The 72,089-nt window shown below is 33.0% G+C and overlaps 1 long non-coding RNA gene across 1 annotated transcript; it reads left to right on the top strand.

Annotated features, from left to right (window-relative positions):
- Positions 1–23,490: 23,490 nt before the first annotated feature.
- LOC139897205 (uncharacterized) lies at positions 23,491–48,161 on the top strand. The gene is made up of 3 exons (XR_011776471.1): positions 23,491–23,975; positions 24,692–24,742; positions 48,079–48,161. It is a non-coding gene; the product is annotated as an uncharacterized lncRNA (long non-coding RNA).
- Positions 48,162–72,089: the final 23,928 nt, after the last annotated feature.

The raw sequence follows: 72,089 nt of genomic DNA, 5'->3' as shown, positions 1-72,089 counted from the left end.
ATTTGATGGTAATCGAACAAAGACAAGAGTTGCATCAGTTTGCAAGTGGAGGTTTGTATGAGTTTAAAATGGTGGCGTTTTGATGATTGAAGGTTCGATGGTTGATGATGGTTGTAAGTAATGGGTTCACGAAAACAAATAAACAGAAATAGTTGCATGGTCTTTGGGTTTTGTTCTGGTCGAATAGCTGCATATAGTAGCACAATAACAGTAATTTGAAGCGGTAGCTGTGGTAATAGAAATCAACAACAAATGGCGGTTAAAGGTGGTGGTGGTGGTTTACATGGTGGTTGGGTGGTGGACGAATGGGTGCAGGTGGTGGAAATAATAAGGTGCTCGATAGTTTGTAGTGGTTATGAACCAAAGGTGGTGGCAATTTATGGTAATCCGAGGAGGTGGTTTTGTAGGTTTGATTAAGATTGAAACCATAACAGACGTGGCCACAGCAAACATGATCATGGCAATTATAACGAAGGTGGTTTTCAGTTTATAGAAACAGAAAATAGAAGTCAGGTTGCGTTGATCGAATAGCAGGAAGGGAGGAAGGTGGATGGTGAAGATGTCCGGTGATGGTTGTTATGGGTTCATGAAAGAAACTAGAACACAATTGGCAGGGGTTCCAAATAATAGAATATGATGGTGGTAATTAATTGGTTTTGACAACTAGTATAAATAAAATCATGATCGAGTAGTTTTGTGAAAAGAATAGTGAGGGTTTAATGAGTGAATGATTGACAGAATATGAAGACAAGAGTACATATAATGCTCATATACTTTTATCATATGCATGAATGAAAGAAAAATTGAAAACACAGCTGTCTCCTTTGCTCATATTTGCATGTCGACAAGAATAAATAAATAACTATAATAATAGTTATAAAATATCTTAAAAATAAAATGTGTGAAATTTGTAGTTCTTCATGGTTAGATGATGGTTTGATGACGTTCCATATTTGTACAAAAAGAGTGGTTTGATATTGTTCTTGGTGATGATGTATGGTGTGAACAGGAAAAGAAACAGTTGCTATAGTAGTAAGTTAAGCAAGGTTCGATGATCTTAATGTTGGTTTCCGGTGGTGTTTTATGGTGAGGTCTCGTGTAGTAGCAGAGAATAGGAGGTGATGGAGTGAGTTGATGATGCATCATATGTAAATATATATATTTATTGAGAGATGGTTCAAGTAGAAGTAATGTAATATGTGTACTTGTATACAAGTCAAGATATATAAATCTCCTTTATGTCCATGTTACAATCTATTAGGTTCGTGAATGAATTGAATGGGTGTCAATTTAATGAATAAATTAATGGACAACTTGAATGAATTATTGAATTAATCAAATCAATCAATTAGTTGATATTTGTTTGGCATTCGACAGAAGACTTATGTCATTGTTACTGCACTTACATTATTATCAATCGAATGATAATTGAGTGTTACCATCATTTTCCATATAACTTCGAAACTATATATATATATATATATATATATATATATATATATATATATATATATATATATATATATATATATATATATATATATATATATATATATATATATATATTCAATACACTTTATTTATATATATAGATACTTTTTAAATAATAATCATTATAATATCCTATTTTTATTTTACTTTACATAAATAAAGTTTTTGTAACATCAACGTACAATATTTAAAATTATAATTTAATTATTATTTATATATATATATATATATATATATATATATATATACACACACACATATCAAGTTACAATTAATTGTTCGTGAATCGTCAGAACTTGTCGAAGGTCAATTGAATATATGAAACAGTTCAAAATTTTTGAGACTCAACATTACAAACTTTGCTTATCGTGCCGAAATCATTTAATGATTAAGATTAAATTTGGTCAGAAATTTTCGGGTCGTCACAGTACCCACCCGTTAAAGAAATTTCGTCCCGAAATTTGATCGAGGTTGCCATGGCTAACAATAAGAATGTTTTCATGATGAATATGAGTTGATAAATAGAGTTTTATTACCCTAGAGTAATATAGATAAAGCAATTATAGTGCTCGAAGAGTGCGAGTGAAGTTTTCACAAAATAGTGAAATGAGAAAATAGAGTTTCGTCTTAGCTTTTGACGTAGTCACTGTTGATTTACAGATTTTAAGGAATTTAAAGAAAATCTTCGTAATCTATATAAGATTTGATTCTTCAGAATTCAAAGAAATTATGATCCTCTTTGATTAAATGCGGTAACCTGCCTGGATTGCTATGTCTGATATTTCACTATAAATTCACCTTATTTGTTTCCACACTGTCACCACTCTCATCTTACTTTCTTCCTTAATTCATACTTCCAAAAATAATTGTTAATATGCTCCATCCTGTATTGATCCTTGTTATTATATTGACCATATATACAGTCATTCTTCTTTTCTATCTTCCACCAGAAGAATATTTTCACTTCTACCACGCTCTTGGGGTTATAGTATTCCTAATTCTCCCGTGTCTTTATATTGTTATACGTATTGATATACACGGTTTGTAATGTCTGTGTTATTATTGTTCTTTATATTTTCCCTTATATTCCGGAGCTTCATGCTTTTATTTTCTCTTCTCGACTTTATGTAAAGCAAGTAATGGTCCAGAATGCGTAAATATGAAGTTTCGAATGATCATAATGTTCTAAGCCGTAAGGAATGTAATAGTACGATTTGACTTGTTAAATTACCAGAATAACAGAGGATAGAACTATCAAGAATATATTTTCTTGATATGATTAGAAGTTAAGTAGAATGAAAGAGTTATGTAACATGGCACATGATGAGGGTATTATTCTCTGAACCATCATCACGTCCATTAGAAATTTAGCATGACTTACTGTAATATAATCACGTTGGCCAAGTGTCATTATATTATACTAACTCATGCTTCAATTCCCAACACTTCTCCAGAAACCATTCATAATTTAAACTTGGATTTTAAAGAAATTTAGAAACTAAAATAGTTTCCTTTATGATGTAATATAGATAGCAGGAAGAGATAAATAATTTCGGACAAGAATATTTATGAAAATATCCTCAGAAATATCGAATATATTTATGATGATATTTTGGAATTTCTAAGATCGAAGGTTGATGAAGAAAATTATTCCGCAAGAATTTCAACTAAGTAAAGAGCAAGATATTCGCTAAAGATTTCATCGGATATAGAATCATCTGGATTCTTTAAGTACAGGTTTAATCCTTGTGATTTGTCCATAGTTTCCTTCAGGGTTTGATCAATCTATTTTTCAGTTCCAAGTCTGAGCTTTTCCAACACACCATTCTTATTATCAAGCTTTTGGCCATTAAGACCATCTATAGCTTTTGTCGTTTCATCATCACTTTCAAGGTTAACAAATCTGAATCATTGGCTATCGATCCGAGGTGTTTTCAGGAAATTTCAAAGGATTTGAACGCAGATTTTAATCGTCAAGATATATATGAGGAAGTCAGGTGGCAAACTTGAAGAATTTTTTAATTTTAGTAGATGTAACTTATTAACGATATTTTAAGTCAAAATGTTGTAATAATTTATATTTCCTACTCTTTTAATACTTTTTAATTGTTGAAGGTTAGTAGTCCAATGTTAGTAGTCCAATAGTCCAATATTTAATCTCAGAATTTAAAATATTTAAGATTAGAAGATGATGAAGAAATTTTTCGTAGTTAATTAATTGGTTACTAATCAATTTTATTTTATTCATTATTTTCTCCATTATGCCACTTGTCAAATCTTGACTTGAATTTTGATAGGTCAAAATTTGAATATGAAATTGGATTGGAATGAAAATGGTTATTCGTAGATGAACGGATACGTATATATGTGTTTGTAAGTAGGATAGTAACAGACTGTTGAATCGGATTTGAAGAATGTACAGGGTAACATGTTAATGTGAGATCTAAATATTTCTAGGGTATTACCTACCCGTTAAAATATTCTCATCAATAATAATTTGTACAGAAGAATTTTTAATTACGATCTTTATGAAAATATCCTTATATATATATATATATATATATATATATATATATATATATATATATATATATATATATATATATATATATATATATATATATATATATATATATATATATATATATATATATATTCTTCAGATGTAATCATAGATTTAATGATTCAATAAGATATTAATCCTATTTGATTTACCGTTAGAACGAGAATATATAATCTTTAAGACTTTAGAGATTACATAATCGCTATGTAGAACGAAGTTAAATGATGTAGAATGATTCGTAGATCGATGATTATGCTCGAGGTATAGATTGTGATATCGAGGCTGGTGATGTTGAGGCTACTGGTGCTGGTGGTACTGTTGGTGCCGGTGATGTTGCTGAAGCTGGTAGGTTTTGCACCATGTTTTCCAAATTGATTACTCGAGCGCGAAGCTCGTTGACTTCTTCCATTACTCCAGGATGATTATCGGTCGGAACGAGCAGATGAATAAGGTTTAAAATTTGTGAGGTTATATAATCATGACGAGATATGCTGTAGATGAGGGTGAAAATGGTGTTTCGGATAGGTTCGCCGATAAGTGTTCTAGGTTCTTCGCCAAGAGGTGAATTTGGTTGATGGAAAGGATCGACTTCTTCTCGTTTTCATTGATAAGTTCGACTACGAACTCAGCCCCAATTCATCCAGAATTGATGATGGCTGATTGGTTGATCCATTCCGGTTACACTGCCTTCGGAGCTCGAGTGGAAATCCATATCAGAATAGCTATCGGAATCTGAGGAACTTAAACTGGTTGCAGAATTCATCTTACACGATTAGATAAAAGATTTTCGATATGAAATGATTCTCGGATATCGGATGATATTCTATCTACATAGAATACCTATATATAGCACAGAAGATTCTGTAGATTACGGTGGAAATTAAGTAAACGTGTTAGACAAGGTCTAATGTGATGGGATATGAATTTGTCTGTACACCACCTATGCAATAATTAATTGCAATAAGACGTGTCGAGACTGAATTTGATAGGTAGATATTTTTTTTCGATAAAGAATGGTAAGCAAAACTTTTGACATGCAGGCCAGGTTCAAGTCCAGACTTACTAATGTAGCCTAACAACTACTAGGTCGCAGTCCAGACTCATTAATGCATCCTAACAATTATCAGTTAGACACACTAATGCAAGACCTGGTTCGCTAAGACCACCACTTGGATACCACCTGTAAAGACGCGTCCTAATCCATAAGGATGAATACGATAACATATGGTTACATTGCGAGATATTTGACCTCTATATGATACATTTTACAAACATTGCATTCATTTTTAAAGATAAACTTTCATTTCATCGAAAGTTGACAGGCATGCATACCACTTCATAATATCCAAACTATAAATGACCTAATCTGTCATTTACTTAGTAATAATCTTTATTGAACTCGACGACTTGAATGCAGCATCTTTTGAAATATGCCATGAATGACTCCAAGTAATATCTCTAAAATGTGCAAATGCACAGCAGAAGATTTCTTTCTGAGAATAAACATGCTTAAAAGTGTCAACCAAAAGGTTGGTGAGTTCATTAGTTTATCATCAATATTCATTTCCATCATTTTTATAGACCACAAGATTTTCATTTCCATTTCTCATAAATATACATGCCATACATAGAGATAAAAATCATTCATATGGATTGAACACCTGGTAATCAACCTTAACAAGATGCATATAGAATATCCCCATCATTCCGGGACTCCCTTTGAACATGATAAATTCGAAGTACTAAAGCAGTTCAAATTCTCTGACTGGGGATTGTTAGTGCCCATAGATCTATCTTTAGGATTCGCGTCAATTAGGGGCCAGTTCCCTAATTCTTAGATTACCAGACTAAAAGGGGCATATTCATTTCGATCATTCAACCATAGAATGTAGTTTCAAGTACTTGTGTCTATTTCGTAAAACAGTTGTAAAAACAGCGCATGTATTCTCAGTCCCAAAAATATATATTGCAAAAGCATTTAAAAAGGGAGCAAATGAAACTCACTATACGATATTTTGTAGTAAAAATATACATACGACGGAATTGAACAATGCAGGGTTGGCCTCAGATTCAGGAACCTATATCATTTATATATATTAACACACATGATTATAATCGAATAATATATATATATATATATATATATATATATATATATATATATATATATATATATATATATATATATATATATATTAGTGATATCATTTTATATAAATAGCTTGTATGTTTCATAACTGTACTCATTTTATGTACTTTAAATAAATAAAAATATAGTTATATTATATGTATTAAGTATATTTTTATATAACTAATAGTTATTTGATAAAATAATATTAATAATAATAAATAAGAAGTTGTATCTTTTTATGATAATAATAATTAGACTACTAATAATAATTATAATAATAATAACAATACTAATAAAAATAATGTTAATAATAATAATAATAATAATAATAATAATATTTAAAATGCTATTGTTTAATAATAATGATAATTCTAACAAAAATGATAATTTTAATAAAAATTTTATTTTTAATAATAATGATAATAATAATAATAATAATAGTAGTAATAATAATATCTATGATAACTATAATAATAAAATTTTTACCTATAATGATAATAATAATGATATTAATATTAATAATACTTTAATAATAATAATGATATTAATGATAATAATAATAATAATTAATAATAACTATTAATCATAATAATTATAATGATAATGTAAATATTAATACTTATATTAATACTAATAAGGATACGATAATAATAATAATAACAATAACAATAATAATAATAACAATAATAATAATAATAATAATAATAATAATAATAATAATAATAATAATAATAATAATAATAATAATAATAATAATAATAATAATAATAATAATAATCATAATAATCATAATAATAATGGTAATAGCAATATTACCTCATAGAAGTAGTCCTTAAAAAAATGCCCAAGTCCGGGTTTGAACCCGCGACGTTTCGCTAACCCGATAACATCCTACACATTCCATCGCCATTTCATTTCTGATTTAACCACTACCCTAAATCATTTAAACTCAAATGAATCTGCTCCCTTCTTCTTCATAGTTCATATGAAATCGTCATCATCATTTTATGTTCATAATATCATCATCATCGTGACCAATTTTATTATCATCGATCATGAATCATTATTATCTCCATTTCCTAACCCGTTACCATAATTATCTACGTATCATCTTTATCATAACATCATAAGATTATGTATTCATCACCATACACAATCATCATCATGTCCTAATCATCATCATTATAATCATCATCATAATCATAACACTCGTATCATACCATGTTTCATTATCATCACCATAATGATTCACATATCATCATTATTTTCACATAACCTCATCATCATTATAATTACTAACATCATAAACATCATCATCGTCCTTTCATGTATACCGTATCATCATTCAATTATTTTCAATCAGCACGTACAAACAGTCTCGGCCTATAATAGAAACTAGTCATTGGCGGCCCTAATCAATTTCATTTAGCCCAAAAAAATGATCTCGGTCCAACAAGAAGAGAACTTTCGGCCCAACTAGCAAATATATTCGGCCCATCATTCGATTTAAACCTCGGCCCACCACATTACTCTACGGCCCAACATAAAATATAAAAAAAAATAAGTCTCTCCTCACATAAAAAGGAAATGGATCTTGGCTTAAATACAAATGCATGATGTATATATAAATTGGCAAGTGCTTTGTTTGAGGTAATGGTTGTTGGCCATTACCTTTTAAATTATCCCACATGCATAATTTGTCTAAGTGATTGGTAATGTGATGTATTCAATAATCAATATCCAATATCCAAATAGATAAAGCAATAACGTGTGAACATAGACCCATCCAAAGCATTAACTTACTCGACATCATCATCATTCATTTATATTAAATGTTATTGTTCAACACCTTTACCTCATAAGCAACAGTAGTCGTAAGGAAATTTGTGGTGGTTCGTTTATGTCAGTCGAATAGTAAATAATCAAAAATGGCTATAGCAAAGGTAGTGACTGCACGTGATGGTAGTTTTAAACAGAAACACTGAATCAGAAACATGTAGCATCAACAATGGTGATGAGTTTTCATGGTGGTCGTGGATTGTTCTTGGATAAGAATTAAACAGGAAGGCGAGTAGCAGCAAGTAACAATAGAAAAATATTGGCGGTTTGTTCAGGATTTGATGGTAATCGAACAAAGACAAGAGTTGCATCATTTGCAAGTGGAGGTTTGTGCGAGTTCAAAATGGTGGCATTTTGATGATTGAAGGGTCGATGGTTGATGATGGTTGTATGTAATGGGTTCACGAAAATAAATAAACAGAAATAGTGGCATGGTCTTTGGGTTTTGTTCTGGTCGAATAGCTGCATATAGTAGCACAATAACAGTAATCCGAAGCGGTAGTTGGGGCAGTAGAAATCAACAACAAATGGCGGTTAAAGGTGGCGGTGGTGGTTTACATGGTGGTTGGGTGGTGGACGAATGGGTGCAGGTGGTGGGAATAATAAGGTGCTCGATAGTATGTGGTAGTTATGAACCAAAGGTGGTGGCAATTTATGGTAATCCGAGGTGGTGGATTTGTAGGTTTAATTAAGATTGAAACCATAACAGACGTGGCCACAGCAAACATGATCATGGAAATTATAACAAAGGTGGTTTTCGGATTATAGAAATAGAAAATAGAAGTTAGGTTGCTTTGATCGAATAGCAGGAAGGGAGGAAGGTGGATAGTGAAGATGTCCGGTGATGGTTGTTATAGGTTCATGAAAGAAACTAGAACATAATTGTCAGGGGTTCCAAATAATAGAATATGATGGTGGTGATTAATTGGTTTTGACAACTAGTATAAATAATAGAACGAAGTTAAATGATGTAGAACGATTCGTAGATCGATGATTATGCTCGAGGTATAGATTGTGATATCGAGGCTGGTGATGTTGAGGCTACTGGTGCTGGTGGTACTGTTGGTGCCGGTGATGTTGCTGAAGCTGGTAGGTTTTGCACCATGTTTTCCAAATTGATTACTCGAGCGCGAAGCTCGTTGACTTCTTCCATTACTCCATGATGATTATCGGTCGGAATGAGCAGATGAATAAGGTTTAGAATTTGTGAGGTTATATAATCAAGGTGAGATATTCTGTAGATGAGGGTGAAAATGGTGTTTCGGATAGGTTCGCCGGTAAGTGTTCTAGGTTCTTCGCCAAGAGGTAAATTTGGTTGATGGAAAGGATCGACTTCTTCTCATTTTCATTGATTAGTTCGACTACGAACTCAGCCCCAATTCATCCAGAATTGATGATGGCTGATTGGTTGATCCATTTCGGTTACACTGCTTTCGGAGCTCGAGTGGAAATCCATATCAGAAGAGCTATCGGAATCCGAAGAACTTGAACTGGTTGCAGAATTCATCTTACACGATTAGATAAAGGATTCTCAATATGAAATGATTCACGAATATCGGATGATATTCTATCTACATAGAATACCTATATATAGCACATAAGATTCTGTAGATTACGGAGGAAATTAAGGAAACGTGTCAGACAAGGTCTAATGTGATGGGATATGAATTTGTCTGTACACCATCTATGCAATAATTGCAATAAGACGTGTCGAGACTGAATTTGATAGGTAGATATTTTTTTTTCGACAAAGAATGGTAAGCAAAACTTTTGACATGCAGACCAGGTTCAAGTCCAGACTTACTAATATAACCTAACAACTACTAGGTCGAAGTTCAGACTCATTCATGTATCCTAACAATTATCAGTTAGACACACTAATGCAAGACTTGGTTCGCTAATACCACCGCTCTGATACCACCTGTAAAGACCCGTCCTAATCCATAAGGACGAATACAATAACATATGGTTACATTGCGAGGTATTTGACCTCTATATGATACATTTTACAAACATTGCATTCGTTTTTAAAGATAAACTTTCATTTCATCAAAAGTTGACAGACATACATACCACTTCATAATATCCAAACTATAAATGACCTCATCTGTCATTTACTTAGTAATAATATTTATTGAACTCGACGACTTTAATGCAACGTCTTTTGAAATATGCCATGAATGACTCCAAGTAATATCTCTAAAATGTGCAAATGCACAGCGAAAGATTTCTTTCAAACCTGAGAATAAACATGCTTAAAAGTGCCAAGCAAAAGGTTGGTGAGTTCATTAGTTTATCATCAATATTCATTTCCATTATTTTTATAGACCACAAGATTTTCATTTCCATTTCTCATAAATATACATCCCATACATAGAGATAAAAATCATTCATATGGATTGAACACTTGGTAATCGGCCTTAACAAGATGCATATAGAATATCCCCATCATTTCGGGACTCTCTTCGAACATGATAAATTCGAAGTACTAAAGCAGTTCAAATTCTCTGACTGGGATTGTTAGTGCCCATAGATCTATCTTTAGGATTCGTGTCAATTAGGGGCCAGTTCCCTAATTCTTAGATTACCAGACTAAAAGAGGCATATTCGATTTTGATCATTCAACCATAGAATGTAGTTTCAAGTACTTGTGTTTATTTCGTAAAACAGTTGTAAAAACGGCGCATGTATTCTCAGTCCCAAAAATATATATTGCAAAAGCATTTAAAAAGGGAGCAAATGAAACTCACTATACGATATTTTGTAGCAAAAATATGCATACGACGGAACTGAACAATGCAGGGTTGGCCTCAGATTTACGAACCTATATCATTTATATATATTAACACACATGATTGTAATCGAATATATATATATATATATATATATATATATATATATATATATATATATATATATATATATATATATATATATATATATATATATTAGTGATATCATTTTATATAAATAGCTTGTATGTTTTATAACTGTATTCATTTTATGTACTTTAAATAAATAAAAATATAATTATATTATATGTATTAAGTATATTTTTATATAACTAATAGTTATTTGATAAAATAATATTAATAATAATAAATAAGAAGTTGTATCTTTTTATGATAATAATAATTAGACTACTAATAATAATTATAATAATAATAACAATACTAATAAAAATAATGTTAAAATAATAATAATAATAATAATAATAATAATAATAATAATATTTAAAATGCTATTGTTTAATAATAATGATAATTCTAACAAAAATGATAATTTTAATAAAAATTTTATTTTTAATAATAATGATAATAATAATAGTAGTAATAATAATATATATGATAACTATAATAATAAAAATTTTACCTATAATGATAATAATAATGATATTAATATTAATAATACTTTAATAATAATAATAATGATATTAATGATAATAATAATAATAATACTTAATAATAACTATTAATCATAATAATTATAATGATAATGTAAATATTAATACTAATAAGGATACGATAATAATAATAATAATAATAATAATAATAATAATAATAATAATAATAATAATAATAATAATAATAATAATAATAATAATAATAATAATAATAATAATAATAATAATAATAATAATAATAATAATAATAATAATAATAATAATAATAATAATAATAATAATAATAATAATGGTAATAGCAATACTACCTCATAGAAGTAGTCCTTAAAAAAATGCCCAAGTCCGGGTTTGAACCCGCGACGTTCCGCTAACCCGATAACATCCTAAACATTCCATCGCCATTTCATTTCTGATTTAACCACTACCCTAAATCATTTAAACTCAAATGAATCTGCTCCCTTCTTCTTCATAGTTCATATGAAATCGTCATCATCATTTTATGTTCATAATATCATCATCATCGTGAACAATATTATTATCATCGATCATGAATCATTATTATCTCCATTTCCTAACCCGTTACCATAATTATCTACGTATCATCTTTATCATAACATCATAAGATTATGTATTCATCACCATACACAATCATCATCATGTCCTAATCATCATCATTATAATCATCATCATAATTATAACACTCGTATCATACCATGTTTCATCATCATCACCATAATGATTCACATATCATCATTATTTTCACATAACCTCATCATCATTATAATTACTAACATCATAACCATCATCATCGTCCTTTCATGTATACCGTATCATCATATAATTATTTTCAATCAGCAAGTACAAACAGTCTCGGCCCAAAATAGAAACTAGTCATTGGCGGCCCTAATCAATTTCATTTAGCCTAATAAAAAATGATCTTGGTCCAACAAGAAGAGAACTTTCGGCCCAACTAGCAAATATATTCGGCCCATCATTCAATTGAAACCTCGACCCACCACACTACTCTACGGCCCAACATAAAATATAAAAAAAAAAAAAAGAAGTCTCGCCTCACATAAAAAGGAAATGGATCTTGGCTTAAATACAAACGCATGATGTATATATAAATTGGCAAGTGCTTTGTTTGAGGTAATGGTTGTCGGCCATTACCTTTTAAATTGTCCCACATGCATAATTTGTCTAAGTGATTGGTAATGTGATGTATTTAATAATCAATACCCAATATCCAAATAGACAAAGCAATAACGAGTGAACATAGACCCATCCAAAGCATTAACTTACTCGACATCATCATCATTCATTTATATTAAATGTTATTGTTCAAACCCTTTACCTCATAAGCAAAAGTAGTCATAAGGAAATTTGTGGTGGTTCGTTTATGGCAGTCGAATAGTAAATACTCAAAAATGGTTATAGCAAAGGTAGTGACTGCACGTGATGGTAGTTTTAAACAGAAACATCGAATCAGAAACATGTAGCATCAACAATGGTGATGAGTTTTCATGGTGGTCGTGGATTGTTCTCAAACAAGAATTAAATAGGAAGGCAAGTAGCAGCAAGTAACAATAGAAAAATATTGGATTTTTGTTGAGGATTTGATGGTAATTGAAAAAGACAAGAGTTGCATCATTTGCAAGTGGAGGTTTGTGTGAGTTCAAAATGGTGGCGTTTTAATAATTGAAGGTTCGATGGTTGATGATGGTTGTAAGTAATGGGTTCACGAAAACAAATAAACAAAAATAGTGGCATGGTCTTGGGTTTTGTTCTGGTCGAATAGCTGTATATAGTAGCACAATAACAGTAATCCGAAGCGGTAGCTGTGGCAGTAGAATTCAATAATAAATGGCGGTTAAAGGTGGCGGCAGTGGTTTATATGGTGGATGGGTGGTGGACGAATGGGTGCAGGTGGTGGAAATAATAAGGTGCTCGAAAGTTTGTGGTGGTTATGAACCAAAGGTAGTGGCAATTTATCGTAATCCGAGGTGGTGGATTTGTAGGTTTGATTAAGATTGAAACCATAACAGACGTGGCCACAGCAAACATGATCATGGCAATTATAACGAAGGTGGTTTTCAGTTTATAGAAACAGAAAATAGAAGTCAGGTTGCGTTGATCGAATAGCAGGAAGGGAGGAAGGTGGATGGTGAAGATGTCCGGTGATGGTTGTTATGGGTTCATGAAAGAAACTAGAACACAATTGGCAGGGGTTCCAAATAATAGAATATGATGGTGGTGATTAATTGGTTTTGACAACTAGTATAAATAAAATCATGATCGAGTAGTTTTGTGAAAAGAATAGTGAGGGTTTAATGAGTGAATGATTGACAGAAGATGAAGACAAGAGTACATATAATGCTCATATACTTTTATCATATGCATGAATGAAAGAAAAATTGAAAACACAGCTGTCTCCTTTGTTCCTATTTGCATGTCGACAAGAATAAATAAATAACTATAATAATAGTTATAAAATATCTTAAAAATAGAACGTGTGAAATTTGTAGTTCTTCATGGTTAGATGATGGTTTGATGACGTTCCATATTTGTACAAAAAGAGTGGTTTGATATTGTTCTTGGTGATGATGTATGGTGTGAACAGGAAAAGAAATAGTTACTATAGTAGTAACTCAAGCAAAGTTCGATGATCTTAATGTTGGTCTCCAATGGTGTTTTGTGGTGAGGTCTCGTGTAGTAGCAGAGAATAGGAGGTGATGGAGTGAGTTGATGATGCATCATATGTAAATATATATATTTATTAAGAGATGGTTCAAGTAGAAGTAATGTAATATGTATACTTGTATACAAGTCAAGATATATAAATCTCCTTTATGTCCATGTTACAATCTATTAGGTCCGTGAATGAATTGAATGGGTGTCAATTTAATGAATAAATTAATGGACAACTTGAATGAATTATTGAATTAATCAAATCAATCAATTAGTTGATATTTGTTTGGCATTCGATAGATGACTTATGTCATTGTTACTGCACTTGCGTTATTATCAATCGAATGATAATTGAGTGTTACCATCATTTTCCAAATAACTTCAAAACTATATATATATATATATATATATATATATATATATATATATATATATATATATATATATATATATATATATATATATATATATATATATATATATATATATATATATATATATATATATATATATATATATAAGTCACCTATTACATATATCATAACGTAGCTAAATTAACAATCTAGCTTTTCAACACTAAATATCCACAAGTGCAATTTCAACTCAAATTGCACTTTACCACTTTTGACCATGGTAAGTCCAACTCAAAATCACCTTTTACTAGTGATTGCACTTTTAAAGCACCAGATGACATAGTCTAACACTTATGTACACAATAATACCAATACTTGACATGAACTCTTAGTTTTGACACAAAAAACAATAATTATGACCTTTAAAAGTTGTTTAAATGAAATTAATAACAACAACCTTCAATTCCATAACAAAACTTTCCAATTTCGTCATTAAACCCTAGACCCACAATATTTGGGTTGCATACCCTAATCGTACATCAAAACTCCCAAATTTCATAAGAAATGGGGTATATACACACTACAAACCTAAACCCTAAACCTAAATCAAAATCAAACACCAAAGATTCGAACTAGAGTTCACCTCAAGTACCAAAATCGAACTAAATGACTGTAACTCAAGAAATATGTTCCAAAAAAGCTTTCACTCACTAGGGTTTGTTTCTCACACTTGAACTAGGAGTGTTTAGATGGAAAAATGAAGATGAAATCAGTTCTAGATCTGTTTTGGGGATTAAAATCCGTCACATGCATAATTTTCACTTTTTATCTTTTATTTTTAAACTGTACGAAAACAACTCAAAATTTCCAGACACATTGCGCGACGCCCTTGATATGACCAAAACGGACGCTTTTGTTTATGCGATGTCCTTAGGTCAAAAAACGTCAGGATTAGTTATCAGAAGAGAGACAGTGGTTTATTATTTTATATTTTGCGGGGCCTAAATTTACTTTTAACTTTCTAAGGTAGAAGGCGTAAGTTAACTTAAGGTCATGTTTTTGAATGGTTTAACGAATTGAAGATCAAGTGGATAATTGTCTTTGGTTAAATTACCTAGATGAAAGATAGTAGTTGGTTTTAAGCTAATAATCCTAATTACGAGAAAGTAAAGGTGATGGAGGGATAGTCGGAGTATGCAGATCAGGGTAATGTTGACCAAGATATCAGTTTGGGCTAGGGAAAGGTAATTATGTGTATGTTAAAGCTATGATTAGAATAGTGTAGATCTGGTTGAATGAGCCAATTATTTTGACCTACTTATTGTGACGACCCGGAAATTTCTGACCAAATTTAAACTTAATCTTTAAATGATTTCGACACGATAAGCAAAGTTTGTAATGTTGAGTCTCAAAAATTTTGAACTGTTTCATATATTCAATTGACCTTCGACCAGTTTCGACGATTCACGAACATATCAAGTTACAATTAATTGTTCGTGAATCGTCGAAACTGGTCGAAGGTCAATTGAATATATGAAACAGTTCAAAATTTTTGAGACTCAACATTACAAACTTTGCTTATCGTGTCGAAATCATTTAAAGATTAAGTTTAAATTTGGTCAGAAATTTCCGGGTCGTCACAATAAGTAGGTCAAAATAATTGGCTCATTCAACCAGATCTACACTATACTAATCATAGCTTTAACATACACATAATTACCTTTCCCTAGCCCAAACTGATATCTTGGTCAACATTACCCTGATCTGCATACTCCGACTATCCCTCCATCACCTTTACTTTCTCGTAATTAGGATTATTAGCTTAAAACCAACTACTATCTTTCATCTAGGTAATTTAACCAAAGACAATTATCCACTTGATCTTCAATTCGTTAAACCATTCAAAAACATGACCTTAAGTTAACTTACGCCTTCTACCTTAGAAAGTTAAAAGTAAATTTAGGCCCCGCAAAATATAAAATAATAAACCACTGTCTCTCTTCTGATAACTAATCCTGACGTTTTTTGACCTAAGGACATCGCATAAACAAAAGCGTCCGTTTTGGTCATATCAAGGGCGTCGCGCAATGTGTCTGGAAATTTTGAGTTGTTTTCGTACAGTTTAAAAATAAAAGATAAAAAGTGAAAATTATGCATGTGACGGATTTTAATCCCCAAAACAGATCTAGAACTGATTTCATCTTCATTTTTCCATCTAAACACTCCTAGTTCAAGTGTGAGAAACAAACCCTAGTGAGTGAAAGCTTTTTTGGAACATATTTCTTGAGTTACAGTCATTTAGTTCGATTTTGGTACTTGAGGTGAACTCTAGTTCGAATCTTTGGTGTTTGATTTTGATTTAGGTTTAGGGTTTAGGTTTGTAGTGTGTATATACCCCATTTCTTATGAAATTTGGGAGTTTTGATGTACGATTAGGGTATGCAACCCAAATATTGTGGGTCTAGGGTTTAATGACGAAATTGGAAAGTTTTGTTATGGAATTGAAGGTTGTTGTTATTAATTTCATTTAAACAACTTTTAAAGGTCATAATTATTGTTTTTTGTGTCAAAACTAAGAGTTCATGTCAAGTATTGGTATTATTGTGTACATAAGTGTTAGACTATGTCATCTGGTGCTTTAAAAGTGCAATCACTAGTAAAAGGTGATTTTGAGTTGGACTTACCATGGTCAAAAGTGGTAAAGTGCAATTTGAGTTGAAATTGCACTTGTGGATATTTAGTGTTGAAAAGCTAGATTGTTAATTTAGCTACGTTATGATATATGTAATAGGTGACTTACATTCGAAGATTTTGGATTTGTAACGACCCGGCAAAAATGTCATTGGCAGCGTCGTTAACTTAGGTCCCGTTACGTGATCATAGTCCCTAAATGAGACGCGTTTGACCAAAATTATATCGCATTTATTTGAAACGTGTATGACTTTCAAAGTTTTAAGTTACCAAACAATTCGACAAAGAGTTTAAGTTTACAAAAGTTATCAAGTATAAATGAAATAACTTGCAACATAATATAAGTTGAAAAATTTCGAATGCTATCAATAGCGTATGCATGTAATCATTTAAGTTTGAATCCAAAGGTGCTATCACTAGCGTATGCATGTATGCTTGACCCCAAGCAAGTAATCAAAGTGTGCGGAAGCATGTATCAAGTAGCCACGTATAAACCTGAGAAACATATAGAAAACTATCAACGAAAAACGTTGGTGAAATCATAGGTGTATTTGTAAACGTTGTTTTTGAACCACGAGATTTTGTATTTCCATAACGTTGATTATCTAAATCGTTTGCATTCGAAAGTTGTTGTTCGTTTGTGGAGCACCCAATTATCAAGACTTAACTGTTCACGTACCCCGTTATCATAGTGTTAGAACCTACACTATATACTCGAAAATATACTTTATCCGCTAACGGTAGTGAACCGTCCGAATGAGGGCTTGTCAAGCCCATGTGATCACATAACATAAGTTCACGTTACACCCTGCAAGTGTAACTAATGATAATTAAATTGAAGCCTTTTTGTTCTAACACACACGTGGAATGTTTGTTTTCGTACTTGTGTTCAAAGCATAAAAGTATAATACGTATATGTTTCTCATCCCATAGTTTAAAGAGTAAAAGTTGTTGAAAAGGTGGGACTATGATCTCACCTTGATTGCACAAAAGTAAATGTACTTCACAAAGTAACGTGTGCAAGAACGAATGCTAGTCTTAACCTAAAAAAATAAGTTGTATCAATTACTAGTTACGACACAAGGTCGGGCAAAATGTGTTCAATTAGTCCTATGGCTCGTTACGACTCGATTATATAGCATGTGAGTCACGTTGTCAAGTTTCATGCAAGATATAAGTATAAACGCAAGTTAGAACGATTGCATAAGTGTTTGGTTAAGTTTGACTAAAAGTAAAACTTGGTCAAAGTCAAAGTCAACGGGGTCGGGTCGGGTATCCGACTATTGCACATATAAACGTAGTCATATATAAGCATGTTGGCAAAATTTCATGTTAAATGGAGTTGTGAGTAAGCGGGAACGAAAGTGCAAAAATCAAAAATTGAGTTTGGTCAGGGGTTTTCTCGCTATAGCAAGATTTTGTGCACACCAGGGCTCGCTATAGCGAGGCCCCTGGTTTCAGGTGCTGTTGCTGAATTTTCAAGTGCACGAACCAAGCTTCTTTCAAACACAACTAATGAACCGTAAACATTCAAAACACGTAACTTATATCGTTGGAAAGATAATTTAACGAGGAATACAACCAAACACATTTCATTAAACAAAAACATCATTTACAATAACCAAAATCTCTCCGAATGATCATTATTTAACGTTTCAAGCTCAAAAATGCAAATGGTGATTCGGGAATCCAATTTACACATACGATATGCCATTTCGAAGGTAATTAAACATACATTGCAACAAAACACTTATCAACAATATCAACAAGCATTCAATGCATCAAAAGTGCATTTTAAGTCTATCAAACTCTAACCAAAAATCATAAAATCAACAATCATGCTAACGAAGTTTTTCTAAATCAACCTACATACCAAAATGAAGCTAACGATGCTAGTAACACATTTAATACATGAACTTTAACATTTAAACAACATTTAATCATCCAAACTCAAGATTAAACACACCCATTTCAAGTTCATGCTAGTTTATGCAAAATAACAAGATCGAGCAAATAAATCACATATTCATGCTAGACTCGAGCCATAGACACTAACTAACACCATTTCAAGTATATAAAATAAATTTAGAGAAATCTAAAGTTTTTAGAAACTTTACTCCAAGTAGTAAAATTGGTACCAAAACGTAGAGGATGAAGAGAGGATTCCAAAAGTACAATTCATTTTTGATGCTAGCTTCCTATTCTTGATTTAGATGATGAATTTGTGGAGAAGATGAAAAGGATTCAAAGTTGGAAGTAATAGGTGAAAGAAAGAGAGAAAAGAAATGAAATGAAAATGAATGGTGGGGAGGGGTGGGTTGACTAGTTGACCTATTCACTAGTTTGCCCACTTGGTAACTTTAGTCCCTCGAGTTTAAAAGCAGGTGCGTGAATTAACCAAACGAATTAATTTAAATACGCGAGAATAAACGGGAGATGTTATAATCGAATAACGGAAATATTAAGAACGTTAGTTAACGAAAGATACGAATTTAGATAATGAAAGATATTATCTAAAAAAAAGACGGGCGTTAAAATAATTTAACGAAAAAATGTGGGATGTTACATTACCCACACCTTAAAAGAAATTTTGTCCCGAAATTTAGGTAGAAGTAGTAAACATCGCTTCCTCCTCGAGGTTTTGCGTCGTCGGATCTCCGAGTAAATGAGGGTACTTTCATTGCGTTTGGATCTTCTCATTCCCAAGTAAACTCGGGTTCTCTTTTGGTGTTCCAACGAACTCGAACAAACGAGATCCGGCTTTGTTACAAGGTTTTGAACTCATGATCCACAATTTTAACGGGTCCTTCTACGAAGTGAAGTTTGATATCGATAATAAACTCATCGAAAGGAATAACAAGTTCTTGTTCGGCAAGACACTTCTTCAAGTTTAATACATTTTATGTAGGATGAACGGGATTCAATTGAGTTGGGAGTTCGAAACGGAAATCAACGGGTCTAATAAGCTCCAAGATTTCAAATGGATCAAAATATCGCGGATTTAGCTTTCTACGTTTCTCGAAACATATTACACCTTTCCAAGGTGCGACTTTTAACATTACGCGGTTTCCCACTAGGAATTTGAGGGGTTTACGTCTAACATCGGCATAGCCCTTTTGGCGACTACGGGCCATCTTGAGCCTTTCTTGGGTTTGAACGATCTTAACGGTTATTTCATGAATGAGTTCGGGTCCGGTGGTTTGATTGTTGCTTACTTCGGCCCAACAATTTAAGAGAACGACATTTGCGGCCACATAAAGTTTCGAAAAGGTCCGGTGTTAATACTCGAATGATAACTATCGTTGTGAGAGGAATCAATTAAAGGCAACAATACAAGTTCGTGATATGTTTTTCTAAGATTTGAATCGTACGTTTGCTTGGTCCGTCGATTTGTGGATGATACGCGGTACTCATGAATAATCTGGTTTCCAAGGTTTTATGTAAGGCAACCCAGAATCTAGGAGTGAAATGAGCATCTCGATTTGAAACGAGGTACATTCCTTTAAGATATATTTAAACAAGTTTGTTAGGACCTGAAAACGTTTGTTAGAACAAGTTTCTTATCGGTTTCTGATAACATTCGTTAGGATTATTCACCCTTTTGGCGAACAATAGTATAATGCGAAGAGTCTCTCTCTCCGTTGAGAATTCAGATAGAAGATTTCCTTAACCGGAAGTATGAGTGTAATGCGAGAGAAGTTTTCGCCTCGATGTGAGCATGTCAAGCATTTTTGGTTCGTGGATAAAATTGCGCGAAGACGAGATAGTATACACGTATAACGTATGTTTGAAGTTGAAAGAATTTGTCATTCATTCGAAAGCATAAATATGGTTTGACAATAATCAAAGGTGTGTCCTTGGTATGGTTGTTATCAATATTCTCGGAGTTTTCGGATGTCAAACAAGAAAAATGAAGTCATGTACATGGCACATGGTGGTGATTAGGTTGATCGAGTCCAATCACCATCACGAGTCATTAGAACTTTGGTATGACTTACCATAATATAACCACATTGATCGAGTGTCGTTATATTACGTTAACTCATACCTCCATTCCCACATCACTCCATAGAATCAAGTTCGTGTAATCGTGAATATCTAAAATGAACAAAGTGTAACGATGTCTCCAACGTGACTCGTATTGAATCAAAAGAATCAGTGCAACTCTGAAGAAGCGTTTCCCGAGGGAAGTGCATAAATGGTTGTTCACGTCAATACGGTTCAAGTCGAACAATAATGTCATTGGGTACGAAAAGAGTAACGAATTATGATAACGAGTAGTACACAAATGAAGTTTTCTAAATCAACCTACATACCAAAATGAAGCTAACGATGCTAGTAACACATTTAATACATGAACTTTAACATTTAAACAACATTTAATCATCCAAACTCAAGATTAAACACACCCATTTCAAGTTCATGCTAGTTTATGCAAAATAACAAGATCGAGCAAATAAATCACATATTCATGCTAGACTCGAGCCATAGACACTAACTAACACCATTTCAAGTATATAAAATGAATTTAGAGAAATATAGAGTTTTTAGAAACTTTACCCCAAGTAGTAAAATTGGTACCAAAACGTAGAGGATGAAGAGAGGATTCCAAAAGTACGATTCGTTTTAATGCTAGCTTCCTATTCTTGATTTAGATGATGAATTTGTGGAGAAGATGAAAAGGATTCAAAGTTGGAAGTAATAGGTGAAAAAAAAAGATAAAAGAAATGAAATGAAAATGAATGGTGGGGAGGGGTGGGTTGACTAGTTGACATATTCACTAGTTTGCCCACTTGGCAACTTTAGTCCCTCGAGTTTAAAAGCGGGTGAGTGAATTAACCAAACGAATTAATTTAAATAGGCGAGAATAAACGGGAGATGTTATAATCGAATAACGAAAATATTAAGAACGTTAGTTAACGAAAGATACGAATTTAGATAACAAAAGATATTATCTAAAAAAAAAGGGCGTTAAAATAATTTAACGGAAAAATGCGGGATGTTACAGGATTAGCATATTTTGCTAAGAGATTCAAGGTGAGTTGAACAACCATATGTGTGTGTGCATGCGTTGTGGGACTGGTGGTAGTGAAGTGACCTTTATCGGGATTCACAAGTTTCATTTGTCGAATGCCACCCGGGTGTGATAGTGAAATAGTTGTGAGTCGGGTTCACAAGGGGGAATCCATGGTCGTTCGTCGATCGGTATTGGTGATCATGAATGTGAACGAGTGTCGGTTCATGTTGGGTCGTATGTCGAAAAGTGATCGGTGAAATGGTTAACCATGTTTTTTGTTGAATGTTTATAGCGCTATGTTTGATGGTATGTATGTTTGTTCATATGCCTAACTGTATAATTGTGGTATGCTTAGTTGAATGTATATTGGATGTGCTTTTTGGGTGACTTATGTGCATACGTATATGTTTGATACATTCACTAATTGTATGCTTACCCTCTCGGTGTTTTACCTTTTTATAGATTCGGGAGCTAGAAAGGATGAGGGTAAGTTGGATGGTTAGCTTGCTTAAGGAGCTTTGCTGGCTAGGAAGACTTTGTTAGTTTGGCTACTTAGTCGCCAAACACCATGCTCATGTCTTTTGTTATGTTTGTCATATTGGGTCAAATTATACACTTTGGTATTTTGTGGGTCGTGTATATCTGAGGTTGTAAACTACTTAAATTGCCTATGTTGGATGTTGTTGGTCAAACTTGATGAAAAACGGGTTTAATGGTGGAATGGATGTTTTGATATTAACTTGTGTGTGTTCTGGAAATAGGTTTATCTTGTAAAAAAAAAGTGCAGGTCTGTTGTATGTGTATCTGCGCGCCGATCAGTTTATCAGCGTGTCGTGCAGTTCGACACAAATTGATAACAACAACTGAAACAATTCTGGTGTCTATGCTTAGTTGTACTGCGCGCCACGCAGACTATGGGTGCATCGCGCAAGATGGCGTGGTTTTATGTCAGTCATAAACTAAAAAAAAAAAAAATAGGTCATTTTTCGTAAACGTGTTCAAGTCGTTTCAATACTCTTGCTTTTCAATATCACTCTATCTATGTAAAGCAACACTTATAGATTGCTTTAGCTTCGTTAGATTTTTACATTTTTTGCGTGCTCTATTGTGAAAACTATTAACATCACTCTCATAAACACCAAGTCTATCCTTGTTGCTCCAACTACGAAATCCATCAATTACAAATGCATCAATCAACATCATTCATTTAATATTTATTTAATAATATTTAATATTTAATATTTAATATTTAATATTTAATATTTAATATAACAAACTTTTGATATATAACTGTATATGAGTTGCTGGATTTAATATGATACTATCTTGGTCCAAATAACTTTATGGTTGGTCATCTTCTCTCATGGATAACAACCAAGTTGAGCTCATTATCTCCAACTTATCAACCACCATTTTCTTCATATTCTCCAACAAATTCAACATCTTCATCACCGTAATAGCTGCCATCATCCTCCACCGCATTCTCAAATCTATCCACCACCACCTTCAATTCCGAATCATCAAAAACTCGTCCATTCAAACCATATATTGTGTTGTGTGTCTTTACGACGTAAATGAAGGCCAACAATACCGAAGACTACCAAAATGCTGCCACTGTTTTCATGTAAAATGCGTCGATACATGGCTTCAAACACGATCTACGTGTCCTTTATGTCGAAATCAAATTCCTCTTCATCTTCTTCCTAAAAGACAACAAAAGGAGAAAGAACATGGTTTGTTGTATTTGATTGTTTGTTTTTCTATCAAATCGATTCGAGAAAAGATTAAAACCAACTTTAGTAAGATGATACTCTCTGATTCGGATGAATTATAACATGAGTTGTAGTTTTCAAATTTTCTTGTTTAATGAATTATTATTATTATTATTATTATTATTATTATTATTATTATTATTATTATTATTATTATTATTATTATTATTATTATTATTATTATTATTATTATTATTATTATTATTATTATTAAAATTATTATTATATGTAACTAATTATAGTTATAGATTATAGATTATTGCTTTAAGAAAAATTAATAATATCTTTAATTGTTATTTTACTTTTATTATATTGCATTTTCTAAGTACAATACTTCATTCAATTATTAGTTGTGTAAAATGACTAATACTATAACTCCTACTTCCATCATCTCAATGTAATAGTGCTTGTTTATTCAAATTTTTCTTTACCAACTTTGATTTAAAATATCTTTATTTGTGTTATGTATTATTTAATAAATTTATATGAATGTAATAAACTTTAAACGTGCTTTCATTTATCTAAATTTCATTAACTAATATAGATCAAAAACAAAGAGATTTTAAGTCAAGATTGGTAAAGAAAAAACTTAAAAAGTTAAAATGAAATATTAAATTGAGATTACGAGAGTATAAAAATCACAAAGTTATTTATATCTGTCAATTAGTTTTGTAAATTATAACGTAATTGACTTGCGTCGACGCTAAAGGTATATGATATGTGAAAACGCTTTATAAATGTAGGTGCAGGTTCGAGACACATTCGTGTAAAGAATTTACATCTCTTGTCACTGTGTGAGTGGTTTTTTTCCTGTCACACAGAGAAAATTTACTTGAAGTATTTTAAAAGTCTACGATGTTTATGGAGTGAGTTTGGTAGCCAAGGTTGTCTTATAAATTTAGAAGAACATGTGCGAGATATAAAATGGTCTTCATAAAACTTAAATTTTTACATAAAAACTTAATATTACAAAAAGTAATCTACAAACAAAAAAATTTCAAAGAAATAATTAATGTATTTTATTCTCAAAAAGTAATCTACAAACAAAAATTTTTCAAAGAAATAATTAAAACAACACTCCTATCATTTTTGAAAGCGAAGTTGTTGAAACTCTTTTTAGTCAATAGTTAGCAACGTCAATCCGTTACGACTCTAAAATTATCAAACGGTCATTGAGGTGTGTACATGTATTAATACTTAATGCATCCTCAATTAACGAGATATGCGCATATCTTTTTTTATTCATAATTTTTCAGTTGGTCTTCTACTTTTTCTTTTAATTGCGCAAAACTAATTCAAAATGAATGTTTTATGATCATTGGAAGAATAATATATGGATGTTTCAAAATTGTGGGCTATTATAAAATCGGGTCATGTACGATTGCCCTATTTGCACACGACGCCCCCGTTGGTAGATTTCCATAAGAAACGGAGAGTTTGTACCGGTAGATACACTTTTAACCTTTTATTAGACTCAGATCCGTTTTGTATGATAATATTTTCTTTCCGATTTGAAAATATCAAGCAAAATAAATTTTTAATGAGGCCCCATTATCTTATCTTATCTTTCTATAAACGTAATGTGAGCTTGTAAAGTTAACTCTAGTCTATTATGACTTGAAGAAGACCCACACTAAAAAAAGTACTTCAAGGTTTTCTAAGCCAACGCTTACTCACAATTGACTTGAAAACAAAAGTCTACGTTACGCAAACTTTACTTCTCATTTTCCTAAAAATATACTGTATACCACAGATTCCGTCACGGAATTGGTTAAAAAATTCAAGAGAATTAGATTCATTGTTTTCGTTTTTTTATTTCGTGTTTTGAACTTATGGATTTCCCAATGTGATATCCCCCATCTTTCGATCGAAAGCCTTTTATAAACCAAGGCATTCTTGGAACGTTCTTCGAATGTCTTACAAACTGATCTCGCCTTAAATAGTTGTGCCGAAGAATTCTGACCGACTCTAGACAAGATTTCATCAATCATGTCTCCGGGTAGGTCTCTTAAAATATTGGGTTGTCTATCCATTTTGTGTTTTTATACTGTAAAATAGACAAGAGTTAGATTCATAAAAAAAATACTTATTAATACAAGCAATTTTTACATATATCATAAAGCATAAGCACACTATATTACTTATATTACACCACACGAATACAACTATCTTATTCCGACTCGCTTGTTTCTTCTTCTTCGGTTTTGGTTCGTTTTGCCAAGTTTCTAGGGATATATGATGTTCCCCTAATACGAGCCGTCGTTATCCACATTGGTTTAGAAAAACCTGGTGGTTTAGAGGTTCCCGGGTCATTGTTACAACTTAAGGACTTCGGGGGTTGACGATACATATAAAGTTCATCGGGGTTGGAATTAGATTTCTCTATTTTTATGCCCTTTCCCTTATTATTTTCTTTTGCCTTTTTAAATTCAGTTGGGGTAATTTCTATAACATCATCGGAATTCTCGTCGGAATCCGATTCATCGGAGAATTGGTAATCCTCCCAATATTTTGCTTCCTTGGCGGAAACACCATTGACCATAATTAACCTTGGTCGGTTGGTTGAGGATTTTCTTTTACTTAACTGTTTTATTATTTCCTCCACCGGTTCTATTTCTTCATCCGGTTCCGATTCTTCTTCCGGTTCCGATTCTTCTTCCGGTTCCGACTCTTCTTCCGGTTCCTCTTCGGGAACTAGTGAATCAATCCACGAATCATTCTAATTTACATTTGACTCTTCATTATTATTAGGTGAGTCAATGGGACTTGTTCTAGAGGTAGACATCTATCACATAATATCAAACGCGTTAAGAGATTAATATATCACATAATATTCATATGTTAAAAATATATAGTTTCCAACAAAAATGTTAAGCAATCATTTTTAAAGAAAACACGGTCGAAGTCCAGACTCCCTAATGCATCCTAACAAACTCGATAAGACACACTAATGCAAATTTTCTAGTTCTCTAAGACCAACGCTCGGATACCAACTGAAATGTCCCGTTCTTATTGATTAAAAACGTTCCATATTAATTGATTTCGTTGCGAGGTTTTGACCTCTATATGAGACGTTTTTCAAAGACTGCATTCATTTTAAAACAAACCATAACCTTTATTTCATCAATAAAGGTTTAAAAAGCTTTACGTAGATTATCAAATAATGATAATCTAAAATATCCTGTTTACACACGACCATTACATAATGGTTTACAATACAAATATGTTACAACAAAATAAGTTTCTTGAATGCAGTTTTTACACAATATCATACAAGCATGGACTCCAAATCTCGTCCTTATTTAATTATACGACAGCGGAAGCTCTTAGTATTCACCTGAGAATAAACATGCTTTAAACGTCAACAAAAATGTTGGTGAGTTATAGGTTTAACCTATATATATCAAATCGTAACAATAGACCGCAAGATTTCATATTTCAATACACATCCCATACTGTGACGATCGCTCCAAATCCATAAGGACGAACACGTCATTCATCGATTTCATTGCGAGGTATTTGACCTCTATATGATACGTTTTGTAAACATTGCATTCTTTTGAAAAGGCATACCATAAATGAATATTTAAATCAAAGGTTTTCGACATCTGATGATTTGTACATATAGACAATCACTGTAAATAATAGTTTACAATAGTACTTCCTTTGACAATGCAGTCAAAATAAGATACATGGTGATGATTTGGTGAATGCAACGTTTCCTTGAAAAATATGCCATGTACGACTCCATGCACATAGCTTGTCTAACATATAAGCAAACAGCGGAAGACTTCTAGGAAACCTGAGAATAAACATGCTAACAAGTGTCAACACAAAGGTTGGTGAGTTCATAGTTTTAGTGTTTCGCATAATCTGTATATAAAAGTGGATCACAAGATTTCAGTTGTTTCATCCAAAATGTTTATCAAAAGATTCTACAAGATTGAGCACCCTGGTAACTAAACTTAACGTATATATAATTTGTACCCTTTGTATAATCATCTTAATAATACACGCAAACCAACGTGTACGCTTCTCAAATAGCATACGTCCGTTAAAAGGCTAGCGCTCTAGCTCGGACGGGGATATCAAGCCCTATGGATCCATATACTACTACTCGCGCCTACCAGTTCTTATAACTGGCAGTTACTAGTTACCAAAGCTAAGGGATTTTCGGTTCAAACTCAGTGTAGAATTTAGTATGTACTTGTATCCATTGTGTTTAAAATAAAGTGCATGCATTCTCAGCCCAAAAATATATATTGCAAAAGCAATTAAAAAGGGAGCAAATGAAACTCACGCATATAAATCTAGTATTTTCAGTATTTATAAACAGTCGCATGTATTCTCAGCCCAAAAATATATTGAGTAAAAGGGATCATATGAAACTCACGCATATAAATCTAGTATTTTCAGTATTTATAAACAGTCGCATGTATTCTCAGCCCAAAAATATATTGAGTAAAAGGGATCATATGATACTCACCTTAGCAGCATATATAGTCGTTCACCAAAATGTGACCGAAACTCAGATTACCAAATAACCGTAGATCTCAACGTATCAGTATTGAGATCCAATATTGTAGGAAAGTAGGTAGACGTAACGGAGATGATAAACACTAGGTTTGATTCACAAATATACCCCCGAACATTACCCATAACCTCCTTGGCAATAACCCATAATTTCCTTAGCTTTATCCCGCTCGAAAACTCATTTTGAAAGTGACACACTCATAACCTCATCGTAGTATTTTATGTATAATACTACTAATAATAATAAGATTAATAATATTATTATTATTAATCTTAATAATAATAATAATAATAATAATAATAATAATAATAATAATAATAATAATAATAATAATAATAATAATAATAATAATAATAATAATAATAAATATAAGAGTGTGAAAGAGAAATGAATGCATCAAAAATAAAAAACGTTCGAGCTTTTATAGAGTTGGCCAGATTTCAGACACCATGCGATCGCATGGTTTCTGTGTGTAATGGCCATGCGATCGCATGGCCCAGGATACCAGCTCACATATTTTTGTTTCTTTGTTTGTCGACATAATATTTAATTATATATATAATATATATAATTTATATAATTAATTATATATTATATTAAATTTACGTGCATATTTGACTTGTAATTTTCGTTCCGATAAGTCGTACGTTGTTACTCGACTTATGTCCCGGTTCCGGTTTCTCGAACGTATTTTCGTACACTTAGAAAACTCGCTTTTTACGTTTCGTGACTCGTACCTTTGTTAAAATATAGTCTTAAATTATCCCTAAACCATACCACTCAAAGTATATCTTAAACTTTCGAGTATTTTGGTCATTTACTTCTAATATATATATATATATATATATATATATATATATATATATATATATATATATATATATATATATAATACATACATTTTCATTTTGAAATCAATTTTTACTGTAGCAATTCACTGTGGCAAATAGTGATTTTTGAAAACACTGTAGCATTTTGGGTACTGTAGCAATTTGAAAATACTGCAGCAAATTAGTATTTTACTGGTTCATCTTAAACGCTTTAGTTAACTTATCTAAATATCAATCGAATCAATAAACGAATGTTACTATCGTTTACTAAATAACTTGAAATTATATATATGTATATATCTTTTTAATATACATAAATCAGTTTTTAAATACACATTGGAAGTTATTTATAAATAAATTTTAATATTTCAACTTATCATATATATTCAAATAGATATTTAAACCAATAAGTTTAATGTACGGTATCAAATAATTAATACATTGTTACCTTTTCAAGTTATAGTATATATGTATCTATTTACATATAATTGTTCGCAAATCGTCGAAAATAACCGAAGGGTATTTAAATATATAAAAGTAGTTCAAAAATTTTGAGATTCAGTTTTACAGACTTTGCTTATCGTGTCGAAAATGTTAATCATACATAGATTAAGTTTAAATTTGGTCAGAAATTTCCGGGTCATCACACATACATAGAGATAAAAATCATTCATATGGTGAACACCTGGTAATCGACATTAACAAGATGCATATATATAAGAATATCCCCATCATTCCGGGACACCCTTCGGATATGATATAAATTTCGAAGTACTAAAGCATCCGGTACTTTGGATGGGGTTTGTTAGGCCCAATAGATCTATCTTTAGGATTCGCGTCAATTAGGGTGTCTGTTCCCAAATTCTTAGATTACCAGACTTAATAAAAAGGGACATATTCGATTTCGATAATTCAACCATAGAATGTAGTTTCACGTACTTGTGTCTATTTTGTAAATCATTTATAAAACCTGCATGTATTCTCATCCCAAAAATATTAGATTTTAAAAGTGGGACTATAACTCACTTTCACAGATTTTTACTTCGTCGGGAAGTAAGACTTGGCCACTGGTTGATTCACGAACCTATAACAATATATACATATATATCAAAGTATGTTCAAAATATATTTACAACACTTTTAATATATTTTGATGTTTTAAGTTTATTAAGTCAGCTGTCCTCGTTAGTAACCTACAACTAGTTGTCCACAGTTAGATGTACAGAAATAAATCGATAAATATTATCTTGAATCAATCCACGACCCAGTGTATACGTATCTCAGTATTGATCACAACTCAAACTATATATATTTTGGAATCAACCTCAACCCTGTATAGCTAACTCCAACATTCACATATAGAGTGTCTATGGTTGTTCCGAAATATATATAGATGTGTCGACATGATAGGTCGAAACATTGTATACGTGTCTATGGTATCTCAAGATTACATAATATACAATACAAGTTGATTAAGTTATGGTTGGAATAGATTTGTTACCAATTTTCACGTAGCTAAAATGAGAAAAATTATCCAATCTTGTTTTACCCATAACTTCTTCATTTTAACTCCGTTTTGAGTGAATCAAATTGCTATGGTTTCATATTGAACTCTATTTTATGAATCTAAACATAAAAAGTATAGGTTTATAGTCATAAAAATAAGTTACAAGTCGTTTTTGTAAAGGTAGTCATTTCAGTCGAAAGAACGACGTCTAGATGACCATTTTAGAAAACATACTTCCACTTTGAGTTTAACCATAATTTTTGGATATAGTTTCATGTTCATAATAAAAATAATTTTCTCAGAATAACAACTTTTAAATCAAAGTTTATCATAGTTTTTAATTAACTAACCCAAAACAGCCCGCGGTGTTACTACGACGGCGTAAATCCGGTTTTACGGTGTTTTTCGTGTTTCCAGGTTTTAAATCATTAAGTTAGAATATCACATAGATATAGAACATGTGTTTAGTTGATTTTAAAAGTCAAGTTAGAAGGATTAACTTTTGTTTGCGAACAAGTTTAGAATTAACTAAACTATGTTCTAGTGATTACAAGTTTAAACCTTCGAATAAGATAGCTTTATATGTATGAATCGAATGATGTTATGAACATCATTACTACCTTAAGTTCCTTGGATAAACCTACTGGAAAATAGAAAAATGGATCTAGCTTCAACGGATCCTTGGATGGCTCGAAGTTCTTGAAGCAGAATCATGACACGAAAACAAGTTCAAGTAAGATCATCACTTGAAATAAGATTGTTATAGTTATAGAAATTGAACCAAAAGTTTGAATATGATTATTACCTTGTATTAGAATGATAACCTACTGTAAGAAACAAAGATTTCTTGAGGTTGGATGATCACCTTACAAGATTGGAAGTGAGCTAGCAAACTTGAAAGTATTCTTGATTTTATGTAACTAGAACTTGTAGAATATATGAAGAACACTTAGAACTTGAAGATAGAACTTGAGAGAGATCAATTACATGAATAAAATTGAAGAATGAAAGTGTTTGTAGGTGTTTTTGGTCGTTGGTGTATGGATTAGATATAAAGGATATGTAATTTTGTTTTCATGTAAATAAGTCATGAATGATTACTCATATTTTTGTAATTTTATGAGATATTTCATGCTAGTTGCCAAATGATGGTTCCCACATGTGTTAGGTGACTCACATGGGCTGCTAAGAGCTGATCATTGGAGTGTATATACCAATAGTACATACATCTAAAAGCTGTGTATTGTACGAGTACGAATACGGGTGCATACGAGTAGAATTGTTGATGAAACTGAACGAGGATGTAATTGTAAGCATTTTTGTTAAGTAGAAGTATTTTGATAAGTGTATTGAAGTCTTTAAAAAGTGTATAAATACATATTAAAACACTACATGTATATACATTTTAACTGAGTCGTTAAGTCATCGTTAGTCGTTACATGTAAGTGTTGTTTTGAAACCTTTAGGTTAACGATCTTGTTAAATGTTGTTAACCCAATGTTTATAATATCAAATGAGATTTTAAATTATTATATTATCATGATATTATCATGTATGAATATCTCTTAATATGATATATATACATTAAATGTCTTTACAACAATAATCGTTACATATATGTCTCGTTTAAAAATCATTAAGTTAGTAGTCTTGTTTTTACATATGTAGTTCATTGTCAATATACTTAATGATATGTTTACTTATCATAGTATCATGTTAACTATATATATATATCCATATATATGTCATCATATAGTTTTTACAAGTTTTAACGTTCGTGAATCACCGGTCAACTTGGGTGGTCAATTGTCTATATGAAACATATTTCAATTAATCAAGTCTTAACAAGTTTGATTGCTTAACATGTTGGAAACATTTAATCATGTAAATATCAATCTCAATTAATATATATAAACATGGAAAAGTTCGGGTCACTACAGTACCTACCCGTTAAATAAATTTCGTCCCGAAATTTTAAGCTGTTGAAGGTGTTGACGAATCTTCTGGAAATAGATGCGGGTATTTCTTCTTCATCTGATCTTCACGCTCCCAGGTGAACTCGGGTCCTCTACGAGCATTCCATCGAACCTTAACAATTGGTATCTTGTTTTGCTTAAGTCTTTTAACCTCACGATCCATTATTTCGACGGGTTCTTCGATGAATTGAAGTTTTTCGTTGATTTGGATTTCATCTAACGGAATAGTGAGATCTTCTTTAGCAAAACATTTCTTCAAATTCGAGACGTGGAAAGTGTTATGTACAGCCGCTAGTTGTTGAGGTAACTCAAGTCGGTAAGCTACTGGTCCGACACGATCAATAATCTTGAATGGTCCAATATACCTTGGATTTAATTTCCCTCGTTTACCAAATCGAACAACGCCTTTCCAAGGTGCAACTTTAAGCATGACCATCTCTCCAATTTCAAATTCTATATCTTTTCTTTTAATGTCAGCGTAGCTCTTTTGTCGACTTGGGCGGTTTTCAACCGTTGTTGAATTTGGATGATCTTCTCGGTAGTTTCTTGTATAATCTCCGAACCCGTAATCTGTCTATCCCCCACTTCACTCCAACAAATCGGAGACCTGCACTTTCTACCATAAAGTGCTTCAAACGGCGCCATCTCAATGCTTGAATGGTAGCTGTTGTTGTAGGAAAATTCTGCTAATGGTAGATGTCGATCCCAACTGTTTCCGAAATCAATAACACATGCTCGTAGCATGTCTTCAAGCGTTTGTATCGTTCTTTCGCTCTGCCCATCAGTTTGTGGATGATAGGCAGTACTCATGTCTAGACGAGTTCCTAATGCTTGCTGTAATGTCTGCCAGAATCTTGAAATAAATCTGCTATCCCTATCAGAGATAATAGAGATTGGTATTCCATGTCTGGAGACGACTTCCTTCAAATACAGTCGTGCTAACTTCTCCATCTTGTCATCTTCTCTTATTGGCAGGAAATGTGCTGATTTGGTGAGACGATCAACTATTACCCAAATAGTATCAAAACCACTTGCAGTCCTTGGCAATTTAGTGATGAAATCCATGGTAATGTTTTCCCATTTCCATTCCGGGATTTCGGGTTGTTGAAGTAGACCTGATGGTTTCTGATGCTCAGCTTTGACCTTAGAACACGTCAAACATTCTCCTACGTATTTAGCAACATCGGCTTTCATACCCGGCCACCAAAAATATTTCCTGAGATCCTTGTACATCTTCCCCGTTCCAGGATGTATTGAGTATCTGGTTTTATGAGCTTCTCTAAGTACCATTTCTCTCATATCTCCAAATTTTGGTACCCAAATCCTTTCAGCCCTATACCGAGTTCCGTCTTCCCGAATATTAAGATGTTTCTCCGATCCTTTGGGTATTTCATCCTTTAAATTTCCCTCTTTTAAAACTCCTTGTTGCGCCTCCTTTATTTGAGTAGTAAGGTTATTATGAATCATTATATTCATAGATTTTACTCGAATGGGTTCTCTGTCCTTCCTGCTCAAGGCATCGGCTACCACATTTGCCTTCCCCGGGTGGTAACGAATCTCAAAGTCGTAATCATTCAATAATTCAATCTACCTACGCTGCCTCATATTCAGTTGTTTCTGATTAAATATGTGTTGAAGACTTTTGTGGTCGGTATATATAATACTTTTGACCCCATATAAGTAGTGCCTCCAAGTCTTTAATGCAAAAACAACCGCGCCTAATTCCAAATCATGCGTCGTATAATTTTTTTCGTGAATCTTCAATTGTCTAGACACATAAGCAATCACCTTCGTTCGTTGCATTAATACACAACCGAGACCTTGCTTTGATGCGTCACAATAAATCACAAAATCATCATTCCCTTCAGGCAATGACAATATAGGTGCCGTAGTTAGCTTTTTCTTCAATAACTGAAACGCTTTCTCTTGTTCATCATTCCATTTAAATTTCTTCCCTTTATGCGTTAATGCAGTCAAAAGTTTTGCTATTCTGGAAAAGTCTTGGATGAACCTTCTGTAGTAACCAGCTAGTCCTAAAAACTGGCGTATGTGTTTCGGAGTTTTCGGGGTTTCCCACTTTTCAACAGTTTCTATCTTTTCCAGATCCACCTTAATACCTTCTTTGTTCACTATGTGACCGAGGAATTGAACTTCTTCCAACCAAAATGCACACTTTGAAAACTTAGCGTACAATTCTTCCTTCCTCAATACTTCTAACACCTTTCTCAAATGTTCACCATGTTCTTGGTCATTCTTTGAGTAAATAAGTATGTCATCAATGAAAACAATGACAAACTTGTCAAGGTATGGTCTACACACTCGGTTCATAAGGTCCATGAACACAGCTGGTGCATTAGTTAAACCAAACGGCATGACCATAAACTCGTAATGACCGTAACGTGTTCTGAAAGCAGTCTTTGGAATATCATCTTCTTTCACCCGCATTTGATGATACCCAGAACGTAAGTCAATCTTTGAATAAACAGACGAGCCTTGTAGTTGATCAAATAAGTCGTCGATTCTCGGTAGTGGATAGCGATTCTTGATGGTAAGTTTTTTCAACTCTCGGTAGTCGATACACAACCTGAATGTACCATCTTTCTTCTTGACAAACAAAACAGGAGCTCCCCACGGTGATGTGCTTGGTTGAATGAAACCACGCTCTAAAAGTTCTTGTAATTGGCTTTGTAGTTCTTTCATCTCGCTGGGTGCGAGTCTGTAAGGAGCACGAGCTATTGGTGCAGCTCCTGGTACAAGATCTATTTGAAATTCAACGGATCGATGTGGGGGTAATCCCGGTAATTCTTTCGGAAATACATCGGGAAATTCTTTTGCAATGGGAACATCATTGATGCTCTTTTCTTCAGTTTGTACTTTCTCGACGTGTGCTAGAACAGCATAGCAACCTTTTCTTATTAGTTTTTGTGCCTTCAAATTACTAATAAGATGTAGCTTCGTGTTGCCCTTTTCTCCGTACACCATTAAGGGTTTTCCTTTTTCTCGTATAATGCGAATTGCATTTTTGTAACAAACGATCTCTGCTTTCACTTCTTTCAACCAGTCCATACCGATTATCACATCAAAACTCCCTAACTCTACTGGTATCAAATCAATCTTAAATGTTTCTCTAACCAGTTTAATTTCTCGATTCCGACATATATTATCTGCTGAAATTAATTTACCATTTGCTAATTCGAGTAAAAATTTACTATCCAAAGGCGTCAATGGACAACTTAATTTAGCACAAAAATCTCTACTCATATAGCTTCTATCCGCACCCGAATCAAATAAAACGTAAGCAGATTTATTGTCAATAAGAAACGTACCCGTAACAAGCTCCGGGTCTTCCTGTGCCTCTACCGCATTAATATTGAAAACTCTTCCGCGGCCTTGTCCATTCGTGTTCTCCTGGTTCGGGCAATTTCTAATAATGTGGCCCGGTTTTCCATATTTATAACAAACTAGATTGGCATAACTTGCTCCGACACTACTTGCTCCGCCATTACTCGTTTCGACACCATTTGTTCCTTTCGTTCTATTAACCCCTGGTCCGTAGACCTCACACTTCGCCGCGCTATGACCATTTCTTTTACACTTGTTGCAAAATTTGGTGCAGAACCCCGAGTGATACTTTTCACACCTTTGGCATAGCTTCTTCTGATTGTTGTTGTTGTTGCGGTTATTATTGTTGTTGGGATGATTGTTGTAGTTGTTGTTGTTGTTGTTGTTGTTGTTGTTGTTGTTGTTGGGCCGTTTGTTGTAGTTGTGATTGATGTTGCGATTGTTGGGATAATTGTTGCGATTATTGTTGTAATTGCTGTTGTTGTTGTATTGGTGATTCTTATCATCGTTTTCCTCCCACTTTCTTTTGACTTGCTTCACATTGGCCTCTTCAGCAGTCTGTTCTTTAATTCTTTCTTCAATCTGGTTCACTAGTTTGTGAGCCATTCTACATGAATGTTGTATGGAGGCGGTCTCGTGTGAACTTATATCTTCTTGGATTCTTTCCGGTAATCCTTTCACAAACGCGTCGATCTTCTCTTCCTCATCTTCGAATGCTCCCGGACACAATAGGCACAATTCTGTGAATCGTCTTTCGTACGTGGTAATATCAAATCCTTGGGTTCGTAACCCTCTAAGTTCTGTCTTGAGCTTATTGACCTCGGTTCTAGGACGGTACTTCTCGTTCATCAAGTGCTTTAATGCTGACCACGGTAGTGCGTACGCATCATCTTGTCCCACTTGCTCTAGATAGGTATTCCACCATGTTAACGCAGAACCTGTGAAGGTATGCGTAGCGTACTTCACTTTGTCCTCTTTAGTACACTTACTTATGGCAAACACCGATTCGACCTTCTCGGTCCACCGTTTCAATCCGATCGGTCCTTTGGTTCCATCAAATTCCAAAGGTTTGCAGGCAGTGAATTCTTTGTAGGTGCATCCTACACGATTTCCTGTACTGCCAGATCCAAGGTTATTGTTGGTATGTAGCGCAGCCTGTACTGCGGCTATGTTTGAAGCTAGAAAAGTACGGAATTCCTCTTCATTCATATTCACGGTGTGTCGAGTAGTCGGTGTCATTTCCTTCAAAATAGTCAAATGGAACAAGTTAATCATACAGAATATTAAGAGTAGTTAATAGTATTTCGTAGCATAATATGAACTCATTTATAAAAGCTTTTTCTTCATATTAGCGTTTTATAAGTTTAAATTCGGGTAGTACCTACCCGTTAAGTTCATACTTAGTAGCTAATATACAATTCAACTACTACAATTCTGTATGAAAAACTGATTATAATAATATTTCGCGTTCAAACTTTTATACAATATTTTACAAACTTACAATACCGCTTATTTTACATAAAGCATGAAATATAGCACACAATAACTTTGATACAAGATAGTTGTGAAGATAATTCTAGCTAGTACACAAGTCGTTCAGCAAAGGCAATAAAGACACGTAATTCATACGTCCAGAAACAAGTCATGCATTCTGGTTTTACTAGGACTACTTCCCATCCTTGGTCTTGTGGAACATAACCGTTATGGCCGTTGATAAGACAGCGTGTTGTAACGTCGTTAAAGGGACGAGGGTTACGTAATGACCAACAGTCTCGTAATAACCTAAAAACCTCATTTCTTACCCCAATTACCGACTCCGTCACTTGTGAGAACGTTTTGTTTAATAGTTGTAGCCCGATGTTCTTGTTCTCACTTTGGTGAGAAGTGAACATTACTAACCCGTAAGCATAACATGCTTCTTTATGTTGCATGTTAGCCGTTTTTTCTAAATCACGTAGTCCTATATTCGGATATACTGAGTCAAAATAATTTCTTAACCCGTTGCGTAAAATAGCATTTGGGTTCCCCGCAATATATGCGTCAAAGTAAACACATCGTAACTTATGGATTTCCCAATGTGATATCCCCCATCTTTCGAATGAAAGCCTTTTATAAACCAAGGAATTCTTGGAACGTTCTTCGAATGTCTTACAAACTGATCTCGCCTTAAATAGTTGTGCCGAAGAATTATGACCGACTCTAGACAAGATTTCATCAATCTTGTCTCCGGGTAGGTCTCTTAAAATATTGGGTTGTCTATCCATTTTGTGTTTTTATACTGTAAAATAGACAAGAGTTAGATTCATAAAAAAAATACTTATTAATACAAGCAATTTTTACATATATCATAAAGCATAAGCACACTATATTACTTATATTACACCACACGAATACAACTATCTTATTCCGACTCGCTTGTTTCTTCTTCTTTGCTTTTGGTTCGTTTTGCCAAGTTTCTAGGGATATATGATGTTCCCCTAATACGAGCCGTCATTATCCACATTGGTTTAGAAAAACCTGGTGGTTTAGAGGTTCCCGGGTCATTGTTACAACTTAAGGACTTCGGGGGTTGACGATACATATAAAGTTCATCGGGGTTGGAATTAGATTTCTCTATTTTTATGCCCTTTCCCTTATTATTTTCTTTTGCCTTTTTAAATTCAGTTGGGGTAATTTCTATAACATCATCGGAATTCTCGTCGGAATCCGATTCATCGGAGAATTGGTAATCCTCCCAATATTTTGCTTCCTTGGCGGAAACACCATTGACCATAATTAACCTTGGTCGGTTGGTTGAGGATTTTCTTTTACTTAACCGTTTTATTATTTCCCCCACCGGTTCTATTTCTTCATCCGGTTCCGATTCTTCTTCCGGTTCCGATTCTTCTTCCGGTTCCGACTCTTCTTCCGGTTCCTCTTCGGGAACTAGTGAATCAGTCCACGAATCATTCCAATTTACATTTGACTCTTCATTATTATTAGGTGAGTCAATGGGACTTGTTCTAGAGGTAGACATCTATCACATAATATCAAACGCGTTAAGAGATTAATATATCACATAATATTCATATGTTAAAAATATATAGTTTCCAACAAAAATGTTAAGCAATCATTTTTAAAGAAAACACGATCGAAGTCCAGACTCACTAATGCATCCTAACAAACTCGATAAGACACACTAATGCAAATTTTCTGGTTCTCTAAGACCAACGCTCGGATACCAACTGAAATATCCCATTCTTATTGATTAAAAACGTTCCATATTAATTGATTTCGTTGCGAGGTTTTGACCTCTATATGAGACGTTTTTCAAAGACTGCATTCATTTTAAAACAAACCATAACCTTTATTTCATCAATAAAGGTTTAAAAAGCTTTACGTAGATTATCAAATAATGATAATCTAAAATATCCTGTTTACACACGACCATTACATAATGGTTTACAATACAAATATGTTACAACAAAATAAGTTTCTTGAATGCAGTTTTTACACAATATCATACAAGCATGGACTCCAAATCTCGTCCTTATTTAATTATGCGACAGCGGAAGCTCTTAGTATTCACCTGAGAATAAACATGCTTTAAACGTCAACAAAAATGTTGGTGAGTTATAGGTTTAACCTATATATATCAAATCGTAACAATAGACCACAAGATTTCATATTTCAATACACATCCCATACATAGAGATAAAAATCATTCATATGGTGAACACCTGGTAATCGACATTAACAAGATGCATATTTATAAGAATATCCCCATCATTCCGGGACACCCTTCGGATATGATATAAATTTCGAAGTACTAAAGCATCCGGTACTTTGGATGGGGTTTGTTAGGCCCAATAGATCTATCTTTAGGATTCGCGTCAATTAGGGTGTCTGTTCCCAAATTCTTAGATTACCAGACTTAATAAAAAGGGGCATATTCGATTTCGATAATTCAACCATAGAATGTAGTTTCACGTACTTGTGTCTATTTTGTAAATCATTTATAAAACCTACATGTATTCTCATCCCAAAAATATTAGATTTTAAAAGTGGGACTATAACTCACTTTCACAGATTTTTACTTCGTCGGGAAGTAAGACTTGGCCACTGGTTGATTCACGAACCTATAACAATATATACATATATATCAAAGTATGTTCAAAATATATTTACAACACTTTTAATATATTTTGATGTTTTAAGTTTATTAAGTCAGCTGTCTTCGTTAGTAACCTACAACTAGTTGTCCACAGTTAGATGTACAGAAATAAATCGATAAATATTATCTTGAATCAATCCACGACCCAGTGTATACGTATCTCAGTATTGATCACAACTCAAACTATATATATTTTGGAATCAACCTCAACCCTGTATAGCTAACTCCAACATTCACATATAGAGTGTCTATGGTTGTTCCGAAATATATATAGATGTGTCGACATGATAGGTCGAAACATTGTATACGTGTCTATGGTATCTCAAGATTACATAATATACAATACAAGTTGATTAAGTTATGGTTGGAATAGATTTGTTACCAATTTTCACGTAGCTAAAATGAGAAAAATTATCCAATCTTGTTTTACCCATAACTTCTTCATTTTAACTCCGTTTTGAGTGAATCAAATTGCTATGGTTTCATATTGAACTCTATTTTATGAATATAGACATAAAAAGTATAGGTTTATAGTCAGAAAAATAAGTTACAAGTCGTTTTTGTAAAGGTAGTCATTTCAGTCGAAAGAACGACGTCTAGATGACCATTTTAGAAAACATACTTCCACTTTGAGTTTAACCATAATTTTTGGATATAGTTTCATGTTCATAATAAAAATCATTTTCTCAGAATAACAACTTTTAAATCAAAGTTTATCATAGTTTTTAATTAACTAACCCAAAACAGCCCGCGGTGTTACTACGACGGCGTAAATCCGGTTTTACGGTGTTTTTCGTGTTTCCGGGTTTTAAATCATTAAGTTAGAATATCACATAGATATAGAACATGTGTTTAGTTGATTTTAAAAGTCAAGTTAGAAGGATTAACTTTTGTTTGCGAACAAGTTTAGAATTAACTAAACTATGTTCTAGTGATTACAAGTTTAAACCTTCGAATAAGATAGCTTTATATGTATGAATCGAATGATGTTATGAACATCATTACTACCTTAAGTTCCTTGGATAAACCTACTGGAAAAGAGAAAAATGGATCTAGCTTCAACGGATCCTTGGATGGCTCGAAGTTCTTGAAGCAGAATCATGACACGAAAACAAGTTCAAGTAAGATCATCACTTGAAATAAGATTGTTATAGTTATAGAAATTGAACCAAAGTTTGAATATGATTATTAATTTGTATTAGAATGATAACCTACTGTAAGAAACAAAGATTTCTTGAGGTTGGATGATCACCTTACAAGATTGGAAGTGAGCTAGCAAACTTGAAAGTATTCTTGATTTTATGTAACTAGAACTTGTAGAATATATGAAGAACACTTAGAACTTGAAGATAGAACTTGAGAGAGATCAATTAGATGAATAAAATTGAAGAATGAAAGTGTTTGTAGGTGTTTTTGGTCGTTGGTGTATGGATTAGATATAAAGGATATGTAATTTTGTTTTCATGTAAATAAGTCATGAATGATTACTCATATTTTTGTAATTTTATGAGATATTTCATGCTAGTTGCCAAATGATGGTTCCCACATGTGTTAGGTGACTCACATGGGCTGCTAAGAGCTGATCATTGGAGTGTATATACCAATAGTACATACATCTAAAAGCTGTGTATTGTACGAGTACGAATACGGGTGCATACGAGTAGAATTGTTGATGAAACTGAACGAGGATGTAATTGTAAGCATTTTTGTTAAGTAGAAGTATTTTGATAAGTGTATTGAAGTCTTTCAAAAGTGTATAAATACATATTAAAACACTACATGTATATACATTTTAACTGAGTCGTTAAGTCATCGTTAGTCGTTACATGTAAGTGTTGTTTTGAAACCTTTAGGTTAACGATCTTGTTAAATGTTGTTAACCCAATGTTTATAATATCAAATGAGATTTTAAATTATTATATTATCATGATATTATCATGTATGAATATCTCTTAATATGATATATATACATTAAATGTCTTTACAACAATAATCGTTACATATATGTCTCGTTTAAAAATCATTAAGTTAGTAGTCTTGTTTTTACATATGTAGTTCATTGTCAATATACTTAATGATATGTTTACTTATCATAGTATCATGTTAACTATATATATATCCATATATATGTCATCATATAGTTTTTACAAGTTTTAACGTTCGTGAATCACCGGTCAACTTGGGTGGTCAATTGTCTATATGAAACATATTTCAATTAATCAAGTCTTAACAAGTTTGATTGCTTAACATGTTGGAAACATTTAATCATGTAAATATCAATCTCAATTAATATATATAAACATGGAAAAGTTCGGGTCACTACAGTGTAGGTGATCAGGATTGTTGGTGATCTTGGTGATGTTCAAAGTGTTAGCAGCTATACTTGTACAAGAATGTTCAGAAGGTCTCAAACTCTTTGTGCATCTCGTATTTTTCATGTTTAATCAACATATCTGATATGGGGGTTAACTTGAAAGATACATAGGAGGGACATAGTTGAGTTTGAGTTATTCCAAGGGCTAAATATGCCATTATTCAAACTGAGAGTATTATTTCTGGATATTTCATAAAGTCGGTTTATGTTAGAATAAATAGCAGTTTCTAGTGTTAGGGTTAATTCATTCTGCTCTCGTTCTTATTTTCTTTATTCTCTCAGTTAAACAAATTGTTAAAATCAAAGTTTGTGGTTTTGGTTATTGTTCATCTAGTTGATGAATTTGTTATCTGTGTTAACAGATTATTGTGTTATCATCAAATTGTTGATTTCTGGTTTTTCATTCGTTCATAATCTCTGTGAGATTGATTTGATTCTTGTTAGATTAACAAGATTCCTGGTGTTAATAATTGTTCTGTATATTTCTTCATGGTATCAGAGCGGTTGATTCCTGTTAATTGTTGGTGATTCGAAAAACAATTGTTGAACAAATTGTTTTAGGGTTTGTGTTCGTACAAGAAATTTGGGGTAATCAGATGTGTTCATCATCAAGTCTCTTTTAATTCAGTATCGTGGTGGTTCTAACTGCTGTCATAAAAGTCTTCATCATCAATCTGATTTTTTCAAAGTTAGGGTTTGTGTTAACCCTAAATCAAGAAGAACAAGATTCTACGGTTTCATTCATCTCTCTTCCGCTGTTAAAAAACTAGGGGCGTTCTCTAAACTCTTTTTCCTTTTCATGTCATATACTTGTTTTTCTTGATTGTATTGTGTGATATATTATTTGTGTTTCTTGAATCATGTCTGGTGATGAAGGTGTTAGTTCTACCATGATTAGTAAATTAGATTTTGGTGATCCTCTATATTTGCATGCTAGTGACATTAGTAGTACACCTATTATTAATTTTAAATTGAAAGGGACTGAAAACTACAAATCTTGGTCATGTGCAATGGTACTTGCTATTCAAACTAAAAACAAAACTGGTTTCATTGATGGTACACTTAAAAAATCTACAGAAGATGATATTCTTGCAAATCAATGGGATAGATGTAATGCTGTAGTTTTATCTTGGATTTTAGGTGCTATTTCTGATGATTTATACTATGGTCAAGTGTATTCTAAAGTTGCATCTGTTGTGTGGGCTGAGTTGAAAGAGACCTATGATAAGGTAGATGGGTCTGTTATGTTTAATCTTCATCAGAAGATAAATTCTTTGACCCAAAGTGGCTTGAGTGTTTCTGACTATTATCACAAGTTAAATTCATTATGGAAACAATATGACATGTTATGTAAAGTGCCTGCTTGTAATTGTGCTGTTGATAAAACTAGACAAGAATTTCATGATCAACAAAGGTTAATGCAATTTCTTATGGGCTTAGATGATGTTTATCAACCCATAAGAAGTAATATACTCATTAGAGACCCTCTTCCCAGTGTGAAAACTGCCTTCTCTATTATCTCTAAAGAAGAGTCACACAGGGGTTTTCAAGATAAAAAAGTTGGTAGTGATTCTTCTGCTTTTTTTGCCAATAGATCTAAACCATTTAATAATACATCTGATTTGAGATGTGTCAAGTGTGGTAGGGTTGGTCATAGTATAGAAAAATGTTATGAAGTTATTGGTTATCCACCCAGAAGTAATATAAAACGTTCTAAATGTGGCATGACTAATCACACTATTGACAAATGTTTTGAAGTGGTGGGATATCCACCAAATTTTAAAAAAAGGAACACAAAACTGTCTAATTTTTCAAAAACCATTGGGTCCAGCAATGGATCTGATGGTGCAGGACCCTCTGGTTCAGCTCAGACCACTATATCCTTGACCAATGATCAAATTGGAAGACTTTTGGCTTTGCTTGATGATAAAGGTGGAAAAAATAATGTTCAATCTAACATGTCAGGTGATTTTTTAAATCTAAATGCTTTCTTTAATGATAATATTAGCACTTTTTTTAAGTCAGGTAGTACCAATAGTCAATGTAATCCAAATCATGGTTGGATCATTGACTCTGGTGCAAATCAACACATGACAAACTGTGAAAAAGGTCTGGAAAGTGTTGTGGATGTTAGTGATCTTAATCTTACTGTTGGTCATCCAAATGGAACAAAAGCTAAAATTATGAAAATAGGAAATCTTAAACTTGCTGACAATCTTGTTCTCTATGATGTGCTGGTTGTGCCTGATTATTGTGTGAGTCTATTATCTGTATATTGTATGTCAAGAGATAGTAGATTATTTGTTGGTTTTGATGTGAATGCCTGTTATATTCAGGACTAAATTCCAAAAAAACTTTAGTTACTGGAACTCAATATAATGGGCTGTATTTGTTTAATAATGATTTGTGTAAAGATAAGTTGGACAATTGTGAGATATCTAATGTAGTCTGCATGTCTAAAACTATGTGGCATGATAGATTAGGTCACCCTGCAGACCAAGTCTTGCAGGTTCTTCAAAATGTTCTTGAGATAAAAGGTTTTAAAAATAATGGACCTTGTGAAATATGCCATAAGGCTAAACAAACAAGGGAACCATTTCCACTTAGTGAACACAAAACAACTGAGTTGGGAGAATTGGTACATTTGGATGTATGGGGTCCATATAGGGTTGTGAGTAAAGGTGGTTTTAAAATGTTCTTAACTATTGTGGATGACTTCACAAGGGCTGTTTGGGTTTATATGTTGAAAAGTAAAGATGAAGTATTTGATTACATAAAAACCTATTGTGTTTTGCTTAAAACACAATTTAATAAGTCTGTTAAAATTCTTAGGAGTGATAATGGTACTGAATTTGTAAATCATAAAATGTCACAATTTATTTCTGAAATGGGGATAATTCATCAAACCACCATGGCTTATACACCCCAACAGAATGGGGTGGCTGAAAGGAAACATAGGTACTTGTTAAATGTTGCAAGGGCTCTTATGTTTCAAGGGGGATTCCATTGAATATGTGGAGTGAGTGTATACTTACTGCTACTTATTTAATTAATAGATTACCTTCTTCTGTTTTGAAAGGGCAATGCCCTTATGAGTTGGTCTACAATAGAAAACCAAGTCTTTCTCACTTGAGGGTTTTTGGCTGCTTGTGTTTTGCTACTATTTTAAATTCAAATGATAAGTTTGGTCCACAATCTGAAAAATGTGCTCTCTTGGGATACTCTACTGTTAAAAAAGGTTACAAACTTTACAGTTTTGATAGAAAATTAGTTGTTTTTAGCAGAGATGTTAAGTTTTATGAAAATATTGTTCCTTTTAAAAACTTAAATGATGATTTTCAAGATAGAGAGCACACATCTGTTGATAACTTGAATTTTTTTGATTTATATGATAATGATGATGTTAATAATGATGTACCCAATGATGAAGAGGAAGACAACACCTAAGGTGATGGTAGTTCAGGGGGTCATAGTGGGGGTTCAAAAGAGCATACTAGTAAGAACTCTAAAGGTCAGACTAGTGGTGGCTCTAAAGAGCATACTATTGACATACCCTGTCCTGCAACATCTAGTGGTGAAAACTCTAAATCTGAGGGTGAGGAAGATGGTACAAATGTTGCACCATCACAATGTGTTAGTGAAAGTGTTAGAAGGTCAACTAGAAAGTCTAACCTTCCAACAAAATTTAATGAGTATGTTTTAACTAGTAAAGTCAAATATGGTCTTGATAAAGTTGTAAATTATTCCAACTTAAGTGCTGAGGTAAAATGTTTTATAAGTACCCTAAGTAAGTCTGTTGAACCTGAAACTTATTGGGAGGCTGTTAAAGACTCTAGATGGGTTGATGCCATGAATTCTGAGATGGAAGCACTTCACAGAAATGCTACCTGGGTTGTTACAGACCTGCCTGAGGGAAGAAAACCAATAGGATGCAAATGGGTATACAAGATAAAGTATAAATCTAGTGGTGAGGTTGATAGATTTAAGGCTAGACTTGTTGCAAAAGGGTTTAACCAAAGGGAGGGTATAGACTTCGATGAAACCTTTTCACCTGTGGTTAAGATGATTACAGTAAGATGTTTAATCAATCTAGCTGTACAAAAAGGTTGGGATTTATATCAATTGGATATAAATAATGCTTTTTTGTATGGTGACCTTGATGAGGATGTTTATATGACCCTTCCACTTGGGTATTATGATCAATCTCAAGGTAAAGTGTGCAAGTTAGTAAAATCACTTTATGGGCTCAAGCAAGCTCCTAGAAAGTGGAATGAAAAACTAACTTGTGCCTTGATTGAATTTGGTTTTGTGCAGAGTAAAAATGACTATTCATTATTTGTTAAAGATAATGAAAAATCTTTTGTTGGGTTACTTGTTTATGTTGATGATATAGTTGTCACTGGGAGTGATGTTGAAGAAGTTAATGATGTTAAAAGATTTTTGGCATCAAAGTTTATGATCAAAGATTTAGGGATATTAAAATATTTCCTAGGTGTTGAAGTGTTGAAAACTGATCAAGGCTTGTGTTTAACACAAAGAAAATATTGTATTGATCTTTTAGCAGAATTTGGATTGACTGGTTGTAAACCAGCACAAACTCCAATTGAAACAAATATATCATGTGAATCCTTTGATGAACCTGTACAAAGCATGAATGAATATCAAAGACTTGTTGGTAGGCTAATTTATTTAACCCTAACAAGGCCAGATATTTCATTCACCGTACATGTGTTGAGTCAATTCATGCATGCACCTATGCAGACTCATTTGAGACTAGCCTTAAGACTTCTTAAGTATTTGAAAAGAAGTCCAGGCAAAGGTATTCATATCTCAAAAATTTTTGATATAAGTTTGATGGCTTATGTTGATTCTGATTGGGGTAAGAGAGTTGTGGAAAGAAAGTCTATCACTGGATATTGTGTTATGCTTAATGGGTCTTTGGTTGCTTGGAAAAGCAAAAAACAAGAAACTATTTCCAGGTCATCTGCAGAAGCAGAGTTTAGAGCTCTAGCTTCTGTAACATGTGAAGTTATATGGATTTTAAAAGTTTTAAATGATTTAAAAATCAAATATTCTTTACCTGTTAAGATTTGTGTTGATAATAAAGCTGCAATACAAATTGCTTCAAATCCTGTGTTTCATGAAAAGACAAAACATTTTGAAATAGATCTTTTCTTTGTAAGAGACAAAATTAGAGATGGAATTATTAAAGCTGTTAAAGTTGATTCATGTAATAATTTGTCTGATATTTTTACCAAGGGTTTAAGTGGTTCTCAACATGATAAAATGACTGAGAATCTGCAGATGTTAAATGTTTTCACATAATTAGCTTGAGGGAGGGTATTAAATTCAGCAATCTAATTATGTATTCTTTATTCTTTTTAGTATTTCTCATTGTTGGATGAGGTGTGCAGGTGTAGCTGATCAGGATTGTTGGTGATCTTGGTGATGTTCAAAGTGTTAGCAGCTATACTTGTACAAGAATGTTCAGAAGGTCTCAATGTAACGACCCGGATTTTTCCGATCGTTTTATACTTATGAGATTAATATTTACATAAAATAAACCTTACCAACATGATAAGCAATCCAAACTGTTGAGACTTATGTTTTTGAAAAGAGTTTCACACAACGTTTGACCGTTCAATTTGATCGATGATATCACGAACTATATAACACACGATAATTATACGATTATGTATATGTACATATTTATACATATTTAACATGATTTAAGGATGGTTTAACATTTCATTGTGAACTAACAACAATGAGTTATAAGTATACTTTGAGACCACTAACTTAAGTTTTCAAAACGATAACTATATGTAACATTCTTTGACATATATACTTACAATATATAATGTGTTGGTGATCTATGTCACCAATATGATTTAAGTGTAATGGGATTAATTTGTAACCAAAATAATCTTGATAAATATCGAACAAGTTTGGGGAAGTGTGGAGTGCACACTTGTTTGAACTTATCTTGATTATGACGGGGGTTCGGGGGCAGCGCCCCCGATAAGCGGGGTCCAGTGGCTTTTTTTTTTGGGCTAACATTGCTTTATTAAAAATGTCTTAAAATTTTATTTTGGCCCGGTTTGACCCAAAAATAAAAGCCCAGTTTTGAGCCTCTTTTACAGTTATAAACCCGTCCATATTTGAATTCTCGTTCCGATTCCTCAAAATTTCTACAAGTATATCTAGGGTATATGTAACCGTATCATACCCAGCTTCTATACGTATTTACTATTGGTATATATCAACAATAAACTTCAATGATCAGCCACTAGACATGATGTTACATGTGGGAACCAGCCATTTAACCTCATGTGTGACTTTTGTGCAAGAAAACAAACTAAATCTCCTATATATCCATCCCATAATCATGCTATTTTGAACACACACATTCCAATTTTCTTTCAAGTTAATTCACTCCCTAATCTCTCTTCATTTACCTACTCAAGAACGTATCAATATAGTCATCCGATTTCAAGGAGATTACTTCCAATCTTTCAATCCCACTCCACCACTCTTTTGATTCCAAGATTTTTCTTACCTTTTTCAGTAGCTTTGTCCAAGTAACTTGAGGTAGTAACCTTATTCATAACCTTATTCGATTCATATTTATATAGCTATCTTATTTTGTGTTATAAAATTTTAACAACAAGAACATAGTTTGAGTGATTTCAAACTTGTTCGCAAACTAAATAGATCCTTCTAATTTGATTTTTAAAAACACTTCAAGACCTGTAATATATCATATTATGACAAAATCGGATTAATCATATCTTGGCTAATTAACATAATATTTAATATATATTTACTTATGATTTGATTTTATATATTTCAGGACCACCCGTAAACAACACGAGAAGATTAATCATAAGACCTCATGATTGTACGCAACATGTCATTTGACAACACGGTACTTTATGTACGCAACACGTCATTTGACAACATGGTACCATGGGTCAAGATTAATTCTGATCAATACGAATACGATGGGGTCTTTATTTATTTTATTTAAGCAACTAATTGTGGACCACTAACATCGGACTGCTAACTACGGACTAAGAAAATATTAAAAGTATTAAAAGTATATATATATATATGTGTAACAATTACTTGAAAAGAAAATATGTTGATATATTATATATATGGTTAGGTTCGTGATATCTATCGGAGACCAAGTCGAGTTAAATACCTTCAAGACAAAAGTGAGTATATAGTCCCACTTTTAAACTCTAAATATTTCGGGATGAGAATACATGCATTTTATGATTTACGTTATGGACACAAGTGATTAAAAATATATATTCTACGTTGAGTTGTACCACTGGCATACTTCCCTGTAACTTGGTAACTATTATTTACATGAGGTATTGTAAACGCGAATCCTGTTGATAGATCTATCGGGCCTGACAACCCCAACCGGACTGGACGACCAGTATTCAACGGTTGCACAGTACTTCGTTTCGGTGACTACACTTGGTACGGTGTAGTAAGATTTCATAATAAAGGGAATATGCGACGTTGATTAAATGTTAAGTATGGTTATCAAGTGCTCAACAACTTAGAATATTTTTATTAAAACGTTTATATATGAAATCTTGTGGTCTATATTTATAACGCTGCCAGCATTAAACCTATATCTCACCAACTTTATGTTGACGTTTTAAGCATGTTTATTCTCAGGTGATAACTAAAAGCTTCCGCTGCAACATGTTGAATTTAAGCAAGATCTTGAGTATGCATATTTGTGTCAAAAATAAAACTGCATATCGGAGGATTTGTAATGTAAAATATGTTGGAAATCGTATTGTTATTATCACATGTAAAGTTTGTAAGTCTAAGATTATCGCTAAACGATAATCATTATTATGTTGTTTAAACCTTGTATTTGTAATAAAAGTTATGGTTTGTATTGTAAAAACGAATGCAGTTTTTGAAAAATGTCGCATATAGAGATCAATACCTCGCGATGAAATCATATGTTATTGTATTCGTCCTTATGGTTAAGGTCGGGTTATGACACTCAAACTCTTTGTGCATCTCGTATTTTTCATGTTTAATCAACATATCTGATATGGGGGTTAACTTGAAAGATACATAGGAGGGACATAGTTGAGTTTGAGTTATTCCAAGGGCTAAATATGCCATTATTCAAACTGAGAGTATTATTTCTGGATATTTCATAAAGTCGGTTTATGTTAGTATAAATAGCAGTTTCTAGGGTTAGGGTTAATTCATTCTGCTCTCGTTCTTATTTTCTGTATTCTCTCAGTTAAACAAATTGTTAAAATCAAAGTTTGTGGTTTTGGTTATTGTTCATCTAGTTGATGAATTTGTTATATGTGTAAACAGATTATTGTGTTATCATCAAATTGTTGATTTTTGGTTTTTCATTCGTTCATAATCTCCGTGAGATTGATTGGATTCTTGTTAGATTAACAAGATTCCTGGTGTTAATAATTGTTCTATATATTTCTTCAGCTTTTCATTTCACGTTTTCGATTAGCGTTTTCGATTCACGTTTTTGATTCGTGTTTTTGGTTCGCGTTTTTGGCTAGCCCGCATTTTCGTTTCACGTTTTCGTTTCACGTTTTCATTTTGCGTTTTCAATTCGCACTGGCAAATCTTTCATGAAGGGCTTATCACCTATTTACCCATTTGTTTAGTAGTTTTTGACCTGGAACCCAAAAAAATTTGACTAACCGCCCGCGCAAGGCGCAAGACACCTTGCGACTTGCGCCCTTGCGCCTTGCGACCTTGCGCGTTAGTCTTATTAAATTAGGTCAAATCTACACACAAACACACACAATCACACCCACAGCTACCTTGCGACCCTCCTTGCGACATACGACGATTACGACAACTAGAGCTTTTGCGACCCATCCTGCCTTGCGACCCACCTTCTGACCATCACCAACACCATCACCATCACCATCACCATTTCAGCCACCACACCATCGCAACCACCACATCATCTCCTCCATCTCGACATCTCACCAAAAATCACCATTTTCGACCTGAGTTCAAGGAATAGATCAAAAGTTAACAAAAATCTTCATCAAGATGTCACAAGATTAGGTTAGTTCTAAATCTTAACTATACTTGTTTAATTAAACTTTTATCTTTCAAAAGTTATTTTTAAGTTATTTTGCACACCAAATGTTCGATGTAATGCATCAACGAGGTTGATGATGTTTTTGTATTGAAATTGTAGTGATGTGTGTAAGTAAAAATGTATGGTATTTAACATCTAAAAAAACTGGAACACGATTGTGGAATTGGCACAAAACTGTAAACTGGACAAGGTGCACGGAATATCTTGGGTCCTTGCGCTCTGTTAAAAAACTATGGTGCAAGGTGTACCTTGCGCCCTTATGTCTCATTGATCACCTAGACGCAAGGTATATCTTGCGTCCTTGCGTCTTTTGATTTTTGCTGAACACTGACTGTTTCAGGGATATGTGAAAACGAAGTTGACAATATGTTATACCTCAGGTCAAGGCATTAATGAATAATCAACAAAATATTTTTAGGGGCACATGGTTTGGTCCTTGGTTATGTAGAGACCCGTCCTAATCCATCTAGACGAAGTCCATATCGATTACAAACGATTCACAATAGTTGATTACATCGCGAGGTACTTGACCTCTATATGATACATTTTACAAACATTGCATTCGTTTTTAAAAGACAAACTTGCTTTACATCGAAATTTGACGGCATGCATACCATTTCATAATATATCCAACTATAATTGACTTAGTAATAATCTTGATGAACTCGACGACTCGAATGCAACGTCTTTTGAAATATGTCATGAATGACTCCAAGTAATATCTCTAATACGAGCAAATGCACAGTGGAAGATTTCTTTCATACCTGAGAATAAACATGCTTTAAAGTGTCAACTAAAAGGTTGGTGAGTTCATTAGTTTAACATAAATAATCATTTCCATCATTTTAATAGACCACGAGATTTTATATTTTCAGTTCTCATAAATAAACGTCCCATGCATAGAGACAAAAATATCTTTCATATGGATTGAACACCTAGTAACCGACATTAACAAGATGCATATAAGAATATCCCCCATCATTCCGAGAAATCCTTCGGACATGATATAAAACAACATCGAAGTACTAAAGCATCCGGTACTTTGGATGGGGTTCGTTAGGCCCAATAGATCTATCTTTAGGATTCGCATCAATTAGGTGTGCACTAATTCTCAAAATTAGTGATGTTCCCTAATTCTTAGGCTACCAAGCAAAAGGGGCATATTCGGCTTCGATCATTCAACCATATAATGTAGTTTCGATTACTTGTGTCTATTTCGTAAAACATTTATAAAAGTTGCGCACGTATTCTCAGTCCCGAAAATATATATTGCAAAAGCATTTAAAAAGGGAGCAAATGAAACTCACCTAATGTATTTTGTAGTAAAAATACATGTGACGACATTGAACAAAAGTAGGGTTGGCCTCGGATTCACGAACATATATCAATTATATATATTAAAACATATAATCGTAGTAGAACAAGTTTATGTATTATTATTAATGGTTATTTTAGTGTATTGTATGTTTTATTAATAAATAGATTAACTATATTTGTTTTATATACCTTAGATAAATAATTTTGTATTTAGTATGAAAATATTAGTGTTTTTGTGATATGTATTAAATACATCCTTATTTAGTTATTTATTTGATATGATAATATCAATAATAGTAAATAAAATTTGTATCTTTTTATGATAATAATAATAATACTAATAATTAGATTTTTAGTAATGATATTGATATTAATAGTTTTGATAATACTAATAAAAGTAATGTTAGTAATAATAAAAGTAATGATAATAATAATGATAAGATAACATCTTAGTTTTCATAAAAATAATACTTTTAATAATAATGGTGATTTTTATAATAAAAAAATGATGATTTTATTAGAAGTTTTAATAGTCATAGTAATGATAATACTAATATTGATGTTAAATGATAATTCTAATACTATTATTAATAAAAATGTTACTTTTAGTAATAATGGTCACCATAATCATGCTGGTAATAATAATAATAACTATAATAATATAAATGTTAATATCAATGATAACGGTTTCAATCGTAATGCTATTACCAATAATAACCTAATTGATAGTACTAATAATAATAATAATACTTATAATAATAATAGTAATAAAAATCTTATTATTAATATTAGTGATGATAATTATTATAATAATAATACTTATGAAAATAATATTAATGATAATTATAATACTTCTTTTAATGATAATAATCTAAACTATATTTAAAAAAAATCATGATAATACTAACTAACATAACAATAATAATAATAATAACAATAATAATAATAATAATAATAATAATAATAATAATAATAATAATAATAATAATAATAATAATAATAATAATAATAATAATAATAATAATAATAATAATAATAATAATAAGTTTAAAGTACAACCTTTGAAGACACATTTTAAAAAGAAATACACCACTGCCGGGGCTCGAACTCGAGACCACTCGCTCACACAACAATCAACCAAACCAATGCTCCATTTCAATTTTTCTGATATCATACCACTCGGTATTTATTTATTACTGTTTTCTATTTCCTGTCTTCTTCTTCAATTAATTAATCGACCAAGGATCTATACCCCTTTCAATTCATTTATCCAAGTTAATTAGATTATTAGGAATATAATTTAACCATTGATATTAAATTGTATTTATATAAAACAAAATAAAAAAATTATGAAGAACAGGCCTGCTGTTCGAAGAAAGAAAAAAAAAACTCATTTAGTGATTTTGAGATTAAAGGCGTTTTAGATACAACTTACAACATGAAATAGTTTTTAATTCATCTCTAAAAACTTTAGGACTCATCAATTTAGCTTGAAACACAAAAACGAATCTGAATTTTGATGAAGAACATTAGGTTGACTTTTTGAAATTGAAATTTGACTCAAAAATTAGCATTCGATAAGACGATTTGGAACCTGAAACCTTCCAGATATTTTAAGTGGAAGATTTATAACAGAACCGCATTAACACATTTTGGAATTTGATATGAAATCGGTTTTTGATGGTTTGGGTTCAATAACAGGGTATATCGAGCTTTTTACAAAGTTTCTGTTTAAAATTTATAATTGAGACATGTTTAAATTTATTGTAATCGATAGAGAGGGTAGAATGTCTACCAGTATTGCTAAATATCTGTGGGTGCTAATTTGATTTATAGAAATAATAGGGTCGACTAATTCAATCAGAAAAAAGAAACTAAATAAAAATGCAGATTAAGACTTGCAACAGATTTTGGTTGTATCTATGCTTGTGATTTCGACAGGTAATAATTTCAAAGACAAGAACAAAAATTAGCAACAGGTTTGACAGTTACTTGAAACTGAATCGATTCCTTCTTCTGTTTTTTTTTTATAGATCATATAATTAATTTTTAAATGATTAATAAATATATATGAGTAATAATATTAATAATACTAATTAATAATAATTTAAATACTGATTTGTACTAATAATAGAAATACCAATTTTATTAATGATATTAATAATAGATTGTATTATTTCCTAACAATAATAACTATAATGATATTAATGATATTAATAATACTAATAATTTTGATAAATATAATAATAATAATAATAAATAATCATAATAATAATCAAAATTAATAATAATAATAATAATAATAATATTAATAATAATATTAATAATACTAGTATTGACATTAATAATGATAACAGTAATAAAAATAATAATATGATGTTATTAATAATAACAAAAATAATGATTTTAACAAATTTAATAGTCTTTAATAATAATAACAATGATAATAATAATGTTATTAGTGATACCAATAATATTACTCATAATAATTCTAATTATAATAATACTTCTATTTACAATTATTTGTTCGTGAATCGCCGAGAGCAGTCGAAGGTCAAATGAATATATTAAACATAGTTCAAAGTTTTTGAGACTCAACCTAACAGACTTTTGCTTATCGTGTCAGAATCATATTAAGAATAAGTTTAAATTTAGTCGGAAATTTCCGGGTCGTCACAGGTTAGATCGTCTTTACACGGGCAATGATTCCGGACTTGTACATGAAATGCTCCAAAGAAAAAGTGATTGGCCGACAGGACTAGAAGAAAAGTACCCAGCTGAGGATGAGGAAATATGGTTTACTTTCCGTCCCAATTTCCAGATTAGATTTGGTAGGCGGGAATGTTGTCTCGTCACGGATTTTAGGTTTAGTCGTCGGATGGACATGGCACATTACATCCCTCGTAGTTATGATGCAAAAACACCACCGATTAGACGACGTTATTTCCCAAAACGTAAAAATAATGCTAACATTACAATTACTGATATCCAAAACCTTTTATATAATGGTGGTGTTATGGTTAGTGACAAAAATGTCGTACGACTAGCAATTATTTTGATTGTCGAAAGAGCATTTATGGGTAAGCAAGGGATTCATATGGTGAGCAAAAAGTACCTATGGTTAGTCGAAGACTTTGATAAATTGAATGAGTACCTATGGGGTAATCGTATTTGGGATGCTACTTACCCCGTAATTAGAGATGGCTTTGAAGCTCGGAGAACCCAGTTAGAGGTCGGAAAGGGTTATACTTTGGCGGATTTTATGTGGTCATTTAAGGTAAATATTAATAATAAAAATAAAAATTAAATAATTTTATATTATTTGGATTATTAACATTTGAATTGTATATTGTTAAATTTCGTAGATTTGGATTCTTGAGGCATATCGACGAACCATTAAAAGTTTTTCCCACAAGACGGACAAGACTGGAGTACCGAGGGCCTTATTTTGGAAACGTTCATCGGCTGAGTCTTTTTCAGTCACTGAGTACCTGCATAAACTAAAAAAATGGTTAGTATTTTTTATAATTTAAATTATTCTGAACTTGGTGCTCGATGAATAAAGAGTAAAATTGCTACTGGAATGGGCGCAAGATTTCCCTTGCGTCCTTGCGTACCCCTTGTAACTGGGACGCAAGGTCCCCTCTTGCGACATTGCGCCTGGATTTTGTAGGCTGTGCAATAATAGACTTGCGTCTTCAGTAATGTGGCACAAGTAGTGGCTTGCGACCTTGCGCCTCGTTAAAATTATTACGTAAGGTATCCTCTTGCGCCCTTGCGCCTGCCTCTTATGGCTTATGGGTAGCGCAAGAGTAGACTTGTGTCATCATTAACGATATGCAATATTAGTCTTGCGACCTTGCGTCTCGTCAAATAATGGCGCAAGGTTCATCTTGCGCCCTTGCGCCTCTATTTCTAATTTTACCGTTGTTTGTGCAGGATAATAGTCCGAAGAAAAAAAGACTTTTTCGTACTTTGCAACCCACTATGATTGAGAGTGGTTGACAGTGGTGGATAAAAAGTTGCCAATACTTTGAAGGGGCAGAAGTTGATGAGGAAGTTGAAGAACCTGTTGAAGCTGAACTTAATGTTGAGGAACTTGGTGGTGGAGAACAACAGTCTCAATCTCAATCTCAAACACCCATTTCTACTGATGCGATAGAATTATACACTTCATTGGTGAAACGATTAGACAGGCAAGAAAAAGAGTTGCAACAGTGTAGAAAATAACTAACGGATCAAGATGAACGTTTCTCAAAACTTTTTTCAGAACAAGAGAAACGTATAGCTGAACAAGAAAGACGACTATCCAAACAAGAACAACATCAAGATGATACCTTTTATGGTCGATCGCTCTCAGACAATGAAAATGACAAATCAGCTCCACGGATTAGACGTGGAATGAGAGATCGACGGCCAACATGTGTATTAAGCTCCCCTTTCACAACACCGCGCTACAGAAAACCCATCGAGAAGGTTAGTCTACCTCTATTTTCTTATACCTTAATTTGACTTTCAGTATTTTTTTATTGTTACAGACTTTATGTGTTAAAAATGAGGCGCAAGGTCCATTCTTGTGACCTTGGGCATCGTTGACAAATGAGGCGCAAGGTCTAGTCTTGCGATCTTGCGCATCATTGATAAGAGAGCCGCAAGGTCTATGTTGCGTCTGTGAGTTACGCGCAAGATGTACCTTGCGCCCTTGCGCCTTGTTTACTGACTGTTTTTCTGATATTACAGCTGCCAGATGATGTTGCTCGGAAAGTGAAAAGAGTGAAGGTGTCATCTGAGGCTGAGGGTGAAGATGTGATTAATCTAGATACTGAAAAACAACAAGAAAAATAACAGCCTTACCCGAATGTTGAAGAAACTGGGGTTGATAAGCCGCTAATTATGAAAAAGCGTAAAAGGTCGCAAAAGGATTGGCTTAATGATGAGGAAGTTTGGTCGATGGCGGACAAACTAGTGAATGAACAAGGAACTCTACAACCACCACCACCTAATGCTTAGAGAGATGGTAGAAAGCACATTGGCCCTTCAAAAGATCTGAAGAGTATGGCGGAAAATAAGCAAGAAACGTTGTGCATGTTCATTTATCAGAGTGAAAATTTTATTTACCTCACAGCTGAGTTTTGGATCAGGTTACTTGGTCTTGGATATTTCTGTTACTTGGAAAACTTAGTAAGTTTCTTCCTAATTTGTTAATTCTTAGAAAACTCAGTTACCGTTAATTTCTATTCTAACATATTTATTTGATCACAGTTTTAGCATATTGATGGATGGGCTACACTTATGTTGAAATATCGTCAGAGGGTTCTCCCCCGAGCCAGCTAGTATTCCACTCCTATTTTCCCTATTGACTCATTTGCTTGTAGTTCTCGATGGACTGTGATGTCATTGGGTTTCCTTTCTGGGCTTGTAAGGTTTCAGTCTTTTTATGATTATACACAAACGAAGAATGAGAAACGGGTAGAATCGGAGAAAAACGGAGAAGTGGCCATCACATGGGAGAATCCTCCTGATTATATGTATCTGATTGAACTAGGGGATGGTAGTGATGAGATATATCCATCTTGGGCTAATTGTGGTCATTTTTATATTATGTATTGTGTTGATCTGAAACAGGCGCAAGGTCCAGTCTTGAGACCTTGCGCCTGATGGTTGGTCAGGTATGTATCAAGCTGGCTTCCGCTATGAGTTAAGACCAGGCGCAAGGTGTCCCTTGCCACCTTGCACCTGGTCTTTGGTCTGGTAGCAAGCTTGCTTGTGCTGTGTGTAAAGACCACACGCAAGGTCCAGTCTTGCGACCTTGCGCCTGATGGTTGGTCTGGTAGCAAGCTGGCTTTGCGCTATGTTTTAAGAGCAGGCGTAAGGTGTCCCTTGCGACCTTGCGCCTTTATTAGTTTGACTAATATTGTGTTTATTTTGCAGATTTTGATCCCCCATTCACTTTGTAGATGTTGATCACTTTATTCTCCTTGTGTAGAACTTGGAAGAACAAAAGATATGGGTATATGATAGTTTACCCGATATTGCGGATAAAGAATTGGCCACGGTCACCAAAGATATGGGAGATTAATTGCCTATCTACTTGAAAGCAATTGACTACTTTAACTAAAAGCAAGACCCCTGGATTGTTGATTACTTGGAAAACTTGGAGAGTATATAGCTCATGACCGAGGTAGCACCAGTCGTGCCAGTGCAGAGTGGTGGTAATGAGGACTGTAGTGTTTGGGTGTGCATCCATATGGAGAGGTTGTGTAACGACCCGACTTTTTCGACTTGCTTTTGTGCTTTGTGTTTTCGCGAAACTGCGTATTTGTGCGTACTGAACTATATTATGCTCTGGGAACTTTCAACATATGGATTACTTTCGTTTATATATTAAAATGTTCCTTTAAGTACGTAGGTTACTTAACTTAACCCCCGGAAGCCTTTATGACCGTTAGTGTTACTTGACGTTTTTAGCGAACTGCGAACTGCGTACTACCTACACGTTTAACTTTTGTCGTAATCGGAATATTATGACTACAAAATACTAATTGTTATTTTAGAATAACAATTACTTGGGTTTTTGGATGCTTAATTACGCTTAGTAATTTACTAGAGCATACTAGTTAGTCTTGTTGGACTTTCTACCTTTTTGGACCTTAGCCCACCCTACACTAGCTAGTGGACTATTTAATTAGCCCAATTATAAATAACTAGTGACCCATTAATAAGTAAGATAAATGTCCATTTAATGAAGGGAACATACTAGCATTTTTGTCAAGTATTATCCTTAATGTTGCATGAGATCCTAACATAAGCACCAACTTTAGACAACCATTAACCAAAAAGTAAAAAGGTGTCCCCCTTATCCCCCCTCTAATCCCACGGCCTAAACACCCCCTCCCTCACCTCACCACCTATAAATACAAGTCTTATTCCATCCATTTTACACTTGCTCTCATTTGCATTTTACAAATACTTACTCTCTAATTCTTTCTCTAGTCTTTCTCTCTCTAAAAAGTGTAAGTATTTGATTTTTCTTCCTCTTCTTCTCTTCTCTTTCACGCATTCATCATCATCATCATCATGGGTCTAGCTTTTTAGCTTTTGATCTTGATTACATCTTGAAGATTCAAACATGGATTTGAATCTTTCAAGAACATGGAAGATTCAAGCTTTCTAGCTTTGAATCTTCACCTATTTTGTAGATCTAAATCTTTTAGCTTTAATCTTGTTATTTTGTTATAAAGATTCAAACTTGTGTTTGTAATCTTCATGTAACTTAAAGATCCAAGCTTTATGCTTTAAGATCTTCAAGAACAACCAAGATTCAAGCTTTCTAGCTTTGAATCTTCATATCTTTTGTTGGATTTAAGTTTTCTAACTTATGATCTCATTACTTTGTTATAAAGATCAAACTTGTGTTTATGGTCTTCATGTAACTTAAAGATCTAAGCTTTATGCTTCAAGATCTTCAAGAACACCAAAGATTCAAGCTTTCTAGCTTTGTAATCTTATAAGTTGTATGAAAAGGATCCAAGCTCTCTAGCTTAGAGTTCCATCACTTCATTTGATTAAGATTGTGTTCTTATTTGTTTGATTGAAGTAAAGTTTGTAGCTTTAGTTGTAAATAGAATTTGTATTTGTGTTAAGACTAAGGATATGATGTAACCTTGGTTCATCATCTATCTAAGACTCTTAAATGAGTTGTGTTCTTACTTTGTCTTAACATATTGTGTGTTGATAGTTGAATCTTGGTCAAGGTGATGCTAACCCATCAGAGAGTTGTACACTTGAAGCTTACAAGCATCAAGGATGAGAACCGTGATGAGCATCAAGCACCAAGAACCCCACCGGAGCACTTGTTTACTGATTTTCGGGATCTGATCAAATTCCTAGACTTCTAGAAAATTGAATTTCAGTTAGTTCATTTCGAGTAGATGACTTTTCGTTTAGGCCTCGTCTTAATCCGATATACGGTTTAGGATTTATAGCCCTCCGAAAGTCACTACGCCTTTGTAACGTTGTTCTAAAATTTCTGACCTACTCGCACTTAAACCGTTGACACGGTCAAACGTAGACGAGTTAGGTTCTGAAATTTGGTCAGCGGTTAGACGACTCATATACGGAGCCATAGCCACTGACTACGCATCTTTTCGTTTTGTATAGCGGTCGTAGCATCTGACCGAAGTTAGCCTATTGTTTCGATCTCTATTCTTGTCAAATTTACTTAGCTTTTATGATGATGAATGATGATGATGATGACACTTAAACTTAATTTGTTCACTTTTAAACCTTTTGGGACAACATACTGACCTAGTAACCTTTGACTTAGGTTGACGACCTTTCGGACTGACTTACTACCGGCATACGTTTCATATCGACTTTTACTGCTTATTCACTGTGAGTTATAGCTTCCCTTTTTCTACTTATCTATTTTTGGGACTGAGAATACATGCGCTTTTTATGTTTTACTTACTTGACACGAGAACTTAAACTTTACATATGTGTGGGTTATATAACGACATAAACTTTCCCCTTAGCACGGTAACATTTAATCATTGGTTTTGAACCGGTGAAAGCGAATATTAGATATGGATCCATAGGGTTTGACATCCCCACTCGGGCTAGTCGCACTAGCATTTAACGGGTGTTTGATACTTCGAGGACATACGCACTCGCCAAGTGTACTTTTAGGGGGTATTACTATTACGTTAAGTTGGTTACTGGGTGCCCACGGATAAGCATATACTTTTCATACTATTTTGAATACGATAACTCGTGGTCTACATTACTTTACTGTTTACAAACTATAGTTCACCAACATTCGTGTTGACTTTTAAGCGTGTATTTCTCAGGTGCTTAGACGATGTTGCTTCCGCTGTTAAAATTGTTGTCTTGGTGTTATAGACTTGCTGTTATGGACCTGTTGTGTTAGATTTCCGCTGCATTACTTAGAGATATCTCAATCATGAAACTTTTATCTTGCATTCATAACTTATGTTATTTTCAAATAATGACTTTGTAACGACCTTTGTGTCAGGTTATCTTTTGTAAACGCTATCTTTTTATGAATGAAAAACTGGTTTTCAAACAGCATGTAGTATTTGACAGTGTAAAGATCCTGTTGTTGACGAATCGTACACGATGGTTTTGTACGGGGCGTCACAGGTTGATCTTTGGGTGGGATAAAATTTCCAACATTTGAGATCCTAAAAAGGCTGCAGATGACTACAGACTGAGAATGGCTAAGACCTTCTTTCTAGCACGCTTTGATACACAGGAAATGCTACCACCAAGCCCATAGAAAGCAAAAGTTGGTAAATGATGTTATAAACTATAACTGTATATGTATGTTGTATTTAAAATTGTATATGTTGTAAATTGTATAAATTTAAAAATGTATATTGTACAGGCAGAAGGTAGATAATTTGACCTTGCGGCTTTACGCCTCATTACTTGTAGCAGGCTCAAGTTGCTTCTTGCGACTTTGTGCGTGGCCATTTTTTGCAGGCGCAAGGTATGTCTTGCTACCTTCCGCCTGACCCTTTTTGTAGGCTCAAGTCTAGTCTTGCGCCTGTGTAAGTAGTGATTAGTGTATTTACAATAGTTTGCGAAATCACACATGAAATCACACCTAAAAATCGAAAACAATGTTACAAGATCCGAAATAATCTCTAAAAATGCAGAACATAAACATAAACATTGAAAATAGTGTTATGAGGTACGAAAACATCCTTACAAATACAGAAAATGAACATAAACTTCATGCGGAACCTAATTGCCACCTAAATCGTATGTTGGATAAAACTGAGATTCTTTCAACTTTGAATATTGAGGTTGTGTTTCTTGATGTTGAGAAGTTGATTCACATGTTCGGTCATAAGCAGCTGGGCATGTTGATCGAGAACGACCTGGTTCTTTGCAACGAGTACAGGTTCTTACTTTTTTGTAGTTTCTCCACCTTACAAAGGTATGCGGTTTTTACCTTTAGGACATCCAGGTTGTCTTTTTTTTAGAATTGGGGGGGGGGGGGTGTATAATTTGCAAAATCTCGGGTCCCGGATCTGACCATTCAGACCGATGGGGGAGAGAAAGGATGTGTTCGAAATACGTATTTATATATGTTTGAGACGTGAACCAATGTGATACATAACAAGTAACATTTTCCACTCCGAAGAGTCGTGCTGCTGCAATCACATGATCGCAAGGTATGCCCGATAATTGCCATTGCCCACATGAATAAGTTTTATCTTCCAGATTAACAAACCCACTTTTTTATCCATCTTGCACCTCTATTAAATCATTTGTCATTGGAAATGCTCGCCATCTTCTTGATTTGTCTGTTCTCTTGGATAGTATACGTTCAACGTATGGAGTAACCGGTGAAGTAAGACTAATAGATTTGTTGCGATGTTTGAAATACCAATCTTGTATTGAAGTGCGAAAAAATTCCAATAACATGCAAACGGGTAGCTTGCGAGCATGTCTTGATAGAGAGTTTATAGACTCTACATTGTTGCTGGTAAGGTAAGAATACCTAACATGAGTAGCTTGACTTCTGGACCATTTGTTGAAACCAACATCACTTAGTACTTTATAAGACGCTTTCAATCTCCTTCAAAATACATCAAGATGATCCTGAAAATCTGACGCACGAAAATACTTAACCATTTTCCAATAGCGCCAATCGAAGTATCTCATCTTGTTGGATTTAATTTTGATGTTCATGAACAAATTACGTGCGCAATGAGCGTGAAACGCTTCTGGAAACACATTTGCAATACCGTGTGCTATTGAAGGAGCATGATCTGAAATAATAGTACTCTCTAACATACGATCAGCCATACCATAACTCATTAAATGATCTCTTAGGTTGCCAAAAAACCATGACCAAACACTGTTTGTCTCGCCTTCACCAATTCCATAAGTCAATGGCAAAATTCCATTATTGGCATCCATCGCAACAACAACTAAATTAGTACCCAAGTACCCACCCTTTAAATGCGCAGCATCGACGATGACCATCTGGCGAACATGTTGCACAAATGATCGAATTTGCATGAAATATTCACAATAAATCAAATAATGATGATTGTGCACCAAGCGCAAGACTGTTCCTTGCGTCTTGCGTCCATGGAGTGCAAGTCATTCCTTGCATCCTTGCGTGTCATCTGTCAGGTGCAAGGTATGACTTACGCCTTTGTGTGCGCGTGGGTCAAGTTGTCCCTTGCGCCCTTGCGTCTGGTATACATATTTTATTAAGTATTTACTAATATACATTTACTTACAACTACGTCAATAAACATGTAACACATCACAAATTTATTTTCTTTGTCAGTGACCACATTGGTGATGGTTCCTGGGTTGTGGATCTTAAGGTTATGAAGGTAAATGAGAAGCATTCAGAAGGAGTCATCACTACTGCCACGTAGAATATCTAATGCTTGACACTTGGCCCTCCATGCTTGATTGTATGATATGCTCACTCTAAACCGATTGGCTACATCATCGTGTATATCATTTGGTTCATACTCTCGATTTGCAGCCTTGAATAATTCCACAAGAATACTACCGAACACCTTTTTAGTAGCATGTTTATTGTTTCCCATAATTTGTATGCTTGAGCATGTGTGTACGTCATGCAATTTCTTCACCATAAAGTTGTCAGTGTGTCTTATTTTGTATGCACTGCATTTCCACTCACAATTTGGCAACACACATTTAGCGGTGTAACGAGATTTTTCCGAATTTACAGGCTTAATTTGAAAGTTTTCTTCAAGGCATTTTGTAAATAGATGGTTTAGAAATTCTTCCTTGTTCGAAAACGTTTGACGAACTTTGATCACATCAGATACCTGATACATGGTTGGAATTGGGGTCGTAAATTCGGGCTCTTCCTCTTGCTGACTGTGTAGTGTTGGCATATTCCAGAATAAATCTTATTTTTCTTAATCTTCTTCATGTTGATCTCCTCTGTCACTTGATTCATCCAAATCACTGGACGCAACAACAGGTATAAACGGGGTTCTCTATTTTTTTTATTTTACGCACGTTCTCTGCGCCATGGTTGAAGAAATCAAAATCTTCTGTGTTTAGAGGTGGTATTTCAGCATGTTCCTCTTCCAAGTGGTGTGTTTCTAGGTTTGGTTCAGAATCGTGTATACGTAGGTTTTCTTGGAGATGGTGTGTTTGTTTGTTTGATTGAGACTGGAGTGTTCGGAGGTTTTCTTGGAGATGGTGTGTTTGTGGATTTTGTTGGGGCTGGAGTGTTTCTAGGCTTTGTTGGGGTTGATGCATTGTTACTTTGTCGACAACATAAATATCAATAGGCTAGTTTGAGACATCGTGTTTTAAAAACTCATAAAAATCTTCATAATCATCCGTAATATCAAAAATATGATTATCAACAATATATCTCAGTGAAACATGTGCATTATGTGGCAATTTAATTTTTAAAAATAATAAAAATACAAAATGAGCAACTATCGCAAGCGCGCCTTACTGTTCACAAACAACCAAAAAAATAAGATAGACCTACAAACACTAAGGACTAGCAAACACAAGGACCCTGCCGTTCCACCTAACCAAGGACACAACAACTACAACCAGCCCTTTTTCATGCCAAATGTAGTTGTTAACTTATCAACATTTTCCCCCGCCATGAATTCAACAGTTTCTTCTTTATCTGATTCAACATCGCTTGGTTCATTAATCAAGTTATATGCATCTGTATTTAGTACTCCAAACGAATTTTGAGTCTTCACTTAAGTATCACCTTGTGCAACATTCGAACAAGCCATTATTAGCATCACTTTGGGCCACTCTCTTTTTTGGCCTGTATACTAATTTTTGCTTTGACTTTCCCACACCAGCCCAGCCTTCTATAAATTATTAACCTTGGTCACCCCTTTCGTTTCTCTCTTGCCAACCGTTTGAAAATAATATTCATCCTTAGGCTAATTTCCATCGGTAGTAGTCACATGTTTTAAAGATAGCATAACACACACATCGAGGAGGCTTCCATTCAAATTCTACTTTTAAAGTACATACGGATTTACTCTTCCCGTCGACACTAGGAATTGCCATTTTGATATTCTCTTTTAACTCCATATCGAAGAAACTTCAATTAATGCTCGAGCAAAATTAGGGCTGACTATACAACCTTAATTATACCATGTACAAAAGTCTAACTATATTTTAAAGATAAAAAACTCAAAATCGCAAGAAGCTTCTGGGAGATCAAAAGCAGATGGAGTAAATAAATAGGATATGTGGAAAAGATGAAAATACCCTTTAGACAATTAAATATTTTTGCCAACAGTAAATTTCTTGTGTTTAAATGATATAATTATAATATAATAATTTTATTAAACAACACATTTATTATTGAACGCAAAGACGCTTTCATTTTATTAAATTACGACATAGTTAAACTAAAACACAATAATAACGACATTCAGTGAGATCATGTTGAAGTTGGGTATGAATGTCCTTATCTCGTATTTCTTGTTCTCTTATCGCATGATTTGTAGATCGATTCCTTACAAAGTTTGGATTAGCTTCATCAGTCCTCAGTAATTCTTCTTCGAGCCAGGTAATTGTGTAGCCATTATCCTTGACTATCATGTTGTGCAAATGCACACAACAATACAATATTTGTCTCATCCTGTTTCCACTGTCGACCAAGGGCATCATTGTTTTCAAAAAAAAAATCAAAATGTCTTGGTAAAGGTTCTACATCGTAATTAATTATATCATTACACAAAAATAGTGCTTTACTCATTCGAAAACGTCTTTTAAAATTTTTTTCATGATACATTGGGTACTCCACAAAGTAGTGCTTATGTAATGTTTTGGATGCAATTTCACGATCTCTATGAATGTAATTTCGAAAATGTGAACTCGTTCAGTAGAGCTTTCACCCTCTTCAACATCTAAATCTTCAGCGTATGCTCGTAAAAGATCCAACTCATATTCGTTATCCGATTCCCAAATATCGAAAATTGTAAACAAAGCTTGCATATTCAAATTTGTTTATAAAAAGTTTAGAAATAATGAGAGAATATTGAAAGAAATATGTGAAAAAATGAGGTATTTATAAAAAAATATATATATTTTTCTTTTGTTTGCAGATACACGTGTAGCAATGTCACGTCCTCCAAATAGGGCCTGGGAGAATGACGTCACTAATTATATCAAATCACAGTTGTATAAACGAGAACGACTCTACATGAGACGTTTTGTTGAGTTTTGCAGCGGAAGATAAATATGTCTTTAATTGATATGATATGTAATGAAGACTCCAAACATAGCAAGCAATCATCATCAAAGTAGTAGATATACAGCGGAAGCAATATTTAAGTACCTGAGAATAAACATGCTTAAAAAGGCAACACGAGGTTGAGTGAGTTCATAGGTTTGTCATAAATAATGATTTCAGTAATAGTGTTAGACCACAAGATTTGTTTTCATAAGTAGATCACTCAGATCCAGTCAAGTTGATCTCCTGCAGGATCAAAAAGTTATGCCAGTGCGTGATATTTAGACTAAACGTTGTTTGCCCAGTGACAAGTTGTTCTGTCCTTGTCGTTTAATTTCATTATCAAGTAATACAAAGACTTAGTCAAATGTATCGGGGACGTTACTCCCGATAGGCCTATCCCCAATAATTAAGAATGCCGCAGCAATTAAAAATATCACTGTAGGGACTTAGTTGGACATAGCCGGGTATAGCATAGTTTTAACAGTTGGTACTGATATTTAGACTAGACTTTCAAGTTTGCCCCGTAACAAGTTATCGTTTATACTTGTCGGTTGGGAACTTGCTGGTCATAGCCCAATATATCACATTTTAATAGTTGATACGTGTAAAACAGTTATAAAAGTTGCGCATGTATTCTCAGCCCAAAAATATAGATAAAAAGGGAGCAGATGAACTCACATTAAATAGCAGTTGAAGTATTCCACGCAAGAAGGAAAGTAAAGAAAGTAAGTGATCTGGATATCAACCTTGAGGTATAACGTTTGATTAGTTAATGTCTAACTTGACATAAAGTATGTTTATTAACATAGCAACTATATTGACAGTGACGGTTTTCGAGAAAAGTTCCTATTTCTCAAAAGTTTCTATTTTTGGAAACCTACTATTTATGAAAAACTTCCACTTATAGTAAGCTTCTAGTTTAATAATGTTCGGGCTATAATTCTTAACAAAGATGTTGTACAATCTCGCCCAAACTTCGTCGCTAACATGCAAGTCACTCAAATGATCTATTGTTACCGAGCGGCCCAGGATCTCTTGACCAGAATCTAAGTCTTGGCATTCGAGATCCACAAGCATCCCATAATGGTAACAAGTATCACCCTAGGCCACAAGTAGCGGTGATGTTTGTAGTCTTTGTACGCTATCTTTAATTATAACCTTCACGTTAGGTGCGTATATACATATATATTCATTAATTCGATTTTAATTATAACTCCTATATATTAATTCATAAAAATACTTTTATAATTTTTAGTAACATATATTACTAATTATAACATGTTATTTATTTTAATTTTAATTGCATATAATTTATAACATTATTTACATGTTTCGGTAAAAATAATAATAAACCGAAGTAAATAGTAAAAAGTAAAAAGTAAGAAAAGAATACTTACTAGTAGTAATTCTTCAAAGAGAGAATGAGAGAAATTTTGGTGTGAGTTTGAATGAGAAATGAGGGGTATTTATACTTGAAAAAATTAGGTAAAAAGAATAAAATAATTAAAAGAAAAAGAAATATTTTAATTTTTAATGGGATTTTTTAATTCAAAAGTATTAAATGTTAGGTCATGGGATAATGCACAAAATAAAATAATAAAAGTAGTTTTTCATTATAATTTTTAATTAAAAAGTAATTTATTTATTTATTTATTTATTTTATTAAAAAAATCATTTATTTTAAGGATTTTTTTTATATATATATTTTTTAAAATAAACAAATTGATTTACTACTTTTCCAAGAATATTTGTCAATATTTTTTTTTATTCATAATAATAATACTGATAATAAAGATATTAATTATTGATATCTTATTTAAAAAGGATATTAATAATAATAATAATAATATTAATATATCAAATTAATGCGTAATTATTTACAAATAATTGTTCGTGAATCGTCGGAATTAGTCGAGGTTAAATGAAATCATATAAATATTTTTGTTTAAATTTTGCCGGAAATTTACAGGTTGTCACAGTATCCCCCAGTTAATAGAAATTTCGTCCCGAAATTTAGTTGTTGCCATCAGTCGGCGTTGTTTGCAAACAGGTGAGGATATTTTCATTTTATTTGGTCTTCACGTTCCCAGGTATGCTCGGGGCCTTTCGTGAATTCCAACTAATAGGATATTGTTTTGTTTCTAGCGTTTAAATCTTACGATCCATAAATTCTACGAAGTGCATTTTATTATTAATGCGGAGGTTATCTAAAGGATTTAACAAGAGTGTCATTGATTAGGTTTTCTCAGAAGGAGATGATGACGTCATACAAGCATTTCAATACACTTGAAATATGTTATGAATAATAGTTAACTTATTTAAACCTTGAGCGTTTATGCCATAATATTAGGGTAGTCAAAATAGAGAGGAGTTCGTGAAAATCACGGTTATGAAATTTGATAGAGATCGTCATTGTTTACAACATGGATATTGTAATGATGAATGTGAGTTAAAAATAGAGTTTTATCACCTTTTGAATAATTCGGATAAAACGATTCGATTATAGAAAGAGTATAAACGAAGCTATCACAAAAGAGGAAATTAAATGTTTGTCTTAACTTTTGATATAGTTAAAGTTGATTTCCGAAATTCAAGGGATTTAAAGAAATCTTCATAATCCTTATAAGATTTTATTCTTCGGTAATTGCGGAAATTAGGATTTTCTTTAATTAAATGCGGTGAATTGCCTCGATTGCTGTGTCTGGAATTTTTCTATAAATTAGCTTCTTCCGTTTCATTATCTTCACCACTTCTATACTTTCTTTCCTCAATTCATATTTCCAAAAGATTTGTTAATATGCTCAATCCAGTTCTTGTTCTTGACCTTATATTGGTTATCGCCACAATCTTCCTTCTTTTCCAACTCCCACCAGAGGAGTCTGTTTACTTCTATTATGCTCTAGGATTTATTGTGTTTTTAGTTCTCCCATGTCTTTATATTGCTATACGCATTGATATACATGGTTTGTAATTTTCGTGCTGTTATTGGGCTTTATATTTTCCCTTATATGTCGGAGCTCTTTGCCTTTTTATTCTCCTCTCGACTCTTAAGTAAAGCGAGTAATGGTCCAGAATTTGTAGGTATGAAGTTTCGAATGATCATAATATTCAAAGCAGAAGGAAAGGTAATAGCACGATTTGATTTGTCAAATTACCAGAATATCTGGAAAAGACCGAATCATCAAGAAAAATATTTTCTTGATATGTTTAGAGGTTAAATACAATGTAAGAGTCGTGTAACATGGCAAATGATGATTATAAAGTCTATGAATCATCATCTTCCATTAAAAATTTAGCATGACTTACTGTAATATAATCACGTTGGCCTGACGTCATTATATTATACTAACTCATGCTTCAATTCCCAACACTTCTTCAAAACATTTATAATTTAAAAAAAAGTTTCCTTTATGATGTGATAAAGTTATCGCAAAGAGATAATTAATTGCGGACAAGAATCATTATAAAGATATCTTCAGAAATATAGAGGATATTTATAACGAAAGATATGGTGATTGATGTTTAAAGCTAAGGGGTATAAAATACTATTAATTTCAGCAGGAAATACTATTAAATACGATACAATTTTACACAAGATATTTATTTATTTAGAGAATGAATATACTTAAACCTTGCTACAACATTTATAGGCAGTGTATCTAATTGTACAGTAGTGTAGTTTTTAGTAAGTCCGGTTCGTTCCACAGGGAAAATCTTTAAACAAAGCTTAACGCTATATTAGTTTACTTTTATAAAAATACAAATATATATAAGTAATATTATTATTATAAAGGGGGGTTTTTACCGTTTAATGACCGGTTTGTCGATTTTAAAACTTTAGTCGCAGTTAAAACCAAATGTAAAATAATAAATAAATACAAGACTTAATTAAAAGCGTAAAGTAAATAACGATAATGAAATTGCGAATAATAAAAGTGCGATAAAATAAACTTACGATAATTAAAAAGTACGATAATTAAAAGTGCAATTAAATACAATAACAATAAAAATGCGATAATTAGAAGTGCAATTAAATATAAAATAAAAGAAATAAAATATGAAATAAAAGAATTATGCTTATTTAAACTTCCGTAATCATGATGTTTGACGTGTTGATTTTAGTTTTATGCCCATGGGTTAATTGTCCTTTGTCCTGGATTATTTAATATGTCCGTCTGGTTTTTGTCCATAACAGTCCATCAGTCATAAATATAAAGTGCGAGTGTCCTCGTCAAATTATCCTTATACCCGAAGTTAAATATTCCAACTAATTGGGGATTTAAACTGTAACAAGATTTTAATACTTTGTTTAATAATTACACCAGGATGTCGACTGAGTGTAACCCAAGGTTTTAATATTTTGTTATCAATTATACCAAGTGTCCTTGTACATAATTTCACCCCTGTTTTAATTATTCTAGTGGCTATTAATCCATTCCCGTGTCCGGTTAAATGAACGATTATTCGTACATATAAATACCCCGCCCATCGTGTCCGATCGAGTGTATATGGTAATTTATAGGGATGCCCAATTGTAAATCTTTATATTAACATTAACAAACTATCATTTAGTTAAACAAATATAAAGCCCATTAATAGCCCATAGTCTAATTTTCACAAGTGTCGTTCTTTTGTCCAAACCCCAATTATGGTACAAAGCCCAATTACCCAATTTTAGTAATTAGACCAACATCATGATTACTTCGGATTAAATAAGCATA

The sequence above is a fragment of the Rutidosis leptorrhynchoides genome, chromosome 3 (genome assembly GCF_046630445.1).
Source record: "Rutidosis leptorrhynchoides isolate AG116_Rl617_1_P2 chromosome 3, CSIRO_AGI_Rlap_v1, whole genome shotgun sequence".
NCBI lineage: Eukaryota > Viridiplantae > Streptophyta > Magnoliopsida > Asterales > Asteraceae > Rutidosis > Rutidosis leptorrhynchoides.
The sequence above is the reverse complement of the archived record's forward strand: the minus strand, read 5'-3'. Positions and strand labels throughout refer to the sequence as shown.